The sequence below is a fragment of the Petromyzon marinus genome, unplaced genomic scaffold (assembly GCF_048934315.1).
Source record: "Petromyzon marinus isolate PM22_M1 ecotype Great Lakes invasive population unplaced genomic scaffold, UKy_Petmar_22M1.pri1.0 PM_G_Scaffold_1, whole genome shotgun sequence".
Classification (NCBI taxonomy): Eukaryota; Metazoa; Chordata; class Hyperoartia; order Petromyzontiformes; family Petromyzontidae; genus Petromyzon; species Petromyzon marinus.
Genome location: NW_027422650.1, coordinates 12,110,857 through 12,182,945, shown reverse-complemented (window position 1 = coordinate 12,182,945; position 72,089 = coordinate 12,110,857). Strand labels below are relative to the sequence as shown.

General features: G+C 44.7%; 6 protein-coding genes, 1 long non-coding RNA gene and 1 pseudogene across 7 annotated transcripts; 4 read left to right on the top strand and 4 right to left on the bottom strand.

The window, feature by feature from the left end:
• Window positions 1–828: 828 nt before the first annotated feature.
• Window positions 829–13,308, top strand: LOC142908555 (uncharacterized). The gene is made up of 2 exons (XM_076059309.1): window positions 829–2,628; window positions 12,652–13,308. Exons 1-2 carry the CDS (start codon window positions 943–945, stop codon window positions 13,150–13,152), a joined length of 2,187 nt encoding a protein of 728 aa, XP_075915424.1. The 5' UTR covers window positions 829–942; the 3' UTR covers window positions 13,153–13,308.
• A 7,182-nt stretch (window positions 13,309–20,490) lies between these two features.
• LOC142908571 (uncharacterized) lies at window positions 20,491–22,400 on the top strand. Its single transcript, XM_076059330.1, has one exon. The coding sequence runs from the start codon at window positions 20,491–20,493 to the stop codon at window positions 21,670–21,672; it is 1,182 nt and encodes a 393-aa protein (XP_075915445.1). The 3' UTR covers window positions 21,673–22,400.
• Window positions 22,401–27,571: 5,171 nt separating this feature from the next.
• LOC142908570 (uncharacterized) lies at window positions 27,572–29,401 on the top strand. The gene has a single exon (XM_076059329.1). The coding sequence runs from the start codon at window positions 27,572–27,574 to the stop codon at window positions 28,883–28,885; it is 1,314 nt and encodes a 437-aa protein (XP_075915444.1). The 3' UTR covers window positions 28,886–29,401.
• Window positions 29,402–31,072: 1,671 nt separating this feature from the next.
• On the top strand, window positions 31,073–41,097 carry LOC142908569 (uncharacterized). The gene is made up of 2 exons (XM_076059328.1): window positions 31,073–31,081; window positions 39,126–41,097. Exons 1-2 carry the CDS (start codon window positions 31,073–31,075, stop codon window positions 40,833–40,835), a joined length of 1,719 nt encoding a protein of 572 aa, XP_075915443.1. The 3' UTR covers window positions 40,836–41,097.
• Window positions 41,098–46,525: 5,428 nt separating this feature from the next.
• Window positions 46,526–48,516, bottom strand: LOC142908560 (uncharacterized). Its single transcript, XR_012931870.1, has 2 exons — window positions 48,397–48,516; window positions 46,526–47,660 (listed from the first exon to the last, which is right to left on the bottom strand). It is a non-coding gene; the product is annotated as an uncharacterized LOC142908560 (long non-coding RNA).
• A 3,158-nt stretch (window positions 48,517–51,674) lies between these two features.
• Window positions 51,675–54,347, bottom strand: LOC142908568 (uncharacterized). The gene is made up of 3 exons (XM_076059327.1): window positions 54,269–54,347; window positions 53,883–53,951; window positions 51,675–52,785 (listed from the first exon to the last, which is right to left on the bottom strand). Exon 3 carries the CDS (start codon window positions 52,773–52,775, stop codon window positions 51,675–51,677), a length of 1,101 nt encoding a protein of 366 aa, XP_075915442.1. The 5' UTR covers window positions 52,776–52,785; window positions 53,883–53,951; window positions 54,269–54,347.
• Window positions 54,348–57,182: 2,835 nt separating this feature from the next.
• Window positions 57,183–61,786, bottom strand: LOC142908553 (uncharacterized; annotated as a pseudogene).
• Window positions 61,787–65,869: 4,083 nt separating this feature from the next.
• Window positions 65,870–68,256, bottom strand: LOC142908554 (uncharacterized). The gene has a single exon (XM_076059308.1). It carries the CDS (start codon window positions 68,248–68,250, stop codon window positions 67,378–67,380), a length of 873 nt encoding a protein of 290 aa, XP_075915423.1. The 5' UTR covers window positions 68,251–68,256; the 3' UTR covers window positions 65,870–67,377.
• Between the last annotated feature and the right edge of the window lie 3,833 nt (window positions 68,257–72,089).

Below are 72,089 nucleotides of genomic sequence, written 5' to 3'. Positions count from 1 at the left end.
ATCTTATTGAATTTAATGTTATTTTTATTTTCTATCTACGTGACTTTACTGAAAGAACCAACAATACGTGTGTCAATGTCTATCGGTCAAAGACGCTAAGCGCGTGCCGCTGTTGACTCTGAATGTGTGGAGGGGAACACCTTCACCACGGGGAGAGAGAGACAGAGACACGGATAGCCTCGGCTATGTTGATGATCCTCGATTCATTACTTGGTGGAGTGAGGAAGAATTAATGCTGAGCAGATGAAGGTGGCCAGGCATGGTTCTGGTCACACCACCACCTGTTTACTCATGGCAGTGTGTGACAGTGTCAAGTTTGTGTTTGCAGTAAAGTCTATTAACTCTGTTGAACACGAGGATATATAAAAACAATAGTTTATTTTTGTTTTCCTCAGGAACTCTTTATACGAATGGAAACAGGAGGTGAACACAGCACACACATTCCGCTGAAGTCGGAACTGTTCATCCCCAGCATTCAAGGACATCTGAGCCTGGATTCACACCTGAGTTGCGATTGAACGTTAATTAATGCATTTCTGCATAACACAAATAGTATTGTTTTCAACACCCTTTGCTATGTCAGCTGAATTTAGCTTTCCTAAATATTCCTTTTATAGTCAGCCGAAATTGTGTGCTTAGAGTTTTGGGTTAATATTCATTTTGAAGATATGAAGGCTTCCAGGCATATTAATGACATTTTCCCTCTCACTGTGTGCCATAGCAGCCCGTGGAGAGAAACCCTTCAGGTGCACTCTGTGCATGAAGGCGTTTGCACGTTCATCAAATCTGATGAATTTGGGAAACTTTTTCACTACATCATGAATATATTAATAAGTATAGACGTGTAAGTCACGTGTGCATTCCTCTGTGCCTGACGTGTAGATGGTGTGGATATTCTTTTTTTCTGTCTGCAGCTGACGCTTCCTCTGCAGAATTAGTCTGATGGAGCAAAGGCACTCAGCGCAGCTCGGTACGACAAGTCAACAATGCGACCAGCGTGCATACAGCACGGACCGGACTGGAAATTTGACACGGCACCAGAGAAGTCACACAGGAGAGAAACCCTTCAAATGTACTGTGTGTAAAAAGGCATTTGCATGGCCATCAGTTTTTCAGAACCACCAGAGAACACACACGGTAGAGAAACCCTTCAGGTGCACGATGTGCGGGATGGCGTTTGCACAGTCATGTAATGTTGTAATACACCAGAGAACACACACGGGAGAGAAACCCTTCAAGTGCAGTGTGTGTGGGAAGGCATTTGCACATTCATCTGCTCTTAAAAAACACCAGAGAACACACACAGGAGAGAAACCCTTAAAGTGTACTTTGTGCGGCAAGGCGTTTTCAGATTCATGTCATCTTGTAACACACCAGAGAACACACACGGGAGAGAAACCCTTCAAGTGCACTGTGTGCGTGAAGTCATTTGCACATTCATCTGCTCTTGTAAAACACCAGAGAACACACACGGGAGAGAAACCCTTCAGGTGCACGATGTGCGGGATGGCGTTTGCACATTCATATAATCTCGTATTACACCAGAGAACACACACGGGAGAGAAACCCTTCAAGTGCAGTGTTTGTGGGAAGGCATTTTCACGGTCATCTGCTCTTAAAACACACCAGAGAACACACACGGGAGAGAAACCCTTCAGGTGCACTGTGTGTGGGAAGACATTTTCAGATTTATCTACTCTTAAAAAACACCAGAGAACACACACGAGAGAGAAACCATTCAAGTGCACTGTGTGTGGGAAGGCATTTCCAGATTCATCTAATCTTCAAAGACACCAGAGAACACACACGGGAGAGAAACCCTTCAAGTGCACTGTGTGTGGGAAGACATTTTCAGATTCATCTGCTCTTAAAACACACCAGAGAACACACACGGGAGAGAAACCCTTCAGGTGCAGTGTGTGTGGGAAGACATTTTCAGATTCATCTACTTTTAAAAAACACCAGAGAACACACACGGGAGAGAAACCCTTCAGGTGCAGTGTGTGTGGGAAGGCATTTTCACAGTCATCTGCTCTTAAAACACACCAGAGAACACACACGGGAGAGAAACCCTTCAAGTGCAGTGTGTGTGGGAAGGCATTTTCAGATTCATCTACTCTTAAAACACACCAGAGAACACACACGGGAGAGAAACCGTTCAAGTGCAGTGTGTGTGGGAAGGCATTTTCAGATTCATTTGCTCTTAAAACACACCAAAGAACACACACGGGAGAGAAACCCTTCAAGTGCAGTGTGTGTGGGAAGACATTTTCATGGTCATCTGCTCTTAAAAAACACCAGAGAACACACACGGGAGAGAATGCCTTTAAGTGCAGTGTGTGTGGGAAGGCATTTTCAGATTCATCTCATCTTCAAAGACACCAGAGAACATACACGAGAGAGAAACCCTTCAAGTGCAGTGTGTGTGGGAAGACATTTTCGGATTCATTTGCTCTTAAAACACACCAGAGAATACACACGGGAGAGAAACCCTTCAAGTGCACTGTGTGTGGGAAGGCATTTTCACGGTCATCTGCTCTTAAAAAACACCAGAGAACACACATGGGAGAGAAACCCCTCAAGTGCAGTGTGTGTGGGAAGGCATTTGCAAATTCATCAAATCTTCAAGTACACCAGAGAATGCACAAGCATCAGAAGATCCACAAGGAGTGGAGTCTGAAATCAGTTTGTGAAAGTCAAAGTGCCACAATAAGCCCATCCCTCATGAAACACGAACCGGAGGAAAATCCCAGCTTGCACACTTTTAAAGGTATCGAGGTGAAATATGAAGAGGTGATGTTGAAATGTGAAGAAGTGAAGGTGAAATGTGAAGAAGTGATGGTGAAGAGTGAAGAAGTGAAGGTGAAATGTGAAGATGAAGATTCAACTCCAAAATGGGACCTTCACATCGATGGAGGCAACGTGAAACAGGAGGAGAATTCTGACTGTGAGGCAGAGCGAGGCAACTCCCAGCAGTTTGTGGAAGTGGAGGTGTGGGTGGACTTCCTCCGAGACAATACAAAGTCAAGTGGAGACCCGGTAGATGTGTAAGCCTGAGATGATGTCGCTCTAATAGATGCACCTTTGTCACAGGCCTTTAATGACAGGAATGTGTAGTTGGACACTCAGCTCCTAGGTTCAACCTGCAGAGTAAGGGCGGCCAGTCTTTGTGGACCTATGGATTGGGTAGATCTTTAACCAGGAGTGAGAGACAATAAGCCGCCAAGCATTCACTATGTTATCATAATTGCATTTACTCGGTGCTTGCTTAACCGCCTCAGCAACTCGGACTTTTGTGTCGTACCTCGTCTGAAACACTCGAAGGAGCATCCCCAAGTAGCAGCTGCCCCTGTGTGGCACAAGGTGGTGGCCCTGCACCGGCCTGCATGTGGACAAGAGCCTGTCAGTAGGGGGCGATGATTGATGCGTCATCTCAGTTGTGTAGTTTGTAGGCAATCTTGATTCGAAGCTTTCGTGACTGCAGGAATCCACACTCTTGAGTTATTTTGGTAAAGTCACCACGTGGGTAGAAACATAACAGATCACGGCGTTTAGATCACAACACGAACAATCGTCATCAGGTGGGACAACCACAGCAAGAGAAACTGCTGAAGTAGTAGGCGCCTACTCCAGCAGTTTCTTCTTCTTGCTGCTGTGCTTGTCCCACCTGATGACGATTGCTTGTGTTGCCATCGAAACGCCGTGATCTATTATTTGTAGCGTAATGTTTAGAATTTGCTACATTTTGACCCAGACGCCAGCATGCAACGGCCTACTCGTTTTGAATGACGCAACAATAGTACGTTGTATATACACTGTTAAGCAGACGGTGCGTATTTGTAAAATAACATCTTGTTAATACGATGTAACGTGATGCAGTCAATTTCGCTGCAGTAATTCAATTTTGTTAATATGCCCGTCAATGATTTAGAATGAATACCGTGTCTGATTGTGCGCGTGCATGTAACATTTTGTCTGAGGGTCAAACTTTGAATAAGTGATGTTAGGACAAAGTGTGTGTGTGTGTTTTGGAAGTAACCTGTACAGAGAAGTCAGGTGAGACCCGTTGTTCTTGTGATACAGGTCAAAGGGTACTTTTGTGTTTCACGAAGCATCTGCCTCTGGAGCAACTCATTGTCTTTGAAATAGGGAGCACGCTCGGATCATTCATCAGTTACAAGGCATACCACTTGAAAGTTACACGTATAGGAGGAGGTACATTCTCTACAACACGAATTGTAGTTTTGTCTTACGTGTTGACGTAGATTTTGTCTAACTAGGACTAGAAATGGTCCTTGGTGATTGACGTCTGGATGTTCGTAACCATCGGTTGAAGCAAACCCCACTGCTGTTGTTGAGACGCTGTGCACCAATAAGGGTCCAACACATTGACGGCCTTCAGGCCAGGAAAGTCACAACATTTGCACACGAAGGACGCATTCACGCAAGTACTCCATGCTCCGTTTTGAAGTTTTAAAATGAAACATTTGAATTGTGTTGTGTTTTGAATTAGATAATTTGTATTTCTTCATTAAAAGCTTGTATCAATTTACATCTGGAAGACTTCATTGAAAAGGACATTTCGTGTGAATTTTCTCTCGTCGTTAAGTAGATGGCCTTGCCGGGGGTTCGGTTCGATGCTGATTTTCACCTGTTTGGGATTGCGGGATCGAGATAAGGCGACACGGAGCTGGCCGTGCGAGAAGACCGCCGTCTGCAGATCGATTCCAACGTAATCGAACATCTGTCCCTGCGCCTCTGTCGTCCATGCAGGGGGTGCGTAGGTTTGCAGCGCCCCCTGGGTAGGTAGAGGAATGGGGTTGGAGAGTATACACAACTTGCATTTCTAGTAATTTCAACAATTTATGGGCATGCGCATCATTAACAGTATCCTGATTGATGAGCAAAACAAAATCGCAATTTAATCGTGAATCTATTGTCATAAATGAGTCTGAAATATGAATAGTCATGCTCAAAACTGCATTCCTATTGTTATAAAAAATCATTGTACCCCCATTCATGATGACAATTCCAATATGGTCATTATGATGCTCAGAATTACACATATTCTCAGAATCATGAACATTTATTAAAACAGCAGTGTGCTCAAAATGCTCATTTAACAATTTCAACATGTACACAATCAATTCCAAGATTCTAATCAAAGTAAGTCCTATGTATCGTGGTGTTTTCATGCTTATACATTATTGCGCGCCCCCCCCCCCCCCCCCCAAAATATACAAAAGTCTATTTTTATAATGTTTGCATGGTGTACAGTCTGGAAATTACCCACATGGCAAATTTCAAGCTTGGTGCGTGTCGGGAAGTTCGCTAAACAATTTGAACAGACGCACACATTCACAACTTTGCCTTTGATATATATGGAGATTGGTAATAAATTGTTAATTTAACTACTTTCATGTTGACGGATTGGAAATAGGAATAGCACTGGCTCACCACGGGGCTTATCGCGTGGTATCTGGGCACTTTATTTGAAACGTAAACTCCACAGTTTGTGAGTACAATTCCTTGCAAGTTGCGTCCACAGACACAGACAGACAGACCGACAATGACGCTTCTAGGTAAGAGTAAGAAATGAATCTACGTGTCGAGGAGAGACGAGAGAGCCAAGAGGTCACCTCGGGAGACGGGGCAGCGCGTCAACCTTAGTCACGTGACTGAAGGAGTGTGGGCGTGCCGTGCGTAAGTGTGTGTACTGTGTGTGTGTGTGCCGTGTGTGTGTACTGTGCGTGTGTGTGTACCGTGCGTGTTTGTGCACCGTGTGTGTGTTGTTGTATATATAGGTGTTATGAAAATTGATGAAAATAATGAAAATTAAATGAAATTTGAGATGTGCATAATTTATCCGAAAATATGTTAATCAGAGTAATTACGTGCATAAATTATGCTGATTCGAGAGATAATCGTATTAATTTATGCGAGTGGGCGTGGTTATGATAATGCAGGTCGTTATGGATTATCAGGTCGAGCCTCTGTGACGAGGATTGTGTTATGGATTGGAATGACGCAATTAATAGTATGCGGTGACGCAGGCGTTGTGAGCGTGAATGAGAGAGAGTCGATTCGACTCTGCTCTTTAATTCCGTATTATCGATAAGGATACGATTACTCTCGATTGAACATTACGAATTATGTGTGTTATGGATTATGTTTGGTGATAGTGTGCTTATGATAGGTCCCCAGGATTCAGATCTCATACGCAGAACAATATTACGCAGAATTTCAGGAAGAATCACACACAAACCTGCTTTAATCAATTTTATTTCTAGCTAACTTTAATTTTTGGATAATATAAAAACTCAATCTCGGGATTTTGGAATTTCAACACAGCGTTAACATGATACCATCACGATTGCGTTGTTTCACCTCGATAGCGGCACCTGTGGTTAATTCCCGACGCGTAACGCAATCGATCGGTTGTTGAGAGAGAGATTAAAAACATGCGAACTATTCTATCAAACCTTAACTTTATAATATGCAAACTCGTATGCTTGAATAGTTACACAACACGGCACTTGGTCTTTGATTCGTATCCAATCCTTAATCCATTCTGATATGCGAAGTTATTATGCTTGAAATCGTCAGCACAGTAGCACGTTGATGTTCGTTCATTGATTCATAACGATTATGAATTTAAAGCGTTCGACTGAAATACTTCTAATTGCCTTATCAACACCACTCGATGGCCGCAATGCTTCATTACTTGAATTGTCACACAACACAGCATTCGGTCATTGATCATGCGCGGCCCTTAATGCAATTATTGTCACGTTAACAATAGGATGACTGATTATTATGCAACGCTACTCGTTGAAAGGGCACTCCAACCAGTATTATTCTTGGAGGCACAAATATGCGTTTGAATTCGTTATTTCATTCGTGGATACCAGCAAGATTATGTAGAAAGAAAAATATTAACGAACGACTCAAGTATTTCTAATCGACTTCTCAACGCAACTCAATGGGTGGCGATGTTTCCTTTTGAGATCCTTATCTCGGGCAAATCTTTTAATTAATTGTGGCCAGACCCTTGACAGGGAACCGGTTGAACCCGCTCTTCAACCCCGCGAGCGGCGCTCCGTGGTGAGGTACCAAGAATGAATCCTTGTTAATGGGTCAGTTGGTAATTTATGCGGTTCGAAGTACAGCCCCAGCACAATATTACAGAGGAAAATTATGAACACTCTTAAAAACGATGGATTATTCACTCGGTCGTTGCGATGTTTCCACAATCACGGATAATTCAATGGCTTGAGGTTTTAGGCTTTGTTAATGACCCGTGTGTGTGTGTTGAATGGTATGAGTGGTGAAAGAGTAGGCCAATGTTCGGAATCGATTCTTTGCGTCAAGCAGACGTCTGGTTTGTCGTGTAGTGGGGAGCAGTGTATCATACGTATCAGTTGATTCTTCTTTCAGTAGTTGGTTCGGACTCGACGGACGTTGGTGAACGAGTAGATGCGTTGTTGTAGCTGAGATGACCGTCTGGTAGACGGCGTTAGAAGCACGCCCGCAGCGGCGCGGTTGTACGCGGACTCGGTAGGTAATGCGCGCAGTACGTCTGCGAGCAGCTGGCACGCTGGTGCTCCGTCGTCGGCGGTTGTAGATTGCAGGCTCACGATTCGCTCGTGGTGGCGCTGGCCTCTAACAGCGGCAGCGGGACGCCAATCGGCGACACTCGCCAATTCGGCGAATTGTAGAGGAGTCTCCGGCGTCGGTGATGGCTGGTCTTCTGCTGAGATGAGTTGAGCGGGTCTTCTGCTGAGATGAGTTGAGATGGGTCTTCTTCTGTTGAGCTGAGTTGAGATGAGTCTTCTTCTGTTGAGCTGGCCCCGAGGGCTGATGAGCTGATTTCAATGCTGAAACGGCTCCTTTTTATGCCAAAAATCTCTCTCCTTCTCGGCTCCCCCTCACGAGGCGGAGCTATCTTTGATCTGATCGTATGTCGGTGGGGGGGGGGTTCGTGTGTCGGTGGTGGGGGGGTTCGTGTGTCAGTGTGTATGTTTGTGTGTGTGTCATTTATGACACGGTTCTGTTCGGGTCTTTCCTCAAGCCATAAACATCAAGACAACAGACACCTCGATTCATCTTGGTGGCGTCTGGTTGTCTACTCCATCCACCCAGAGAGAGGGGCGGGTCCCCCCCCCCCTTTTCCGTACGCGTTTTCGACGCACAAAGAAATGGTTAAGATCTTTTTTAAGTTTAACATTTCACATCACAGTTGGTATCTTATCATACACAGTTATGATCCTGCTTGTGATTCATAGTATTTGATTTATTTCCAAGTGAAGATGCTCTTCCGAGCGTATGCATTTTATCACGTGCTGCAGGGAAAGACAAAGGTGGCCGGGATCTTCCCATCTCTCTATACTTTGCAAATATCATTTCGACTCCACATTCTACCAGCCTAATCCACCCCGTTACCTTGGCTCTTACTTAGTTTATTAATTTTCGTCACTTTGTGTGTTTATAAATGTGTGACAGTTTAACTTAAAGCCCGCTCGCTCTTTTGCTGCCCGTGTGCAGGGTGGGGTGGGGGCTACTACTAAGTTCCGTGTGTGGCAGATGGTCCCCGCGATAACGATCTGTTTGCCCTGGCGTGAAATTCCTCTCTCGCGCTCTTCGGGAGAGACAAAGGTGGTCGGGAGCACCTCTTTATACTTTCGACTTATATTTCTCAAATACCATTTGGTCCCATGTTCGCCAAGACTCGTGTTTGTAACTACGTCCTCCCGACACCTCTCGGTTTACCGAGGTTCGAATTGTTATGATGGAATTATTAAAAAGAAAAATAATTATCATCCTGAGTTTAAGAGGTCCGTTTCTTGATTGTTGGAATCCATATCCCTTGGTTCTGTAAGGTTCTATAATGGAATGTCATGTAAGGTTAACACGTTGTTATTATTAATATTATATTGCAATTTTCTTTAAAACTTTCTTTGCCTGGTTGCGGTGTGTGGGGTGGGTGTGTCTCCTCATCAAACCCGGCTGGCTTTTCCAGATGGCCCCTTGTGTAAGGTGTAATTCCTGCTTCTCCGCGCTGTGAGAGAGACAAAGGTGGTCGGGGTTGCTTGGGATATTGTTTAAACTCTTTCGCAAGTTTGCCCGTTGTCTCATTCCTTCTCGATAACCTTTGATGTGACTCGGTATTCCTGCTCCAAGCTTTGTTTTAACAGTAAAAGTATTAAAGGTGAAAATCATTTGATAGCGAATTAATCATTGGATAATAATTCACTGATGTATCTGCTGGCCTGGTCTTGATTGGAGTGAGCACGAGGACCGCTAACTTTAGCTTATTCTTGTTTTTGTATTTTAAATTTGAACCGTTGTTTTAAAAAAAAATAGTTTAACCCGTGGGCGTCCTCATTTCTGGCTTGCGGAGGGCTTCCCTCTGCGTGACCTCCCTTAGGGCACATCAAACTCTTGTTCATCTGGAGATCTTCGCAGATAGCTGCTAACATCCTCGCCTTGAGAGTTTTATTATTTCTTTATATATCTATATGGCCTGTTTATGACCGACATCTGGTTTTTCGTGTTTCTGGCTTACGGGTTTGATTCATTAAAAAATATATATATATTGTTTGTCACGAAAGAAAGGAAAAAGAAATCTAGGTGTATGCATCCGTAAATATTCTTATGGATATTAATTGTGGAAAAAGGGCCGTATACAACAGTGTCCCGTGCGTGTGTGTGTGTGTACTGTGCGTGTGTGTACTGTGTGTGTGTACTGTGTGTGTGTAACGTGTGTGGCGGTAGTCTAGCGGTTAATGCGCTGTACTACGAACATAACGACCCGAGTTTGATTCCCGCTCACAGCCAACACCCAGTGACGATTATTTGAACCGGTTCTGGGCCTCCCCTATGTCAACTCAGCCTCAAATGAGTGCCCGGTGCGGTGTGTAAACATCATTACTGGGGAGACAAAGGCGGTCGGGCACGGTGCTGGCCACCCACCCCCTTGTGTACCGTTCCGGCCTTCATAGGTGGCGCTGCTACTTGCTAACAGCACTTGCCCCAACAGTCTGTTAAGGCTACACGGGGGATCTTTGTCTTTGTATCACCACCCAGGAGTCACGGAGCTTTTGAGGCTCCGAGCCACGTGGGGATCCACAACAGCGTGAGGCGGTGCCACTCACAGGTGAGACTCGGGGATATGTGATTTCTAATCGATAGCCATCCGTTAGTTAACCCATCGCAACTGCTGAGTCTGTCACGCTACTTCCTCCTTCCAGCGAGCCTTTGACGCTTCACGTGGCCTCAAAGTGTACACAGTGTGTACGTATACACAATAATGTCCACGTTGTTGCTGAGTTCACGTGCTCAAGGGAGGGGGCAATGGAAAATGAATCTAAATCAACTTAAACTCCATCCCCATGACCTTATCGGCATGAAGTGCCTCGCTAGTGACGTCTTGTCACCAAGGTATTCACAATCCCCCAACCCCGTCCACGGCGCTCTTGAGCATGACGTCACCTCCGCTTGGGTCACTGCCGATATCAATCCAGTGCCAATCCTTATTTGGGCAAAGCTACGCCCAGTGACTGGCGGTTCATTAACATAATGTATTCGTTGAAGCCGTGGAGAGTTTATTGCGACGGGTTCAGCAGCCACGCCCCATTCCTCGGCATATGGGCCGGGCTCCTTAACATAATTTATTCAGTTACAGAGCCGCTCATTGTGGGAGGGGCGTGTCTCTTACCCCGGAAGTGATGTCATGTTACCTGCTTACCCGCGTGACGTCGCGAGGTAACAGGAGGCTGCTGATCCGCGCTTGTACTGAAATCCGAGGTGAGAAATTCTCATGGTGGTGGTTGTTATTGTTGTTTACCAAGGTAGAGCCTCTCTCTCTCTCTCAGGGATGTCAGTTGAATAGCAGCGAGCATGGGAATCGATGTCCAGGTTGGAACTTTACAACGCGGGGCCTAGCCACGCGGGGCCTTGCCTCCTGCCCTCACCTGATTGCGTTAACTTTAATTATCTCTCTTTAAGTTTAATTTGTCTTCACCCGGCTCGCCACTTTGTAACTTTGTTTTATTGTAAATATTCACGCAGTTTTTATTTTTTTCACCAGGCCAAGCCCGCTTGAGCTGCTATACCGCTCTTGTTATCAGAAGCGACCTGCCCACAACAACACAAGGTGAGGCTTTGTCAACGTGTATGAATGTTTTGACTTAAAACTTTGGTGACTGCAGGAATTCATATTCTTGGTTCTTTCGGTAAAGTCACGTAGATAGAAAATTAAATAACGTAATAAAAATTAAAAATAGTAAATAAAGCAAAAAAACCCCACGTTTTGATCGCAACACAAGTGGTCTTTATTTAATTCAATTGTATTATCTGTTATTGTTATTTTCTGTCTACGTAACTTTACCGAAATCAACAAGAATACGTGTGTCAATGTCTATTGGTCAAAGACGCTAAACGGAGTGACACACAAACTCCAAATATACAGCAGGTGTCAGGGTCAGGATCGAACCCACGACTTCCTGTATACCAGGTGAGGTAGTTAACATCTCACCGCGGAGAGAGACCCGCAAACTCCAGTTAGCCTCGGCTATGTTCGTTGATCCTCGATTAATTACTTGGTGGAGTGAGGAAGCATTCATGCCAAGCAGATGAAGGTGGCCAAGCGTGATTCTAGACACGCCACCGCCTGTTTACCCAGTGACAGTGTACAGTTTGTGTTTGCAGTAACGTCTATTAACTTTGTTGAACACGGAGGTTATATCATAACAGTAGTTTACTTTTGTTTTCCTCTGGAACTCTTTATACTGGTAGGAACGAAGTTGTAAACTGAGTGTACCAGCCTGCAATAGATTAATGTGTCCGTCCGTCCGTCCCCTTTCAATACTTTAACGAAGTGAAATCTCGTGCTGTTGGGTGTAAAATCAGCAATAGACAGCGGAGAGACTTGTCCTACCAGCCCACCCTGCAGAGATCTGTTAATAATGTAAACAGGTGAACACAGCACACACATTCAGCTGAAGTCGGAACTGTTCATCCCAGCATTTAAGGACATCTGAGCCTGGATTCACACCTCTAAGTTGCGATTGAACATTAATTTATGAATTTCTGCATAACACAAATAGTATTGTTTTCAACACCCTTTGCTATGTCAGCTGAATTTAGCTCTCATAAATATTCCTTTTGTAGCCAGACAGCTGAAATTGTGTGCTCGGAGTTTTTGGTGAACATTCATTTTGAAGATACGAGGGCTTCCAGGCATGTTTATAACCATTTGCCCTCTCATTGTGTGCCATAACAGCCCGTGTGATGAATTTGGGACACTTTTCCACTATATCATGAATATATGAATAAGTATAGACGTGTAAGTCACGTGTTACTGTGTATATATGCTTTCCTCTGTGCATCGATACTGACGTGTAGATGGTGTGGATATTATTTTTTTCTGTCTGCAGCTGACGCTTCCTCTGACGCTTCCTCCGCAGAATTGGTCTGATGGAGCAAATGCACTCAGCGCAGCTCGGTATGACAAGTCAACAATGCGACCAGCGTGCATACAGCACGGATCGGACTGGAAATTTGACATGGCACCAGAGAACTCGCACAGGAGAGAAACCCTTCAAGTGTAGTGTGTGTAACAAGGCATTTCCATGGTCATCACTTCTTAAGACCCACCAGCGAACACACACAGGAGAGAAACCCTTCAAGTGCACTGTGTGTGGGAAGGCGTTTGCACAGTCAACAAATCTTCAAGCACACCAGAGAACACACACGGGAGAGAAACCCTTCAAGTGCACTGTGTGTGGGAAGGCATTTTCACGGTCATCTGCTCTTAAAACACACCAGAGAACACACACGGGAGAGAAACCCTTCAAGTGCAGTGTGTGTGTGAAGGCATTTTCATGCTCATCTGCTCTTGTAACACACCAGAGAACACACACCGGAGAGAAACCCTTCAGGTGCTCTCTGTGTGGGAAGGCGTTTGCACAGTCACCAAATCTTCAAGCACACCAGAGAACACACACGGGAGAGAAACCCTTCAAGTGCACTGTGTGTGGGAAGGCATTTTCACGGTCATCTGCTCTTAAAATACACCAGAGAACACACACGGGAGAGAAACCCTTCAAGTGCACTGTGTGGGAAGACATTTTCAGATTCATTTGCTCTTAAAACACACCAGAGAACACACACGGGAGAGAAACCCTTCAAGTGCACTGTGTGTGGGAAGGCATTTGCACAGTCATCTGCTCTTAAAAAACACCAGAGAACACACGGGAGAGAAACCCTTCAAGTGCACTGTGTGTGTGAAGGCATTTTCAGATTCATCTGCTCTTAAAACACACCAGAGAACACACACGGGAGAGAAACCCTTCAAGTGCACTGTGTGTGGGAAGGCATTTTCACGGTCATCTGCTCTTAAAACACACCAGAGAACACACACGGGAGAGAAACCCTTCAAGTGCAGTGTGTGTGTGAAGGCATTTTCATGCTCATCTGCTCTTGTAACACACCAGAGAACACACACCGGAGAGAAACCCTTCAGGTGCACTCTGTGTGGGAAGGCGTTTGCACAGTCACCAAATCTTCAAGCACACCAGAGAACACACGGGAGAGAAACCCTTCAAGTGCACTGTGTGTGGGAAGGCATTTTCACGGTCATCTGCTCTTAAAATACACCAGAGAACACACACGGGAGAGAAACCCTTCAAGTGCACTGTGTGGGAAGACATTTTCAGATTCATTTGCTCTTAAAACACACCAGAGAACACACACGGGAGAGAAACCCTTCAAGTGCACTGTGTGTGGGAAGGCATTTGCACAGTCATCTGCTCTTAAAAAACACCAGAGAACACACGGGAGAGAAACCCTTCAAGTGCACTGTGTGTGAAAGCATTTTCAGATTCATCTGCTCTTAAAACACACCAGAGAACACACGGGAGAGAAACCCTTCAGGTGCAGTGTGTGTGGGAAGGCATTTTCACAGTCATCTGCTCTTAAAACACACCAGAGAACACACGGGAGAGAAACCCTTCAAGTGCACTGTGTGTGTGAAGGCATTTTCAGATTCATCTGCTCTTAAAACACACCAGAGAACACACACGGGAGAGAAACCCTTCAGGTGCAGTGTGTGTGGGAAGACATTTTCAGATTCATCTACTCTTAAAAAACACCAGAGAACACACACGGGAGAGAAACCCTTCAGGTTCAGTGTGTGTAGGAAGGCATTTTCACAGTCATCTGCTCTTAAAACACACCAGAGTACACACACGGGAGAGAAACCCTTCAAGTGCAGTCTGTGCGGGAATGCATTTGCACATTCATCAAATCTTCAAGTACACCAGAGAACACAAGCATCAGAAGATCCACAAGGAGTGGAGTCTAAAATCAGCTTGTGAAAGTCAAAGTGCCGCAATGAGCCCATCCCTCATGAAACAAGAACCGAAAGAAAATCCCAGCTTGGACACTTTTAAAGGTATCGAGGTGAAATATGAAGAGGTGATGGTGAAATGTGAAGAAGTGATGGTGAAGAGCGAAGAAGTGAAGGTAAAATGTGAGGATGAAGATTCAACTCGAAAATAGGATCTTCACATAAATGGAGGCAACGTGAAGCAGGAGGAGAATTCTGACTGTGAGGCAGAGCGAGACAACTCCCAGCAGTTTGTGGAAGTGGAGGTGTGGGTGGACTTCCTCCGAGACAATACAAAGTCAAGTGGAGACCCGGTAGATGTGTAAGCTTGAGATGATGTCGCTACAATAGATGCACCTTTGTCACAGGCCTTTAATGACAAGAACGTGAAGTTGAACACTCAGTTCCTAGGTTCAACCTGCAAAGTAAGGGCGGCCAGCCTTTGTTGGCCCGTGGGTTGGGTAGATCTTTAACCAGGAGCGAGAGACAATAAGCCCCCAAGCATTCACTATGTTATCATAATCGTATTTACACGGTGCTTGCTTAACCGCCTCAGCAACTCAGAGTTTTGTATCTTGTCTGAAGCACTCGAAGAGCATCCCCAAGTAGCAGCTGCCCCTGTGTGGCACAAGGTGGTGGCCCTGCACCAGCCTGCATGTGGACAAGAGCCTGTCAGTAGGGGGCGATGATTGATCCGTCATCTCAGTTGTGTCCTTTGTAGGTAATCTTGATTCGAAGCTGTCGTGACTGCAGGAATCCACACTCTTGAGTTATTTCGGTAAAGTCACCACGTGGGTAGAAACATAACAGATCACGGCGTTTACATCACAACACAAGCAATCGTCATCAGGTGGGACAACCACAGCAAGATAAACTGCTGAAGTAGTAGGCGCCTACTCCAGCAGTTTCGTCTTATTGCTGCTGTGCTTGTCCCACCTGATGACGATTGCTTGTGTTGCCATCGAAACGCCGTGATTTATTGTTTGTAGCGTAATGTTTTAAATTTGCTACATTTTGACCCAGACGCCAGCATGCAACGGCCTACTCGTTTTGAATGACGCAACAATAGTACTGTGTACATACACTGTTAAGCACACGGTGCGTATTTGTAAAATAACTTCTTCTTAATACGATGTAACGTGATGCAGTCAATTTCGCTGCAGTAATCAATGTTAATATGCCCGTCAATGATTTAGAATGAATACCATGTCTGATTGTGCGTGGGCATGTAACATTTTGTCTGAGGGTCAAACATTGAATAAGTGATGTTAGGACAAAGTGCGTGTGTGTTTTGGAAGTAACCTGTACAGAGAACTCAGGTGAGACCCGTTGTCCTTGTGATACAGGTCAAAGGGTACTTTTGTGTTTCACGAAGCGTCTGCCTCTGGAGCAACTCATCGTCTTTGAAATAGGGAGCACGCTCGGATCATTCATCAGTTACAAGGCATACCACTTGAAAGTTACACGTATAGGAGGAGGTACATTCTCTACAACACGAATTGTAGTTTTGTCTTACGTGTTGACGTAGAGTTTGTCTAACTGGGACTAGAAATGCACCTTGCTGATTGACGTCTGGATGTTCGTACCTATCGGTTGAAGCAAACCCCACTGCTGTTGTGGAGACGCTGGGCACCAATAAGGGTCCAATACATTGACGGCCTTCAGGCCAGGAAAGTCACAACATTTGCACACGAAGGACGCATTCACGCAAGCACCCGGTGCTCCGTTTTTAAGTTTTTTAAAATGAAACATCTTTGAATTGTGTTGTGTTTTGAATTGGATGATTTAATTTCTTCATTAAAAGCCTGTATCAATTTATATCTGGAAGACTTCATTGAAAAGGACATTTCGAGTGAATTTTCTCTCAACGTTAAGTAGACGGCCTTGCCGGGGGTTCGGTTCAATGCGAACACAGTGTACACACATACAGTGTATACACACAGTGTACACACACACACTGTACACACACAGTGTACACACACACAGTGTACACACACAGTGTATACACAGTGTACACGCACACAGTGACACTGACACACACAGTGTACACACAGTGACAGTGACGCACACACACAGTGACAGTGTACACACACAGTGACACAACAACCGCCATTTGCTAAGTGGCGGTGACGTCACCACGACGCTTGTGCCAAGCACAGTGACACAGTGACACACACAGCGACACACAGTGACACACACAGTGTATACACACAGTGTACACACACACAGTGTATACACACAGTGTACACACACAGTGTATACAAACAGTGTACACACAGTGTACACACACAGTGTGCACACACAGTGTATACACACAGTGTACACACACAGTGTACACACACAATGTACACACACACAGTGTACACACACAGTGTACACATACACAGTGTATACACAGTGTATACACAGTGCACACACACAGGGTATACACAGTGTACACACACAGTGTACACACGGTGTACATACAGTGTACACACACAGGGTACACACAGTGTATATACACACAGTGTACACATAGTGACACACAGGGTATACACAGTGTACACACACAGTGTATACAGTGTACACACACACAGTGTATACAGTGTACACACACACAGTGTACACACACACAGTGTACACACACAATGTACACACACAATGTACACACACTGTACACACACAGTGTACACATACGCAGTGTACACACACACAGTGTACACACACTGTACACACACACAGTGTACACATACGCAGTGTACACACACACAGTGTATACACATAGTGTACACACACACAGTGTACACACACAGTGTCTGTACACAGTGTACACACACACAATGTACACACACACAGTGTACACACACAATGTACACAATGTACACACAGAGTGTACACACACAGTGTACACACACAGTGTACACACAATTTATACACACAGTGTACACATACGCAGTGTACACACACACAGTGTATACACATAGTGTACACACACACAGCGTACACACACACAGTGTATACACATAGTGTACACACACAGTGTACACACACAGTGTACACACAATGTACACAATGTACACACACAGTGTACACACACACAGTGTACACACACACAGTGTACACACACAATTTATACACAGTGTACACATACGCAGTGTACACACACAGTGTATACACATAGTGTACACACAGCGTACACACATAGGGTACACACACAGTGTATACACACAGTGTACACACACACAGTGTACACACAGGGTATACACAGTGTACATACACACAGTGTACACACACACAGTGTATACACACACAGTGTATACACACACAGTGTATACACACACAGTGACACAGTGACACACAGTGACACACACACAGTGTATACACACACAGTGTACACGCAATGTATACAGTGTACACACACAGTGTACACACACAGTGTATACAAACAGTGTACACACATACAGTGTACACATAGACACCTGGGAGCCAGAAATCTTTCTGATGGGCCAAATACTCATTTCACTCATTAAAATGCAAATCAATTTATAACATTTTTGACATGCGTTTCTCTGGATTTTTGTTGTTATTCTGTCTCTCACTGTTCAAATAAATCTACCATTAAAATTATAGACTGATCATTTCTTTGTCAGTGGGCAAACGTACAAAATCGGCAGGGGATCAAAATAATTTTTTTATTATTTTATTGTTTCCATTCTACGTGGTGACTTTACCAAAATAACCAAGAAGATGAATCCCTGCAGTCACGAAAGCTTTAAATAGAAATTTGAATTGCAAGTGCTTTGAGTGTGTGCACGTGCCGTGTGGAAAAAAATGTACGATACGCTTGTTGGATATGATTAGGTAATATCGTAGTATCGCCATATCGCGATAACTGTCGGAGTTAAATGTTGTACAATTCTGCAAGAGCGTTCCGAACTTTGATCGCGTTGTGTGAACGTCATCATTTGGAACAAACCAACTTACCGCTTTAAATAGGGGGGGGGGGGGTCGCAGACCCGGTAATATTTTTTTAAAATATATAAATATATACATCTACAACAGCAATACAATAACGGAGCGACCGTGACTATCACAGTAGATCATTCAGCATATATTGTTTGAGTAAATACGATTCAAATTATGTGATGGAAGTGAAAGTATAAGATTGATAGTTTGAGCGTCAACCCTTGGCTGGGAGTGGTAGCTCCCAAGTGCCAATGGCTGACGCCTCTAGCGCGGCTCCCAGGACGCTTCTAAACTGTTCGGAACATAACGACTTCCCACCCCCACCCACCCACCCCTAAACTTGCACGAACAATTCCTCTCGCCCCTTAAAACTCTGAGCAGCATTGAACTCACGCGAACTGGTAAGTGGGTGTTTTGGTTTTAAAATTTTGACCACAAAAAAAATCCGGTGTTGTGTGACCCCCGTTGCGGCGGTGACACCGCAGGCTGTGGTTGCTCCCCGCCGGGGAAGGCGTCTCCTCGGTAGGCAATCCAGGCCATTCAGGCCCTCCCTGGCGTCTCGGGCCTAGTCTGTCACAAAGAAAATAAACATTTATACATGCTTTGTGGAACTGTTTTCACAGTAAGATACACAGGCAGCAGTCGTAAGAAGAAAGGCTGAAATACAATCGTCAGTAACAAAGGCGTTATGAAAAAGGCCCATTGCCCGATTATGCACCACAGAATTTACTTTTAAGGGCAGTGTTATTGGTAAATATGTAGGGGTTTTTTTCTCTCGTGATATACCCGTCTTTGTATTTGTCCTCATGCTTTGGGTTTCGGGCTGTTCCACGCGAGTTTGAAGCCTTTGGTTAAACGAGGTAACACAACCACGGGTCAAGTTATCTTTTGATGCATCACAGCTGTCATAACCCGTACGGTTTACCCCGTATTCTTGTACAGAGACATTGAGTTTTCACGCCCATACGGGGTACAGCCGTTTCAATACGGGCAAAAAAACATGCTTTGGTAACAATATTGTCTATTTGTGTTTCTACATTGTGATGGGACTTCGTAGGACGAACGTTGATATTTATAAAGACACGTGGTGGCCGATATGGTCTGAATTGATCTGTAATAAGGTAGGGGCACTGATTGATAGTGGGTTGACAGCTACGTGGTGGTGAGTGTACTCGAAGTGAATCTCTATTTGTGTGTTTCTCCCTTGTGATGGGACTTTGTTGTTGTTTCAGGCGGCTGCGGGACTGTGCAACGTTGGTGAGCGGCATAGGAGCGGTGGGGGCAACATCCATTGTAGAGTACAATGTCACTACGCTCCCACGTCTGCGCTACCCTCCTCCACCAAGCCGCCACACGGACGAGCGTGGTGAAGTATGGTCAAATCACGACCCGGGGCGGCGTGGGGAGACCCTCGTCCGGCAATGGATTAACAAATTGGCTCTTACTGTTTATCTCCATATATATAAAAATATGCAAAGTTGTGATTGTGTGTGTTGTCTGTTCAAAATGTTTAGCCTACTTCCCGACATGCAACAAACTGGAAATTTGCCATGTGGGTACTTTCCAGACTGTACACCGTGCAAACATTATACAAATACACTTTTGTGTTTTTTGGGGGGGGAGCTCAATAATGTATAGATTTTTTGCACGGCAAGTGAGCTGTGACGTCAATTCTGTCACGTGACCCGCGCATGTGGAAGCGTCACTCATTGTAGTGTAGCGGTTAGCGTTGTCTGTGTGTGTATCTGTGTGTGTGTCTGTGTGTGTCTGTGTGTTTTTTTGTGTGTTGTGGGGAGCGATAGTGTAGCGGTTAGCGCTACGCCGCGCTGCGAACCCGGTGACCCGAGTTCGATTCCCGCTCACGGCCACCACCGGCGACGATTATTTGAACCGCTTCTGGGCCTCTCCTAGGTCGACTCAGCCTCAAACGAGTAACTGTTGTGGTGGGAACATTGCCACTGGGGAGACAAAGGCGGCCGGACGTGGTGGATCCAAGTCCCGGGCGAAGCCGGGTAGTACAGCTAGTCGTGAATACGTGAATGAATATAGACGCGCAAGTCACGTGTGACTGTATATATTCATTCCTCCATGGCTCGTTACTGACGTGTAGATGGTGTGGATATTCTTATTTTCTGTCTGCAGCTGACGCTGGTCTGATGGAGCAAAGGCAGTCAGCGCAGCTGCTCGGTACGACAAGTCAACAATGTGACCAGCGTGCATACAGCACGGATCGGACTGGAAATTTGACACAGCACCAGAGAACTCGCACAGAAGAGAAACCCTTCAAGTGCACTGTGTGTGACAAGGCATTTGCATGGTCATCAGTTCTTGAGACCCACCAGACAACACACACAGGAGAGAAACCCTTTAAGGGCAGTGTGTTTGGGAAGACATTTTCACAGTCATCTGCTCTTAAAATACACCAGAGAACACACACGGGAGAGAAACCCTTCAGGTGCAGTGTGTGTGGGAAGACATTTTCACAGTCATCTGCTCTTAAAACACACCAGAGAACACACACCGGAGAGAAACCCTTCAGGTGCAGTGTGTGTGGGAAGACATTTTCAGATTCATCTACTCTTAAAAAACACCAGAGAACACACACGGGAGAGAAACCCTTCAGGTGCAGTGTGTGTGGGAAGACATTTTCACAGTCATTTGCTCTTAAAACGCACCAGAGAACACACACGGGAGAGAAACCCTTCAGGTGCAGTGTGTGTGGGAAGACATTTTCAGATTCATCTACTCTTAAAAAACACCAGAGAACACACACGGGAGAGAAACCCTTCAAGTGCACTGTGTGTGGGAAGACATTTTCACAGTCATCTACTCTTAAAAAACACCAGAGAACACACACGGGAGAGAACCCCTTCAGGTGCAGTGTGTGTGGGAAGACATTTTCAGATTCATCTACTCTTAAAAAACACCAGAGAACGCACACGGAAGAGAAACCCTTCAAGTGCACTGTGTGTGGGAAGACATTTTCACAGTCATCTACTCTTAAAACACACCAGAGAACACACACGGGAGAGAAACCCTTCAGGTGCACTCTGTGCGGGAAGTCGTTTGCACGTTCATCAACTCTTCAAGTACACCAGAGAACACAGAAGTATCAGAAGATCCACAAGGAGTGCAGTCTGAAATCAGCTTGTGAAAGTCAAAGTGCCGCAATGAGCCCATCCCTCATTAAACACGAACCGGGAGAAAATCCCAGCTTGGACACTTTTAAAGGTATCGAGGTGAAATGTGAAGAGGTGAAGGTGAAATGTGAAGAAGTGATGGTGAAGAGCGAAGAAGTGAAGGTAAAATGTGAGGATGAAGATTCAACTCGAAAATAGGATCTTCACATAAATGGAGGCAACGTGAAGCAGGAGGAGAATTCTGACTGTGAGGCAGAGCGAGACAACTCCCAGCAGTTTGTGGAAGTGGAGGTGTGGGTGGACTTCCTCCGAGACAATACAAAGTCAAGTGGAGACCCGGTAGATGTGTAAGCTTGAGATGATGTCGCTACAATAGATGCACCTTTGTCACAGGCCTTTAATGACAAGAACGTGAAGTTGAACACTCAGTTCCTAGGTTCAACCTGCAAAGTAAGGGCGGCCAGCCTTTGTTGGCCCGTGGGTTGGGTAGATCTTTAACCAGGAGCGAGAGACAATAAGCCCCCAAGCATTCACTATGTTATCATAATCGTATTTACACGGTGCTTGCTTAACCGCCTCAGCAACTCAGAGTTTTGTATCTTGTCTGAAGCACTCGAAGAGCATCCCCAAGTAGCAGCTGCCCCTGTGTGGCACAAGGTGGTGGCCCTGCACCAGCCTGCATGTGGACAAGAGCCTGTCAGTAGGGGGCGATGATTGATCCGTCATCTCAGTTGTGTCCTTTGTAGGTAATCTTGATTCGAAGCTGTCGTGACTGCAGGAATCCACACTCTTGAGTTATTTCGGTAAAGTCACCACGTGGGTAGAAACATAACAGATCACGGCGTTTACATCACAACACAAGCAATCGTCATCAGGTGGGACAACCACAGCAAGATAAACTGCTGAAGTAGTAGGCGCCTACTCCAGCAGTTTCGTCTTATTGCTGCTGTGCTTGTCCCACCTGATGACGATTGCTTGTGTTGCCATCGAAACGCCGTGATTTATTGTTTGTAGCGTAATGTTTTAAATTTGCTACATTTTGACCCAGACGCCAGCATGCAACGGCCTACTCGTTTTGAATGACGCAACAATAGTACTGTGTACATACACTGTTAAGCACACGGTGCGTATTTGTAAAATAACTTCTTCTTAATACGATGTAACGTGATGCAGTCAATTTCGCTGCAGTAATCAATGTTAATATGCCCGTCAATGATTTAGAATGAATACCATGTCTGATTGTGCGTGGGCATGTAACATTTTGTCTGAGGGTCAAACATTGAATAAGTGATGTTAGGACAAAGTGCGTGTGTGTTTTGGAAGTAACCTGTACAGAGAACTCAGGTGAGACCCGTTGTCCTTGTGATACAGGTCAAAGGGTACTTTTGTGTTTCACGAAGCGTCTGCCTCTGGAGCAACTCATTGTCTTTGAAATAGGGAGCACGCTCGGATCATTCATCAGTTACAAGGCATACCACTTGAAAGTTACACGTATAGGAGGAGGTACATTCTCTACAACACGAATTGTAGTTTTGTCTTACGTGTTGACGTAGAGTTTGTCTAACTGGGACTAGAAATGCACCTTGCTGATTGACGTCTGGATGTTCGTACCTATCGGTTGAAGCAAACCCCACTGCTGTTGTGGAGACGCTGGGCACCAATAAGGGTCCAATACATTGACGGCCTTCAGGCCAGGAAAGTCACAACATTTGCACACGAAGGACGCATTCACGCAAGCACCCGGTGCTCCGTTTTTAAGTTTTTTAAAATGAAACATCTTTGAATTGTGTTGTGTTTTGAATTGGATGATTTAATTTCTTCATTAAAAGCCTGTATCAATTTATATCTGGAAGACTTCATTGAAAAGGACATTTCGAGTGAATTTTCTCTCAACGTTAAGTAGACGGCCTTGCCGGGGGTTCGGTTCAATGCGAACACAGTGTACACACATACAGTGTATACACACAGTGTACACACACACACTGTACACACACAGTGTACACACACACAGTGTACACACACAGTGTATACACAGTGTACACGCACACAGTGACACTGACACACACAGTGTACACACAGTGACAGTGACGCACACACACAGTGACAGTGTACACACACAGTGACACAACAACCGCCATTTGCTAAGTGGCGGTGACGTCACCACGACGCTTGTGCCAAGCACAGTGACACAGTGACACACACAGCGACACACAGTGACACACACAGTGTATACACACAGTGTACACACACACAGTGTATACACACAGTGTACACACACAGTGTATACAAACAGTGTACACACAGTGTACACACACAGTGTGCACACACAGTGTATACACACAGTGTACACACACAGTGTACACACACAATGTACACACACACAGTGTACACACACAGTGTACACATACACAGTGTATACACAGTGTATACACAGTGCACACACACAGGGTATACACAGTGTACACACACAGTGTACACACGGTGTACATACAGTGTACACACACAGGGTACACACAGTGTATATACACACAGTGTACACATAGTGACACACAGGGTATACACAGTGTACACACACAGTGTATACAGTGTACACACACACAGTGTATACAGTGTACACACACACAGTGTACACACACACAGTGTACACACACAATGTACACACACAATGTACACACACTGTACACACACAGTGTACACATACGCAGTGTACACACACACAGTGTACACACACTGTACACACACACAGTGTACACATACGCAGTGTACACACACACAGTGTATACACATAGTGTACACACACACAGTGTACACACACAGTGTCTGTACACAGTGTACACACACACAATGTACACACACACAGTGTACACACACAATGTACACAATGTACACACAGAGTGTACACACACAGTGTACACACACAGTGTACACACAATTTATACACACAGTGTACACATACGCAGTGTACACACACACAGTGTATACACATAGTGTACACACACACAGCGTACACACACACAGTGTATACACATAGTGTACACACACAGTGTACACACACAGTGTACACACAATGTACACAATGTACACACACAGTGTACACACACACAGTGTACACACACACAGTGTACACACACAATTTATACACAGTGTACACATACGCAGTGTACACACACAGTGTATACACATAGTGTACACACAGCGTACACACATAGGGTACACACACAGTGTATACACACAGTGTACACACACACAGTGTACACACAGGGTATACACAGTGTACATACACACAGTGTACACACACACAGTGTATACACACACAGTGACACAGTGACACACAGTGACACACACACAGTGTATACACACACAGTGTACACGCAATGTATACAGTGTACACACACAGTGTACACACACAGTGTATACAAACAGTGTACACACATACAGTGTACACATAGACACCTGGGAGCCAGAAATCTTTCTGATGGGCCAAATACTCATTTCACTCATTAAAATGCAAATCAATTTATAACATTTTTGACATGCGTTTCTCTGGATTTTTGTTGTTATTCTGTCTCTCACTGTTCAAATAAATCTACCATTAAAATTATAGACTGATCATTTCTTTGTCAGTGGGCAAACGTACAAAATCGGCAGGGGATCAAAATAATTTTTTTATTATTTTATTGTTTCCATTCTACGTGGTGACTTTACCAAAATAACCAAGAAGATGAATCCCTGCAGTCACGAAAGCTTTAAATAGAAATTTGAATTGCAAGTGCTTTGAGTGTGTGCACGTGCCGTGTGGAAAAAAATGTACGATACGCTTGTTGGATATGATTAGGTAATATCGTAGTATCGCCATATCGCGATAACTGTCGGAGTTAAATGTTGTACAATTCTGCAAGAGCGTTCCGAACTTTGATCGCGTTGTGTGAACGTCATCATTTGGAACAAACCAACTTACCGCTTTAAATAGGGGGGGGGGGGGTCGCAGACCCGGTAATATTTTTTTTTAAATATATAAATATATACATCTACAACAGCAATACAATAACGGAGCGACCGTGACTATCACAGTAGATCATTCAGCATATATTGTTTGAGTAAATACGATTCAAATTATGTGATGGAAGTGAAAGTATAAGATTGATAGTTTGAGCGTCAACCCTTGGCTGGGAGTGGTAGCTCCCAAGTGCCAATGGCTGACGCCTCTAGCGCGGCTCCCAGGACGCTTCTAAACTGTTCGGAACATAACGACTTCCCACCCCCACCCACCCACCCCTAAACTTGCACGAACAATTCCTCTCGCCCCTTAAAACTCTGAGCAGCATTGAACTCACGCGAACTGGTAAGTGGGTGTTTTGGTTTTAAAATTTTGACCACAAAAAAAATCCGGTGTTGTGTGACCCCCGTTGCGGCGGTGACACCGCAGGCTGTGGTTGCTCCCCGCCGGGGAAGGCGTCTCCTCGGTAGGCAATCCAGGCCATTCAGGCCCTCCCTGGCGTCTCGGGCCTAGTCTGTCACAAAGAAAATAAACATTTATACATGCTTTGTGGAACTGTTTTCACAGTAAGATACACAGGCAGCAGTCGTAAGAAGAAAGGCTGAAATACAATCGTCAGTAACAAAGGCGTTATGAAAAAGGCCCATTGCCCGATTATGCACCACAGAATTTACTTTTAAGGGCAGTGTTATTGGTAAATATGTAGGGGTTTTTTTCTCTCGTGATATACCCGTCTTTGTATTTGTCCTCATGCTTTGGGTTTCGGGCTGTTCCACGCGAGTTTGAAGCCTTTGGTTAAACGAGGTAACACAACCACGGGTCAAGTTATCTTTTGATGCATCACAGCTGTCATAACCCGTACGGTTTACCCCGTATTCTTGTACAGAGACATTGAGTTTTCACGCCCATACGGGGTACAGCCGTTTCAATACGGGCAAAAAAACATGCTTTGGTAACAATATTGTCTATTTGTGTTTCTACATTGTGATGGGACTTCGTAGGACGAACGTTGATATTTATAAAGACACGTGGTGGCCGATATGGTCTGAATTGATCTGTAATAAGGTAGGGGCACTGATTGATAGTGGGTTGACAGCTACGTGGTGGTGAGTGTACTCGAAGTGAATCTCTATTTGTGTGTTTCTCCCTTGTGATGGGACTTTGTTGTTGTTTCAGGCGGCTGCGGGACTGTGCAACGTTGGTGAGCGGCATAGGAGCGGTGGGGGCAACATCCATTGTAGAGTACAATGTCACTACGCTCCCACGTCTGCGCTACCCTCCTCCACCAAGCCGCCACACGGACGAGCGTGGTGAAGTATGGTCAAATCACGACCCGGGGCGGCGTGGGGAGACCCTCGTCCGGCAATGGATTAACAAATTGGCTCTTACTGTTTATCTCCATATATATAAAAATATGCAAAGTTGTGATTGTGTGTGTTGTCTGTTCAAAATGTTTAGCCTACTTCCCGACATGCAACAAACTGGAAATTTGCCATGTGGGTACTTTCCAGACTGTACACCGTGCAAACATTATACAAATACACTTTTGTGTTTTTTGGGGGGGGAGCTCAATAATGTATAGATTTTTTGCACGGCAAGTGAGCTGTGACGTCAATTCTGTCACGTGACCCGCGCATGTGGAAGCGTCACTCATTGTAGTGTAGCGGTTAGCGTTGTCTGTGTGTGTATCTGTGTGTGTGTCTGTGTGTGTCTGTGTGTTTTTTTGTGTGTTGTGGGGAGCGATAGTGTAGCGGTTAGCGCTACGCCGCGCTGCGAACCCGGTGACCCGAGTTCGATTCCCGCTCACGGCCACCACCGGCGACGATTATTTGAACCGCTTCTGGGCCTCTCCTAGGTCGACTCAGCCTCAAACGAGTAACTGTTGTGGTGGGAACATTGCCACTGGGGAGACAAAGGCGGCCGGACGTGGTGGATCCAAGTCCCGGGCGAAGCCGGGTAGTACAGCTAGTCGTGAATACGTGAATGAATATAGACGCGCAAGTCACGTGTGACTGTATATATTCATTCCTCCATGGCTCGTTACTGACGTGTAGATGGTGTGGATATTCTTATTTTCTGTCTGCAGCTGACGCTGGTCTGATGGAGCAAAGGCAGTCAGCGCAGCTGCTCGGTACGACAAGTCAACAATGTGACCAGCGTGCATACAGCACGGATCGGACTGGAAATTTGACACAGCACCAGAGAACTCGCACAGAAGAGAAACCCTTCAAGTGCACTGTGTGTGACAAGGCATTTGCATGGTCATCAGTTCTTGAGACCCACCAGACAACACACACAGGAGAGAAACCCTTTAAGGGCAGTGTGTTTGGGAAGACATTTTCACAGTCATCTGCTCTTAAAATACACCAGAGAACACACACGGGAGAGAAACCCTTCAGGTGCAGTGTGTGTGGGAAGACATTTTCACAGTCATCTGCTCTTAAAACACACCAGAGAACACACACCGGAGAGAAACCCTTCAGGTGCAGTGTGTGTGGGAAGACATTTTCAGATTCATCTACTCTTAAAAAACACCAGAGAACACACACGGGAGAGAAACCCTTCAGGTGCAGTGTGTGTGGGAAGACATTTTCACAGTCATTTGCTCTTAAAACACACCAGAGAACACACACGGGAGAGAAACCCTTCAGGTGCAGTGTGTGTGGGAAGACATTTTCAGATTCATCTACTCTTAAAAAACACCAGAGAACACACACGGGAGAGAAACCCTTCAAGTGCACTGTGTGTGGGAAGACATTTTCACAGTCATCTACTCTTAAAAAACACCAGAGAACACACACGGGAGAGAACCCCTTCAGGTGCAGTGTGTGTGGGAAGACATTTTCAGATTCATCTACTCTTAAAAAACACCAGAGAACGCACACGGAAGAGAAACCCTTCAAGTGCACTGTGTGTGGGAAGACATTTTCACAGTCATCTACTCTTAAAACACACCAGAGAACACACACGGGAGAGAAACCCTTCAGGTGCACTCTGTGCGGGAAGTCGTTTGCACGTTCATCAACTCTTCAAGTACACCAGAGAACACAGAAGTATCAGAAGATCCACAAGGAGTGCAGTCTGAAATCAGCTTGTGAAAGTCAAAGTGCCGCAATGAGCCCATCCCTCATTAAACACGAACCGGGAGAAAATCCCAGCTTGGACACTTTTAAAGGTATCGAGGTGAAATGTGAAGAGGTGAAGGTGAAATGTGAAGAGGTGATGGTGAAGAGCGAAGAAGTGAAGGTAAAATGTGAAGATTTAACTCCAAAATGGGACCTTCACATCGTGAAGCAGGAGGAGAATTCTGACTGTGAGGCAGAGCGAGGCAACTCCCAGCAGTTTGTGGAAGTGGAGGTGTGGGTGGACTTCCTAGACAATACAAAGTCAAGTGGAGACCCGGTAGATGTGTAAGCCAGAGACGATGTCGCTCCAATAGATGCACCTTTGTCACAGGCCTTTAATGACAAGAATGTGAAGTTGGACACTCAGCTCTTAGGTTCATCCTGCAGAGTAAGAACGGCCAGTCTTTGTGGACCTGTTGGTTGGGTAGATCTCTAACCAGGAGCGAGAGACAATAAGCTCCCAAGCATTCACTATTTTATTATAATTGCATTTACACAGTGCTTGCTTTATCTCCTCGGCAACTCGGAGTTTTGTGTCTCGTCTGAAGCACTCGAAGAGCATCCCCAAGTAGCAGCTGCCCCTGTTTGGCACAAGGTGGTGGCACCGGCCTGCATGTGAACAAGAGCCTGTCAGTAGGGGGCGATGATTGATGCGTCATCTCAGTTGTGTCGTTTGTAGGCAATCTTGATTCGAAGCTTTCGTGACTGCAGGAATCCACACTCTTGAGTTCTTTCGGTAAAGTCACCACTTGGGTAGAAACATAACAGATCACGGCGTTTAGATCACAACACAAGCAATCGTCATCAGGTGGGACAACCACAGCAAGAGAAACTGCTGAAGTAGTAGGCGCCTACTCCAGCAGTTTGTTCTTATTGCTGCTGTGCTTGTCCCACCTGATGACGATTGCTTGTGTTGCCATCGAAACGCCGTGATCTATTATTTGTAGCGTGATGTTTAGAATTTGCTACATTTTGACCCAGACGCCAGCATGCAACGGCCTACTCGTTTTGAATGACGCAACAATAGTACGTTTTACATACACGGTTAAGCAGACGGTGCGTATTTGTAAAATAACTTCTTGTTAATACGATGTAACGTGATGCAGTCAATTTCGCTGCAGTAATTCAATGTTAATATGCCCGTCAATAATTTAGAATGAATACCGCGTCTGATTGTGCGCGTGCATGTAACATTTTGTCTGAGGGTCACACATTGAATAAGTGATGTTAGGACAAAGTGCGTGTGTGTGTTTGGAAGTAACCTGTACAGAGAACTCGGGTGAGACCCGTTGTTCTTGTGATACAGGTCAAAGGGTACTTTTGTGTTTCCCGAAGCGTCTGCCTCTGGAGCAACTCATTGTCTTTGAAATAGGGAGCACGCTCGGATCATTCATCAGTTACAAGGCATACCACTTGAAAGTTACACGTATAGGAGGAGTTACATTCTCTACAACACGAATTGTAGTTTTGTCTTACGTGTTGACGTAGAGTTTGTCTAACTGGGACTAGAAATCATCCTTGCTGATTCACGTTTGGATGTTCGTTACCTATCGGTTGAAGCAAACCCCACTGCTGTTGTTGAGACGCTGTGCACCAATAAGGGTTCAACAAATTGACGGCCTTCAGGCCAGGAAAGTCACAACATTTGCACACGAAGGACGCATTCACGCAAGTACCCCATGCTCCGTTTTGAAGTTTTAAAATGAAACATCTTTTAATTGTGTTGTGTTTTGACTTAGATGATTTTATTTCCTCATTAAAAGCTTGTATCAATTTACATGTGGAAGACTTCATTGAAAAGGACATTTCGTGTGAATTTTCTCTCGTCATTAAGTAGATGGCCTTGCCGGGGGTTCGGTTCAATGCGGACACAAACAGTGTACACACAGTGTACACACACAGTGTACACACACATTGTGTACACATACAGTGTACAAACACATTGTGTACACACAGTGTACACACACACAGTGTACATACACACATTGTGTACACACACACAGTGTACACACACAGTGTACATACACACATTGTGTACACACACACAGTGTACACACACAGTGTACACACACACAGTGTACTCACACACAGTGATACAGTGACACAGCGACACACAGTGACACACAGTGTATACACACAGTGTACATACACAGTGCACACACACAGTGTACACACAGTGTATACACAATAATGTCCACGTTGTTGTAGCTGAGCTCACACACCAAAGGGAGGGAGCAATGGAAAATGAATCTAAATTAACTTAAACTCCAACTCTGTGACGTCACCACCCTGCGTGAAACGCCAGGGGGAGGTGTACCTTGCGAGTGACGTCATGTCACCAAATTATTCACCCCTCCCCCGTCCACCGCGCTCTTGAACATGACGTCACCTCCGCTTGGGTCACTGCCGATATCGTTCCAGTGGCAATCCTTATTTGGGCAAAGCTACGCCCAGTGACTGGCGGCTGATTAACATGATGTATCCGGTAAAGCCGTCGCGAGTTTATTGCGACGGGTTCAGCACTCACGACATTTGGGCGCAACATTAACATAATTTATTCAACCTCTTATTTATTTATTTACGGAGCCGCTCATTGTGGGAGGAGCGTGTCTCGTACCCCGGAAGTGACGTCACGACGCCTGCTGCCGCGTGACGTCACTAGGTAACAGGAAGCTATCGCTTCCTGCACTGGAATCCGAGGTGAGAAATTCTCATTGCGATTGTGGTGGTGGTGGTTGTGGTGGTGGTTGTTGTTGTTGTTTACCAAGGTAGAGCCTCGCTCTCTCTCTCGTAGGGATGTCAGTTGAGTAGCAGCGAGCATGGGAATGGATGTCCAGGTTGGAACTTTACAGCGCGGGGCCTAGCCACGCGGGGCCTTGCCTCCTGCCCTCGCCTGATTGCGTTCACTTTAATGATCTCACTTAAGTTTAATTTGTCTTCACCCGGCTCGCCACTTTGTAACTTTGTTTTATTGTCAATATTCACGCAGTTTTTTTTGTTAGCAGGCCAAGCCCGCCTGAGCTGCTATAGCGCTCTTGTTATCAGAAGCGACCTGCCCACAACAACACAAGGTGGGGCTTTGTCAACGTGTGTGAATGTTTTGACTTAAAACTTTGGTGACTGCAGGAATTAATATTCTTGGTTCTTTCGGTAAAGTCATGTAGATAGAAAATTGAATAAAAATAACAATGAAATAAATGAATAACTTCAAATAAAGAAAAACAACTCGCGTCGTTTTGATCGCAACACAAGTGGTCTTTATTTAATGTAATTGTATTATCTGTTATTGTTATTTTCTATCTACGTAACTTTACCGAAATCAACAAGAATACGTGTGTCAATGTCTATCGGTCAAAGACGCTCAGCGGAGAGACGCGCAAACTCCAAATATACAGCAGGCGTCAGGGTCGGGATCGAACCCACGACTTCCTGTACACCAGGTGAGGTAGTTAACATCTCACCACGGAGAGAGACAGGCAAACTCCAGTTAGCCTCGAATATGTTCGTTGATCCTCAATTAATTACTTGGTGGAGCGAGGAAGTATTCATGCCAAGCAGATGAAGGTGGCCAGGCGTGATTCTAGACACGCCACCGCCTGTTTACCCAGTGACAGTGTACAGTTTGTGTTTGCAGTAACGTCTATTAACTCTGTTGAACACGGAGGTTATAGCGTAACAATAGTTTACTTTTGTTTTCCTCTGGAACTCTTTATATGAATGGAAACAGGAAGTTAACACAGCACACACATGCAACTGAAGTCGGAACTGTTCATCCCAGCATTTAAGGACATCTGAGCCTGGATTCACACCTCTAAGTTGCGATTGAACATTAATTTATGAATTTCTGCATAACACAAATAGTATTGTTTTCAACACCCTTTGCTATGTCAGCTGAATTTAGCTCTCATAAATATTCCTTTTGTAGCCAGACAGCCGAAATTGTGTGCTCGGAGTTTTGGGTTAACATTCATCTTGAAGATACGAGGGCTTCCAGGCATGTGTGTAACCATTTGCCCTCTCATTGTGTGCCATAACAGCCCTGTGATGAATTTGGGACACTTTTTTACTACATCCTGAATATATGAATAAGTATAGACGTGTAAGTCACATGTGACTATATATGCATTCCTCTGTGCATCGATACTGACGTGTAGATGGTGTGGATATTATTTTTTTCTGTCTGCAGCTGACGCTGGTCTGATGGAGCAAAGGCAGTCGGCACAGCTCGGTACGACAAGTCAACAATGCGACCAGCGTGCATACAGCACGGATCGGACTGGAAATTTGACACGGCACCAGAGAACTCGCACAGGAGAGAAACCCTTCAAATGCAGTGTGTGTGGGAAGGCTTTTGCATGGCCATCTGCTCTTAAAATACACCAGAGAACACACACGGGAGAGAAACCTTTCAAGTGCAGTGTGTGTGTGAAGGCATTTTCACAGTCATCTGCTCTTGTAGAACACCAGAGAACTCACACGGGAGAGAAACCCTTCAAGTGCAGTGTGTGTGTGAAGGCATTTTCACAGTCATCTGCTCTTGTAACACACCAGAGAACACACACAGGAGAGAAACCCTTCAAGTGCAGTGTGTGTGGGAAGGCATTTACACGGTCATCTGCTCTTGTAGATCACCAGAGAACACACACGGGAGAGAAACCCTTCAAGTGCAGTGTGTGTGGGAAGGCATTTGCGCAGTCATCTGCTCTTGTAGCACACCAGAGAACACACACGGGAGAGAAACCCTTCAAGTGTACTCTGTGTGGGAAGGCGTTTACACTTTCATCTACTCTTGTAATACACCAGAGAACACACACGGGAGAGAAACCCTTCAGGTGCACTCCGTGCGGGAAGGCGTTTGCACAGCAATCACATCTTATAGAACACCGGAAAACACAGAAGCATCAGAAGATCCACAAGGAGTGGAGTCTGAAATCAGCTTGTGAAAGTCAAAGTGCCAAAATAAGCCCATCCCTCTTGAAACAAGAACCGGAAGAAAATCCCAGCTTGGACACTTTTAAAGGTATCGAGGTGAAATATGAAGAGGTGATGGTGAAGAGGGAAGAAGTGATGGTGAAGAGGGAAGAAGTGATGGTGAAGAGGGAAGAGGTGATGGTGAAGAGTGAAGAAGTGAAGGTGAAATGTGAAGATGAAGATGAAACTCCAAAATGGGACCTTCACATCGATGGAGGCAACGTGAAGCAGGAGGACAATTCTGACTGTGAGGCAGAGCGAGGCAACTCCCAGCAGTTTGTGGAAGTGGAGGTGTGGGTGGACTTCCTAGACAATACAAAGTCAAGTGGAGACCCGGTAGATGTGTAAGCCAGAGACAATGTCGCTACAATAGATGCACCTTTGTCACAGGCCTTTAATGACAAGAATGTGAAGTTGAACACTCAGCTCCTAGGTTCATCCTGCAGAGTAAGAGCAGCCAGTCTTTGTGGACCTGTGGGTTGGGTCAATCTCTCACCAGGAACGAGAGACAATAAGCCCCCAAGCATTCACTATTTTATCATAATAATTGCATTTACACGGTGCTTGCTTAACCGCCTCAGCAACTCGGAGTTTTGTACCTCGTCTGAAGCACTCGAAGAGCATCCCCAAGTAGCAGCTGCCCCTGTGTGGCACAAGGTGGTGGCCCTGCACCGGCCTGCATGTGGACAAGAGCCTGTCAGTAGGGGGGGATGATTGATGCGTCATCTCAGTTGTGTAGTTTGTAGGTAATCTTGATTCAAAACTTTCGTGACTGCAGGAATCCACACTCTTGAGTTCTTTCAGTGAAGTCACCACGTGGGTAGAAACAACAGATCACGGCGTTTAGATCACAACACAAGCAATCGTCATCAGGTGGGACAACCACAGCAAGAGAAACTGCTGAAGTAGTAGGCGCCTACTCCAGCAGTTTCTTATTGCTGCTGTGCTTGTCCCACCTGATGACGATTGCTTGTGTTGCCATCGAAGTGCCGTGATCTATTATTTGTAGCGTAATGTTTAGAATTTGCTACATTTTGACCCAGACGCCAGCATGCAACGGCCTACTCGTTTTGAATGACGCAACAATAGTACGGTGTACATACACTGTTAAGCAGACGGTGCGTATTTTTAAAATAGCTTCTTGTTAATACGATGTAACGTGATGCAGTCAATTTCGCTGCAGTAATTCAATGTTGTTAATATGCCCGTCAATTATTTAGAATGAATACTTGTCTGATTGTGCGCGTGCATGTCACATTTTGTCTGAGGGTCAAACATTGAATAAGTGATGTTAGGACAACGTGTGTGTGCGTTTGAAAGTAACCTGTACATAGAACTCGGGTGAGACCCGTTGTTCTTGTGATGCAGGTCAAAGGGTAGTTTTGTGTTTCACGAAGCGTCTGCCTCTGGAACAACTCATTGTCTTTGAAATAGGGAGCACGCTTGGATCATTCATCAGTTACAAGGCATACCACTTGAAAGTTACACGTATAGGAGGAGGTACATTCTCTACAACACGAATTGTAGTTTTGTCTTACGTGTTGACGTAGATTTTGTCTAACTGGGACTGGAAGTGCTCCTTGCTGATTGACGTCTGGATGTTCGTACCTATCGGTTGAAGCACACCCCACTGCTGTTGAGATGCTGGGCACCAATAAGGGTCCAACACATTGACGGCCTTCAGGCCAGGAAAGTCACAACATTTGTACACGAAGGACGCATTCACGCAAGTACCCCATGCTCCGTTTTGAAGTTTTAAAATGAAACATCTTTGAATCGTGTTGTGTTTTGATTTACATTATTTCTTCATTAAAAGGTCATTTTACATCTGGAAGACTTCGTTGAAAAGGACATTTCGTGTGAATTTTCTCTCGTCGTTAAGTAGACGGCCTTGCCGGGGGTTCGGTTCGATGCGGACTTTCACCTGGTAGGGGATTGCGGGATCGAGATAAGGCAACACGGAGCTGCTGGCCGTCTGCAGATCGATTCCAACGTAATCGAACGTCTGTCCCTGCGCGTCCGTCGTTCGCATGCAGGGGGCGGGTGTAGGTTTACACCGCCCCCTGCAGGAATACGACAGAAAGTGCAGCGTTAATCACGGATAAAGTTGTGCACTTATTTTTTAAATGTTATTCTTTTATAAGGTGATGTTGATATCGAAAACTGAAACATAGCTGGCATGCCATGAATAGGAAATTAACTCTGCTTATTCGAATCAATGTATTCATATATGTTGAACTGTTTTCAAGCAGATTTTGCGTCTCTAACGGCGACTACAGGGACCACGTGATTGTTTAAAAAAGTCTGATTATAACTATAATTGCCTACAATTCGTCATGTGTAGCTTCTTTAGACTATAATTTATTCACTACCCAAATTGTATTTACTTGAAAACATAGAGCTGATATTTATTCTTGGTTCTTTCGGTAAAGTCATGTAGAAGGGAAACAAAATAACAAAAATATAAAACAATTAAATTCTCACGACGTTTCGACTGCAACACAAGCAATCATCAGGTGTCACACACAGGCACACACACAGACTCAGGCACACACAGAGATACAGGCACAGTGTGTACACACACACAGTGTACACACACACAGTGTACACACACAGTGTACACACACACAATGTAGACACAGTGTATACACACAGTGTACACACACAGAGTACACACACACAGTGTATACACACAGTGTGTATACACATAGTGTACACACACTCAGTGTATACACATAGTGTACACACAGAAACAGTGTGTACACACAGAAACAGTGTGTACACACAGTAATGTCCACGTTGTAGTTGCTGAGCTCACGCACGCAAGGGGTCTCTGTTCAAGAGATGGAGCAATGGAAAATGAATCTAAATCAACTTAAACTCCATTCCCGCTCTGTGACGTCACCACTCAGCATGACCTCATCGCTGTGAAACGCCAGGGGGAGGTGTGCCTCGCTAGTGACGTCATGTCACCAAGGTATTCACCCCACCCCCGTCCACCGCGCCCTTGAGCGTGACGTCACCTCTGGTTGGTTACTGCCGATATCTGTTCTGGTACAATCCTTATTTGGGCAAAGCTACGCCCAGTGACTGGTGGCTCATTAACATGTTTTCGTGAAAGCCGTCGCGAGTTTATTGGGACGGGTTCAGCAGCCACGCCCCCATCTCTCGACATATGGCCCGGGCTCATTAACATAATTTATTCAGTTACGGAGCCGCTCGTGGGAGAGGAGTGTCTTGTACCCCGGACGTGACGTCATGTCACCTGCAGCTGCCGCGTGACGTCACGAAGTAACAGGAAGCGATCGCTTCGCTCTTGCACTGAAATCCGAGTTGAGAAATTATTATCGTGTTGGTGGTGGTGGTTGTGGTGGTGGTAGTTGTTGTTTACCAAGGTAGAGCCTCTCTCTCTCGTAGGGATGTCAGTTGAGTAGCAGCGAGCATGGGAATCGATGTCCAGGTTGGAACTTTACAACGCGGGGCCTAGCCACGCGGGGCCTTGCCTCCTGCCCTCGCCTGATTGCATTCACTTTAATTATCTCGCTTAAATTTAATTTGTCTTCACCCGGCTCGCCACTTTGTAACTTTGTTTTATTGTAAATATTCACGCAGTTTTCATTTTCTTTTGTTAGCAGGCCAAGCCCGCTTGAGCTGCTATACCGCTCTTGTTATCAGAAGCGACCTGCCCACAACAACACAAGGTGAGGCTTTGTCAACGTGTGTGAATTTTTGACTTAAAACTTTGGTGACTGCAGGAATTAATATTCTTGGTTCTTTCGGTAAAGTCACGTAGATAGAAAATAAAATTAAAATAACAGATAATATCTTTTTTACAATGAAGCAAAACACCCCACAACGTTTCTATGGCAACATTAATGTTGAAGATGCGAGGGCTTACAGGAATATTTATGACATTTGCCCTCTCATTGCGTGCCATGACAGTGCTGTTTGCACAGTCACACATAGTCACTGTAAGATGTTTTTCTTGGTCGTGTTTTTGTTTTGTTGCTTGTTGTGGTTGCACCCGATTCAAGAGCCGAATGGCTCACGGGACTATAACCAAAATAAATCAAACTGAAAATCAAAAAACTGAAACCGCGTGATGAATTTGGGAAAGTTTTTCACTGCATCTCCAAATATATATAAAAGGCAAAGTTGTGATTGTGTGTGTTGTCTGTTCAAAATGTTTAGCGTACTTCCCGACATGCAACAAACTGGAAATTTGCCATGTGGGTACTTTCCAGACTGTACACCGTGCAAACATTATACAAATACACTTTTGTGTTGTTTTAGCGGGGGGGGAGCTCAATAATGTATAGATTTTTTGCACGGCAAGTGAGCTGTGACGTCAAATCTGTCACGTGACCCGCGCACGTGGAAGCGTCACGCATTGTAGTGTAGCGGTTAGCGTTGTCTGTGTGTCTGTGTGTGTCTGTGTGTGTGTCTGTGTGTGTGTGTGTATCTGTGTGTGTCTGTGTGTGTGTCTGTGTGTGTGTGGAAGCGTAACGCATTATCGTGTAGCGGTTAGCGCTACGCTACGCTACGAACCCGGCGACCCGAGTTCGATTCTCGCTCACGGCCACCACCGGCGACAGTTATTTCAACCGCTTCTGGGTCTCCCGTAGGTCGACTCAGCCTAAAACGAGTAACTGCTGTGGTATGAACATCGCCACTGGGGAGACAAAGGCGGCCGAACGTGGTGGATCCAAGTCCCGGTCGAAGCCGGGTAGTACAGCTAGTCATGAATACATGAATGAATATAGACGTGTAAGTCACGTGTGACTGTATATATTCATTCCTCCATGGCTCGATACTGACGTGTCGATGGTGTGGATATTCTTATTTTCTGTCTGCAGCTCACGCTGGTCTGATGGAGCAAATGCACTCAGCACAGCAAGCCGGGACGACAAGTCAACAATGCGACCAGCCTGCATACAGCACTGATTGGACTGGAAATTTGACACAGCACCAGGGAACTCGCACAGGAGAGAAACCCTTCAAGTGCACTGTGTGTGACAAGGCATTTTCAGATTCATCGACTCTTAAAAACACCAGAGAACACACATGGGAGAGAAACCCTTCAAGTGCACTGTGTGTGGGAAGGCATTTTCACAGTCATCTGCTCTTAAAATTCACCAGAGAACACACACGGGAGAGAAACCCTTCAAGTGCAGTGTGTGTGGGAAGACATTTTCAGATTCATCTGCTTTTAAAACACACCAGAGAACACACACGGGAGAGAAACCTTTCAAGTGCAGTGTGTGTGGGAAGGCATTTTCAGATTCATCTACTCTTAAAAAACACCAGAGAACACACACGGGAGAGAAACCCTTCAAGTGCAGTGTGTGTGGGAAGGCATTTTCAGATTCATTTGCTCTTAAAACACACCAGAGAACACACACGGGAGAGAAACCCTTCAAGTGCAGTGTGTGTGGGAAGGCATTTTCAGATTCATCTCATCTTCAAAGACACCAGAGAACACACACGGGAGAGAAACCCTTCAAGTGCAGTGTGTGTGGGAAGGCATTTTCAGATTCATTTGCTCTTAAACACACCAGAGAACACACACGGGAGAGAAACCCTTCAAGTGCAGTGTGTGTGGGAAGGCATTTTCAGATTCATCGACTCTTAAAAAACACCAGAGAACACACACGGGAGAGAAACCCTTCAAGTGCACTGTGTGTGGGAAGGCATTTTCACAGTCATCTGCTCTTAAAATTCATCAGAGAACACACACGGGAGAGAAACCCTTCAAGTGCAGTGTGTGTGGGAAGACATTTTCAGATTCATCTGCTTTTAAAACACACCAGAGAACACACACGGGAGAGAAACCTTTCAAGTGCAGTGTGTGTGGGAAGGCATTTTCAGATTCATCTACTCTTAAAAAACACCAGAGAACACACACGGGAGAGAAACCCTTCAAGTGCAGTGTGTGTGGGAAGGCATTTTCAGATTCATTTGCTCTTAAAACACACCAGAGAACACACACGGGAGAGAAACCCTTCAAGTGCAGTGTGTGTGGGAAGGCATTTTCAGATTCATCTCATCTTCAAAGACACCAGAGAACACACACGGGAGAGAAACCCTTCAAGTGCAGTGTGTGTGGGAAGGCATTTTCAGATTCATTTGCTCTTAAACACACCAGAGAACACACACAGGAGAGAAACCCTTCAAGTGCAGTGTGTGTGGGAAGGCATTTTCAGATTCATCTCATCTTCAAAGACACCAGAGAACACACACGGGAGAGAAACCCTTCAGGTGCAGTGTGTGTCCGAAGACATTTTCAGGTTCATTTGCTCTTAAAACACACCAGAAAACACACGGGAGAGAAACCCTTCAAATGCAGTGTGTGTGGGAAGACATTTTCAGATTCATCTACTCTTAAAACACACCAGAGAACACACACGGGAGAGAAACCCTTCAGGTGCAGTGTGTGTGGGAAGACATTTTCATGGTCATCTGCTCTTAAAACACACCAGAGAACACACACGGGAGAGAAACCCTTCTTGTGCAGTGTGTGTGGGAAGACATTTTCTGATTCATCTGCTCTTAAAAAACACCAGAGAACACACACGGGAGAGAAACCCTTCAGGTGCAGTGTGTGTGGGAAGACATTTTCAGATTCATCTACTCTTAAAAAACACCAGAGAACACACACGGGAGAGAAACCCTTCAAGTGCAGTGTGTATGGGAAGGCATTTTCAGATTCATCTAATAAAACACCAGAGAACACACGGGAGAGAAACCCTTCAAGTGCAGTGTTTGTGGGAAGACATTTTCACGGTCATCTGCTCTTAAAAAACACCAGACAACACACACGGGAGAGAAACCCTTCAAGTGCAGTGTGTGTGGGAAGACATTTTCACAGTCATCCGCTCTTAAAACACACCAGAAAACACACACGGGAGAGACACCCTTCAAGTGCAGTGTGTGTGGGAAGGCATTTTCACAGTCATCTGGTCTTAAATCACACCAGAGAACATACACGGGAGAGAACCCCTTCAAGTGCAGTGTTTGTAGGAAGGCATTTTCACATTCATCTGCTCTTAAAAAACACCAGAGTACACACGGGAGAGAAACCCTTCAAGTGCAGTGTGTGCGGGAAGGCATTTGCACATTCATCAAATCTTCAAGTACACCAGAGAACACACAGGAGAGAAACCCTTGAGGTACACTCTGTGTGGGATGATGTTTGCACAGTCATCACACCAGAGAACACGGAAGCATCAGAGGATCTGCAAGGAGTGGAATCTGAAATCAGCTTGTGAAAGTCAAAGTGCCACAATAAGCCCATCGCTCATGAAACAAGAACCGGACAAAAATCCCAGCTTGGACACTCTTAAAGGTATCGAGGTGAAATATGAAGAGGTGATGGTGAAGAGGGAAGAAGTGAAGGTGAAATGTGAAGATGAAGATTAAATTCCAAAATGGGACCTTCACATCAATGGAGGCAACGTGAAGCAGGAGGAGAATTCTGACTGTGAGGCAGAGCGAGGCAACTCCCAGCAGTTTGTGGAAGTGGAGGTGTGGATGGACTTCCTCCGAGACAATCCAAAGTCAAGTGGAGACCCGGTAGATGTGTAAGCCAGAGACGATGTCGCTACAATAGATGCACCTTTGTCACAGGCCTTTAATGACAAGAATGTGAAGTTGAACACTTTGTGGGCCTGTGGGTTGGGTAGATCTCTAACCAGGAGCAAGAGCCAATAAGCTCCCAAGCATTCACTATGTTATCATAATTGATTTTACACGGTGCTTGCTTAATCGCCTCAGCAACTCGGAGTTTTGTGTCGTACCTCTTCTGAAACACTCGAAGAGCATCCCCAAGTAGCAGCTGCCCCTGTGTGGCACAAGGTGGTGGCCCTGCACCGGCCTGCATGTGGACAAGAGCCTGTCAGTAGGGGGCGATGATTGATGTGTCATCTCAGTTGTGTAGTTTGTAGGTAATGTTTAAAATTTGCTACAATTTCACTCAGACGCCAGCATGCAATGGCCTACTCGTTTTGAATTACACAATAGTATGTTTTACATGCACTGTGAAGAAGACTGCAACTTTTTTAAAAAAACTTCTTGTTAATACGATGTAACGTGATGCAGTATATTTCACTGAAGTAATCCAATTTTGTTAATATGCCTCTCAATATTTTAGAATGTATACTTGTCTGATTTTGTGCATACTTGTAACATTTGATCTGTAAGGGTCAAACATTGAATAAGTGATGTTAGGACAAAGTGTGTGTGTGTGTTTGAAAGTAACCTGTACAGAGAACTCAGGTGAGACGCGTTGTTCTTGTGATACAGGTGAAATGGTGTTTTTGTGTTCCACGAAGCATCTGGAGCAACTCATTGTCTTTGAAATAGGTAGCACGCTCGGATCATTCATCAGTTACAAGGCATACCAATTAAAAGCTACACGTATAGGAGGAGGTACATTCTCTACAACACGAATTGTAGTTTTGTCTTACGTGTTGACGTAGATTTTGTCTAACTGGGACTAGAAATGCACCTTGCTGATTCACGTCTGGATGTTCGTAACCATCGGTTGAAGCAAACCCCACTGCTGTTGTTGAGACGCTGTGCACCATTTAAGGGTCCAACACATTGACGGCCTTCAGGCCAGGAAAGTCACAACATTTGCACACTAAGGACGCATTCACGCAAGTGCCCCATGCTCCGTTTTGAAGTTTTAAAATGAAACATCTTTGAATTGTGTTGTGTTTTGAATTAGATGATTTTATTTCCTCATTAAAAGCTTGTATCAATTTACATCTGGAAGACTTCATTGAAAAGGACATTTCGTGTGAATTTTCTCTCGTCGTTAAGTAGACGGCCTTGCCGGGGGTTCGGTTCGATGCGGACTTTCACCTGTTTGGGATTGCGGGATCGAGATAAGGCGACACGGAGCTGGCCGTGCGAGAAGACCGCCGTCTGCAGATCGATTCCAACGTAATCGAACGTCTGTCCCTGCGCCTCCGTCGTCCATGCAGGGGGTGCGTAGGTTTGCAGCGCCCCCTGCATGAAAACAACGGAAAGTGCAGCGCTCATCACAGATAGATAAAGTTGTGCGTTTATATTTAAAATGTTATTCTTGTATAAGGTGATGTTGAAATCGAAAAGTGTTTGGCCAGTTCATGATTTCAATCAGATTGATTCATTTATTATGCACCACATCCGAGCTTTTGTGGTCCTGTTGAGCTAAAGTTGTAAAAAGTCCGTGACTATAACTTCGCTCAATATTGTAAACGTGTTTCTATTATTTAGTTATTGTTTAATACAAACAACTTCAGATAATGGGTTTCAAGATGTACTTGAATGGCACGTTCGTTGTTCCGGTGTTTAATGGCTTGGACGTCATGGTAAATGGCTTCCATCGATGTGGAAGTCAACGGTGGATGATAATTTGACATTTCGGTGTTGATTTGGAGTAGATTGTTTAACTGTTACATACCAGGTGGTGAAATGCTTTGCCGAGTACCTGAACTGTTTGACCAAGTGAATTCATGAAGAGTTTCGATGCGAGTTTGAGCGTTAATATTCTTGCGGAACAACAAAGGTCGGATATTTTAAAGATTCCTGATCGTATGTTTCTTGCGACAATGTTCAAGGGGAACACGTGTGGAGGAGAGTTCCGGGTGAAGTCTCCCCTTACCTGGCAACCATGGTGGCTGTCCGCTGATCACTCTCGCTCCGTCACAGCTACGAGCTGTAGGGACGGGACGCTCCACCCTGGCGCTGTTTTAATTCACGGCATCAAGAGTGGAGAGCCTCATCCCTGCAGTTCCCTCCTGTTGTGCCGCAGCATTTACCGCGTAACGAGGCAACGTTTTCATGAGCAGTGCGTTCCACTACACACCCACACGAGCGAACCACGTGCAACAGTGTGCGTACATGCAGACACGAACAAACACGCGGGTGCACATACACACACGAGCGCTTACTTGCAGACACGGACGAGTGGAGATGCACGCACTAGTGTGGTCACCACCTGGCTAGCTACACTAGTCACGTGATAACTAGTATACTAAACTATACACTACACTATACACTACACTATACACTCCACTATACACTACACTACTATACACTACACCAGGGGTGTCCAAAGTTTTTTTAGTGAGGGCCAAATACAGAAAAATAAACAAAAGGCCGGGCCACACACTAGAGGTGACATTGACACATGAATACTGTGTGTATTTCTAACTCACCTATAATGTGAAGAACATTGCACTCAGTGGGAGCAGTGATGCTGTCCTTTGGATTGAAGGATGGCTGACATGTCAGGAGAAAGTTTGGTGGTTGAGACACGAAGGACTTCACAGAGATGGCTATCAGTCATTCTGGTTCTCAGTCTGCTTTTGTTCTGATTTAACATACATATGTATGTTGAGCCGAACAGGCTCATCATTTAGATTTAAAGCTTTCGTGACTGCAGTAATTCATATTCTTAGTTTTTTTGGTAAAGTCACGTTGTTTCTCTTCAACGTGACTTTACCGAAAAAAACTAAGCATATAGGCTCATCATTCTTTCTGTGTGGCGTCTCATCAGAGGAAACTTGGCATTATCCAAACTCTGATAGAAGTCAGGGAGGGAGAGAAGCTGATGTTGACTCTTCAGAGAATCATCACATTGCATTTCAATCAGTTCTAACTGCAGACTCTCTTCCACTTCTGCATCCACCAGGAAGGGGGTCGAGAACAGCTTGATTTGTTTTTCAATGACAGAAAAATCTTGGAAACGCTGGTTGAATTCTGTCACGAGAGATACAATCACAGACACATTTCTCCTTTTTATCAGAAAGGTCGTCCTTTGGAAAAGCAGACTTGATTTCAGACAGCGCAGGGAAGTGTGCAGCATTAAAGCTTCGTAGTTGTGTCTCAAACAGGCGGAGCTTTACGCAGAAGGCTTTCATGTGCGCATACAGGTGTGGCACCAGCTGTTCTTTGCCTTGTAGGTTCTTGTTCAGTGTATTCAAATGATGAGTAAGATCAACTAAAAATGCCAGGTCTGCCAGCCACAGAGGGTCACTCAGTTCATGAAGAGGTCGGCCCTTCTCTTTCAAAAACTGGTCGATTTCTGATCTCAGCGAATGAAACCGCTGCAGCACAGAGCCGTGGCTGAGCCAGCGCACATCATAGTGGTAGAGTACATCCCCGTATTCAGCATCCACATCAGATAGGAAAGCTTGAAATTCTCTGTGGTACAGTCCTCTAGCTCGAATTATGTTGACATTTTTTACAACGGTGTTCATCACATCGCCCAGCTGGACAGTCTTGGCACACAGTGCTTCTTGGTGGATTATACAGTGCATCCTAAAAGCCTCACCTAGGCTCTCTTTTACCTTGGCGCACACCATCGATGCCATTCCTTTGCGCTCGCCCGTCATGGCCGGAGCTCCATCCGTTGTTACTCCACAGAGCTTGTCCCATTTAAGCCCCATCTTTTCAACTGCCTCTGACACAGCTTCAAAAATATCTCTACCCGTCGTTGTGCCTTTTAGGCTCATCATATCAAGCAGTTCCTCCGTACAGCAAAAATTATCATCTACTCCCCGCAAAAAAATTAACAGCTGCGCGGTGTCTGTGGCATGTGCTCTCATCGCATGCTATCGAGTAAAAATCAAAAGCACAAGCTTTGTCTCTCAGCTGAAGTTTCAAGTTAGCTGACAAGTCCTCGATTCTCTGCATCACTGTATTTCTGCATAAGCTCACGCTGTTGAAATCCTGCACTTTTTCCGGGCACATTATTTCTGTGACTTTGATGAGGCACTGCTTTATGAAATCACCGGGGGGGGGGGGGGGGGGGGGGGGAGGGGCTTGATCATATATTCGATTAATACAAATAGGGTGTACATTTAGATGCATGTCTGGATTAGAGATTAAATATAATTAAGTCTGGCGATTATGTTTAATGCAATGGGCAGTTGGAATAAACATGTTGGTGCTGGTGGATGAATGAGTGATGGACACACGCATGAGTGGGCAAACAAGCGAGTGAGTGGGCTTGAAGGCAACTGGCAGGGAAGTGATTGGATTGGTACAGTGAGTGGTCAAATATGTAATAATTGAGAGGATCAGTGATTCAAATTGTTGCTAAATCCGAGCGTTGTTCCAACCTCCCCAGACCATCCAACTTCAAACAGAATCTACTCCTTTGTAACAACATGGACGGACAAATCAAGTGGGCTGAGATCTTGGATGACTATGAGGGTAAGTTCCCTGATACCTGCATCACGTGGCTTATATGCAGAGGAGGGTCCTTGATCAATTAATTTTAGTAGACATGGCTTGGTGGTGATGGGAAGACGTAATGATCGAGTGTGGCAGAGACGATGGGTTTAGATCTGAGTTTCAGCCATCCTTGTTTAAACAGATGTCTCAAGCTTATGCATTTAATAGTCTCAGCATGCCCACAAAAAAAATGACTTGTAAAGTTTTACTGCTACGTGATGAATATTTCTCAATAGCAGGTCCTGTTGTGTGCTAAGAGGTAATTACAGGGATCTTAAAATTAGTTCTGTGAAACTCCATGTCCTTCGTTCTCTAATTCATTACTCGTCCTTTGAATGAATTTTCTGTTCTTCGTAGGCCGGGAGTCGTCTTGCCAGTCGACCTCATGGGGGGACATTATGGATGTGGACCCTTTCCCAGGTCAAGGTTACAAGCATCGCTCCCCAAAGGTGTGTATGGGTTGTGGGGTCAAACACAACATTCTCTCCAAAACTAGCACACTGTGTCATCACACCATCACACCAAAATATCACTAAACCATCTCTCCACATCACCTTTCTCATCACACCACACCACCATCATTTAAATACTCCATCATAGAGCCTCATCATGTCTCTATACCATCACAAGACACCATCTCTCTAGAACATTCCACTACTTCACTTCTTCATAAAACAACACCATCTCCCAACACCATCACCCAATCTCTTGACCATCCCACTCATGCAAGCACTTGAAGTGGTCATTTATTAACAATGAAGACAGAATGATATAAATCAGTCACATTAATTATTTATGTTAGTTGATTGGAAGTTGCCATTCCAGTTGCCCATTATGGGCACTGCAGTGAAATTTGTCATCATTATGGGCTTCCAGATCGTTAAAGTTGAACATGTGGAAACTATTGCCAGTGATGATTGTTGCCAACATATATCAAATCTTCACAGTCGATCACAGCCTTAAGTGCATGTATGGGGTTTGTGAGGATATTTGAGGATGTAACATGGATTTTGATTCTGTAGGGGTTTGGGATATTTAGACGTTATGGCTACACGTACAATGTGATCAAAGTATTGATGGATAAGGCCTTATGTTAACATCAGGTGATTGTGTATATTCATGTGTGTGCTAACCAAGTTTGAATGAGTGAACGTGGATGTCTGCATCTGTACACAGATGTGTGAGTATGTATTTGCATGTGCATGTCTGAATATTCCTGTGGTTATCTTTGCTTGAACAGAAGATAATTGGGGAGTTGAAAGACTTCCGCGGGGTGAAGCATCTCCAGGAGGAGAAGGACCTTGCAACGGAGAAACGCCTCATGGTAGAGGAGCGCCTATTTGAGGTGCAGTGGCTTGCCAGGGTGAAGTGCCGCAAAGAGGAGAAGTGCTTCCGAGGCTATCTCCTCAAGAGGCGCCTCGTTAAAGGGAAGTGCTTCACGGATGCGAAGCGTCTTTGCGAAATGAAGTGTCTTGAAGAGAACCGTCTGGAGGAGGATGAGGAGGAGGAGAAGAAGTGTCTCACCAACATGAAGAGCGTCAAGGAGGAGAAGCGCCTCTTGGAGGAGAAGCACCTTGAGGAGGAACAGTGCCACGTCAGGACTGCTACCACCACCGCCGCCTTTCCGCACACCGTGCACCTGAAGGGTTTCACTCCCTTGTGTGTTCTATGGTGGGTCTGAAGAACTGATGGCCAAGCAAATGTCTTCCCACACACGGTGCACTTGAAGGGTTTCTCTCCTGTGTGAGTTCTCTGGTGCTGTGTCAAATTTCCAGTCCGATCCGTGCTGTATGCACGCTGGTCGCATTGTTGACTTGTCGTACCGAGCTGCGCTGACTGCCTTTCCTCCATCAGACCAGCGCCAGCTGCAGACAGAAAAAAATAATATCCACACCATCTACACGACAGTATCGAGGCACAGAGGAATGCATATATAGTCACATGTGACTTACACGTCTATATTAATATATTTATGATGTAATAAAAACGTTTCCCAAATTCATCACAGGGCTGTGATGGCACACAATGAGAGGGCAAATGGTTATAAACATGCCTGGAAGTCCTCGTATCTTCAAAACGAATGTTCACCCAAAACTCCGAGTACATAATTTCGGCTGTCTGGCTACAAACGGAATATTTATGAGAGCTAAATTCAGCTGACATAGCAAAGGATTTTGAAAACAATACTATTTGTGTTAGGCAGAAATGCATAAATTAATGTTCAATCGCAACTTAGAGGTGTGAATCCAGGCTCAGATGTCCTTAAATGCTGGGATGAACAGTTCCGACTTCAGCTGCATGTGTGTGCTGTGTTAACTTCCTGTTTCCATTCTTAAAAAGAGTTCCAGAGGAAAACAAAAGTAAACTATTGTTATGATATAACCTCCGTGTTCAACAGATTTAATAGACGTTACTGCAAACACAAACTGTACACTGTCACTGGGTAAACAGGCGGTGGTGTCTAGAATCACGCCTGGCCACCTTCATCTGCTTGGCATGAATGCTTCCTCACTGCACCAAGTAATTGAGGATCAACGAACATAGCCGAGGCTAACTGGAGTTTGCGTGTCTCTCTCCGTGGTGAGATGTTAACTACCTCACCTGGTATACAGGAAGTCGTGGGTTCGATCCCGACGCTGACGCCTGCTGTATATTTGGAGTTTGCGCGTCACTCCGTTTAGCGTCTTTGACCGATAGACATTGACACACGTATTCTTGGTTCTTTCTGTAAAGTTACGTGGACAGAAAATAAGATTAACAGATAATACAATTACATTAAATAAAGACCACTTGTGTTGCGATCAAAACGACGTGGGTTTTTTGCTTTATTTACAATTATTAATTATTTTTACAATGTTATTTTCATTAAATTTTCTATCTACGTGACTTTACCGAATAAACCAAGAATATTAATTCCTGCAGTCACCAAAGTTTTAAGTCAAAACATTCACACACGTTGACAAAGCCTCACCTTGTGTTGTTGTGGGCAGGTCGCTTCTGATAACAAGAGCGGTATAGCAGCTCAAGCTGGCTTGGCCTGCTAACAAAAGAAAATAAAAACTGCGTGAATATTTACAATAAAACAAAGTTACAAAGTGGCGAGCCGGGTGAAGACAAATTAAACTTAAGCGAGATAATTAAAGTGAATGCAATCAGGCGAGGGCAGGAGGCAAGGCCCCGCTTGGCTAGGCCCCGCGCTGTAAAGTTCCAACCTGGACATCGATTCCAATGCTCGCTGCTACTCAATTGACATTCCTACGAGAGAGAGAGGCTCTACCTTGGTAAACAACAACAACCACCACCACCACAACGATGAGAATTTCTCACCTCGGATTTCAGTGCAAGCGCGCACACGACAGCTTCCTGTTGCCTCGCGACAGCAGGAAGTAGTAGTAAGACGTCACTTCCCTCCCACGAGCAGCTCTCTACCTGAATAAATTATGTTAATGAAGCCGGCCCATATGTTGAGGGATGGGGGCGTGGGCGCTGAACCCGTCGCAATAAACTCGCGACGGCTTTAACGGGCACATTATGTTAATGAGCTACCAGTCACCGGGCGTAGCTTTGCCAAAAAAGGATTGCCACTGGAGATGACGATCTCCAATGATCTCCAAACGGAGATGACGTCACACTCAAGAGCGCGGTGGACAGGGGAGGGATGAATACCTTAGTGACATGACGTCACTAGCGAGGTACACCTCACCCTGGCGTTCCACGCCGATGAGGTAATTAAGAGTGGTGACGTCACAGAGTTGGAGTTTAAGTTGATTTAGATTCATTTTCCATTGCTCCCTCCCTTGGGTGTGTGAGCTCAGCAACAACAACGTGGACATTATTGTGTATACACTGTGTGTGTGTGTACACTGTGTGTGTACACTGTGTGTCACTGTGTGTCGCTGTGTGTATACACTGTGTGTGTGTGTACAGTGTGTGTGTCTACCTGTGTGTGTGCATCTACCTGTGTGTGTGTACACTGTGTGTGTACACTGTGTGTGTGTACACTGTGTATACATTGTGTGTGTACACTGTGTGTGTACAGTGTGTACACTGTGTGTACACTGTTTGTGTACACTGTGTGTGTGTACACTGTGTATACCCTGTGTGTACACTAATTGTGTATACACTGTGTATACACTATGTGTGTACACTCTGTGTGTGTACACTGTGTGTATAGACTGTGTGTGTACACTGTATGTACAGTGTGTGTACACTGTGTGTACACTGTGTGTATACACTGTGTGTGTAGACTGTGTGTGTGTACACTGTGGGTGTGTACACTGTGTGTGTACACTGTTTGTGTCCGCATCGAACCGAACCCCCGGCAAGACCGTCTACTTAATGACGAGAGAAATTCACACGAAATGTCCTTTTCAATGAAGTCTTCCAGATGTAAATTGATACAAGCTTTTAATGAAGAAATAAAATCATCTAATTCAAAACACAACACAATTCAAAGATGTTTCATTTTAAAACTTCAAAAACGGAGCATGGGGCACTTGCGTGAATGCGTCCTTCGTGTGCAAATGTTGTGACTTTCCTGGCCTGAAGGCCGTCAATGTGTTGGACCCTTATTGGTGCCCAGCGTCTCAACAACAGCAGTGGGGTTTGCTTCAACCGATAGGTACGAACATCCAGACGTGAATCAGCAAGGAGCATTTCTAGTCCCAGTTAGACAAAATCTACGTGAACACGTAAGACAAAAGTACAATTCGTGTTGTAGAGAATGTACCTCCTCCTATACGTGTAACTTTCAAGCGGTATGCCCTGTAACTGATGAATGATCCGAGCGTGCTCCCTATTTCAAAGACAATGAGTTGCTCCAGAGGCAGACGCTTCGTGAAACACGAAAGTACCCTTTGACCTGTATCACAAGAACAACGGGTCTCACCCGAGTTCTCTGTACAGGTTACTTCCAAACACACACACACTTTGTCCTAACATCACTTATTCAATGTTTGACCCTCAGACAAAATGTTACATGCACAATCAGACAAGTATTCATTCTAAACCATTGACGGGCATATTAGCAACATTGAATTACTGCAGCGAAATTGACTGCATCACGTTACATCGTATTAACAAGAAGTTATTTTACAAATATGCACCGTCTGCTTAACCGTGTATGTACAACGTACTATTGTTGCGTCATTCAAAACGAGTAGGCCGTTGCATGCTGGCGTCTGGGTCAAAATGAAGCAAATTTAAAACATTACCTACTAATAATAGATCACGGCGTTTCGATGGCAACACAAGCAATCGTCATCAGGTGGGACAAGCACAGCAGCAAGAAGAAGAAACTGCTGGAGTAGGCACCTACTACTTCAGCAGTTTCTCTTGCTGTGGATATCCCACCTGATAACGATTGCTTGTGTTGTGATCTAAACGCCGCGGTCTGTTATGTTTCTACCCACGTGGTGACTTTACTGAAATAACTCAAGTGTGGATTCCTGCTGTCACGAAAGCTTCGAATCAAGATTGCCTACAAACTACACAACTGAGATGACGCATCAATCATCGCCTCCTACTGACAGGCTCTTGTCCACATGCAGACTGGTGCAGGGCCACCACCCTGTGCCACACAGGGGCATTTGCTACTTGGCGATGCTCTACGAGTGTTTCAGACGAGGTACGACACAAAACTCCGAGTTGCTGAGGCGATTAAGCAAGCACTGTGTAAATGCAATTATTATAACATAGTGAATGCTTGGGAGCTTATTGTCTCTCGCTCCTGGTTAAAGATCTACCCAACCCACAGGTCCACAAAGACTGGCCGCCCTTACTCTGCAGGTTGAACCTTGCAACTGAGTGTCCAACTTCACATTCTTGTCATTGAAGGCCTTTGACAAAGGTGCATCTATTGGAGCGACATCATCTCAAGCTTACACATCTACCGGGTCTCCACTTGACTTTGTATTGTCTCGGAGGAAGTCCACCCACACCTCCACTTCCACAAACTGCTGGGAGTTGCCTCGCTCTGCCTCACAGTCAGAATTCTCCTCCTGCTTCACGTTGCCTCCATCGATGTGAAGGTCCCATTTTGGAGTTGAATCTTCATCTTCACATTTTACCTTCACTTCTTCGCTCTTCACCATCACTTCTTCCCTCTTCACCATCACTTCTTCACATTTCATCATCACCTCTTCACATTTCACCTCGATACCTTTAAAAGTGTCCAAGCTGGGATTTTCCTCCGGTTCTTGTTTCATGAGGGATGGGCTCATTGCGGCACTTTGACTTTCACAAGCTGATTTCAGACTGCACTCCTTGTGGATCTTCTGATGCTTCTGTGTTCTCTGGTGTACTTGAAGATGTTGTTGCTGTGCAAACGCCATCCCGCACGGAGTGCACCTGAAGGGTTTCTCTCCCGTGTGTGTTCTCTGGTGAATTACAAGAGGAGATGACTGTGCAAACGCCTTCCCACACACAGTGCACTTGAAGGGTTTCTCTCCTGTGTGTGTTCTCTGGTGTTCTTGAAGATGTGATGAAAGTGTAAACGCCTTCGCACACAGAGTGCACTTGAAGGGTTTCTCTCCCGTGTGACTTTTCTGGTGTCTTCTAACAACAGATGGCCGTGCAAATGCCTTGTTACACACACTGCACTTGAAGGGTTTCTCTCCCGTGTGTGTTCTCTGGTGTTCTTGAAGATGTGATGAAAGTGTAAACGCCTTCGCACACAGAGTGCACTTGAAGGGTTTCTCTCCCGTGTGACTTCTCTGGTGTCTTCTAACAACAGATGGCCGTGCAAATGCCTTGTTACACACACTGCACTTGAAGGGTTTCTCTCCAGTGTGAGTTCTCTGGTGTATTTTAAGAGCAGATGGGTATGAAAATGCCTTGTCACACACACTGCACTTGAAGGGTTTCTCTCCTGTGTGAATTCTCTCGTGCCGTGTGAAATCTCCAGTACGATCCGTGCTGTATGCACACCGGTCGCATTGGAGCCTTGTCCTACCGAGCTGCACTAAGTGCATTTGCTCCATCAGACCAATTCTGCGGAGGAAGCGTCAGAGGAAGCGTCAGCTGCAGACAGAAAAAAATAATATCCACACCATCTACACGTCAGTATCGATGCACAGAGGAATGCATATATAGTCACATGTGACTTACACGTCTATACTTATTCAGATATTCATGATGTAGTGAAAAAGTGTCCCAAATTCATCACACGGGCTGTGATGGCACACAATGAGAGGGCAAATGGTTATAAACATGCCTGGAAGCCCTCGTATTTGCAAAATGAATGTTAATTCAAAACTCCAAGCACACAATGTCGGCTGTCTGGTCACAAAAGGAATATTTAAGAGAGCTAAATTCAGCTGACATAGCAAAGGGTGTTGAAAACAATACTATTTGTGTTATGCAGAAATGCATGAATTAATGTTCAATCGCAACTCAGATGTCCTTGAATGCTGGGATGAACAGTTCCGACTTCAGCTGCATGTGTGTGCTGTGTTCACATCCTGTTTCCATTCTTAGTAAGAGTTCCAGAGGAAAACAAAAATAAACTATTGTTTTGATATAACCTCCGTGTTCAATAGAGTTGATAGACTTCACTGCAAATAGAAACTTGACACTGTCACACACTGGCGATGGCGTGTCTAGAATCATGCCTGGCCACCTTCATCTGCTCAGCATTAATGCTTCCTCACTACACCAAGTAATTAATCGAGGATCAATTAACATAGCCGAGGTTAGCTGGTGAGATGTTAACTACCTCACCGGATATACAGGAAGTCGTGGGTTCGATCCCGACCCTGACGCCTGCTGTATGTTTTGAGTTTTTGAGCGTTTCTCCGTTTAGCGTCTTTGACCGATAGACATTGACACACGTATTCTTGTTTCTTTCGGTAAAGTTACGTAGATAGAAAATAACATTAACAGATAATACAATTACATTAAATAAAGACCACTTGTGTTGCAATCAAAACGTGTTTTTTTTTTGCTTTATTTACAATTTTTTATGTTTGTTATGTTACTGTTATCTTATTTTCTATCTACATGACTTTACCGAAAGAACCAAGAATATTAATTCCTGCAGTCACCACAGTTTTAAGTCAAAACATTCACACACGTTGACAAAGCCTCACCTTGTGTTGTTGTGGGCAGGTTGCTTCTGATAACAAGAACGGTATAGCAGCTCAAGCGCGCTTGGCCTGCTAACAAAAGAAAATAAAAACTGCGTGAATATTTACAATAAAACAAAGTTACAAAGTGGCGAGCCGGGTGAATACAAATTAAACTTAAGCGAGATAATTAAAGCGAACGCAATCAGGCGAGGGCAGGAGGCAAGGCCCCGCGTGGCTAGGCCTCACGTTGTAAAGTTCCAACCTGGACATCGATTCCCATGCTCGCTGCTACTCAACTGACATCCCTACGAGGGAGAGCGAGGCTCTACCTTGGTAAACAACAACAACCACCACCACCATCACAACCACCACCACAACAACCACAATCGCAATGAGAATTTTTTCACCTCGGATTTCAGTGCAGGAAGCGATAGCTTCCTGTTACCTCGTGACGTCACGCGGCAGCAGGTGACGTGACGTCACTTCCTTGGCACGAGACATACTCCTCCCACAATGAGCTGCTCCGTAAATAAATAAATTAGAGGATGGATAAATTATGCTAATGTGATACCGTCCCATATGTCGTGGGTGCTGAACCCGTCGCAATAAACTCGCGACGGCTTTAACGGAGACATTATGTTAATGAGCCGCCACTGGGCGTAGCTTTGCCCAAATAAGGATTGGCAATGGACTGATATCGGCAGTGACCCAAGCGGAGGCCCCGTCATGTTCAAGAGTGCGATGGACGGGGGAGGGATGAATACCTTGGTTACATGACGTCACTAGCGAGGGACACCTTCCCTCGGCGTTTCTTGCCGATGAAGTAATGCTGAGTAGTGACGTAACAGAGCGTGATTGGAGTTTAAGTTAATTTAGATTCATTTTCCATTGCTCCCTCCCTTGAACTCAGCAACAACAACAACGTGGACATTGCATCCCACTGGGATTTTTAGCACACAGCGTTGGTGTACAGTGCTTTTTTCAGGAACATTTTGATGTTTTTTTCATGGATTTTCTGTTTGCAGAGTCACACAAAGTAGTCACTTTAAGATGTGTTTCTTGTTCGTGTTTGTGTTTGTTGTGGTTGCACTTGATTCAAGAGCCGAATGGCTCACAGGGGTATACCAAAATAAACTGAAACTATTGTGTACACACACTGTGTGTACACAATGTGTACACACAGTGTGTGTACACAATGTGTGTGTGTACACACTGTGTGTGTACACTGTGTGTGTGTGTACACTGTGTGTGTACACGTACACACTTTGTGTGTACACTGTGTGTGTACACTATGTGTGTACACTGTGTGTGCACAGTGTGTGTACACACTGTGTGTGTGTGTACACTGTGTGTGTGTACACTGTGTATGTACACTGTGTGTATGTACACTGTGTGTGTATACACTGTGTGTGTGTGTACACTGTGTGTGTATACACTGTGTCTGTGTGTACACTGTGTGTGTGTGTACACACTGTATGTACACTATGTGTTTACATTGTGTGTGTTTACACTGTGTGTACACTGTGTGTGTGTACAATGTGTGTGTACACACTCTGTGTGTACGTACACACTGTGTGTATACGTACACACTGTGTGTGTGTTTACACTTTCTCTGTGTGTGTACACACACACAGAGACAGTGTACAGTGTGTGTGTGTACACTGTGTGTGTACACTGTGTGTGTGTGTACAGTGTGTGTGTGTGTGTACACTGTGTGTGTGTACACAGGCAGACACAGGCCACCACCTGGCAGTCCCGGGGAGTCCCCCCCCCACCACCCTTCACCACCACCCCCATCACCCTGGTAGTGGTGGTTGTTGTTGTGATGTTCTGACACCAGTCAGATCAACACCTTCACAGCCACTGCTGCTGCTGCTGTTTGTTTATAGGCAGAAGGTGTTCACGCCACGTCCCTTTCTCTGTGTGTGTACACTCTGTGTGTGTACACTGAGTGTGTGTAGGTGTTCACACCACGTCCCTTTCTCTGTGTGTGTACACTCTGTGTGTGTGTACACTGAGTGTGTGTAGGTGTTCGCGCCACGTCCCTTTCTCTGTGTGTGTACACTCTTTGTGTGTGTACACTGAGTGTGTGTAGGTGTTCACGCCACGTCCCTTTTTCTGTCACCATTTTAATTCTGGGCCAAAGAGGTCCCACAAACGTAAACATTTTCTGTTTAAAATGTAACACGAACATAATAAACAATGAATTATATTCTTGGTTCTTTCGGTAAAGTCACGTTAAAGGGAAACAATAAAATAAATAAATATATATATATAAAACAATAAAATTCTCACGACGTTTCGACTGTAACACAAGCAGTCATCATCAGGTGTGAAAACCAACGGCAAGAAACATTTAAAAAAGGAGTCGCGGTTTGTATTTATTTATTTAATGACGTTAGCGCCACGGACAATGATTTGGCAGTTTATTTAGAAGGACGAGTCCATCTATGTTTTGAAAAGAGGGGGGAGACTAAAAATTAATGTATGCTGTCTGAAAGCCACCGTAAGCGTGAACAATCAATTAAGACCCGAAATGGTTTATCAAATCCTTCCAATGATTGCTAAGCCAGAATTCCTTCCTCTCGGTTGAAATTGTCTCTGTGCTTGTATATGTGGATAGCCTCATGAACGAATCTCTCATGGTAGGCAGATGGCTTGCAAAGAACCTCTGTCTTGGAGAAGTCAATGTCATGTGAGCCTACTGAATTATAACAGTGATCTGCCACGGCCGAGGTGTTGGTCCTACCGTGTTTAAGGTCTGCTTTGTGTTCACGAATGCGGTCCGAGACATGGCGTTTTGTTTCTCCAATGTAACTACTACCACAGAGGCAACTTAGATTGTAGACACCAGGGTACTGTATGTCTGGAATCACATCTTTTACAGACGGAACCAGATCACGGATTTTATGTAATGTGTTGAAACGGACCTGGATCTTGTGTTTATTCAAGATTTTGGAAATCTTTTTTGTGATCCCCGCAATGTAGGGTAAAGTGATGGTTTTGAAAGGCTCCTCAAAAGGGTCCTTCTTCATGGTTTGAGTGATAGCTTTTCGGATTGTATAGTCGGAGTAACCATTAGCCTTAAGAGCTTGGTGTACGTGCTTGAGTTCACTGCCTATGTGTTCCTGGTCGGATATGCATTGGGCTCTGTGATACAGAGTCTTGATGAGAGAATTCTTCTGTGATGGATGGTGGTGGGAATCCGGTTTCAGATAAGCATCCGTATGGGTAGCTTTCCTGTAGACAGAGTGGCTCATTGAACCATCAATTTTTTTTACCAATTCCACTTTACAATTAAATTGTAGACACGGCACAATATATATTTCTTAATCTTTATTTTTACCAACATTTAAAAAAAAAATTCTCCGTTAAGGCAAAAATTCTGAAATATTGGATTTTTTACAAAGCCTTGTGAATTCACCTTGTATCTGAACAAGTTCAATTTGTGCAAATATATGTTTTCAAACATATAAATAAAAAAGACATTGCTTACAAATATTAGCTCTATGTTTTCAAGTCAATACATTTTGGGTAGTGAATAAATTATAGTCTAAATAAGCTACACATGACGAATTGTAGGCAATTATAGTTATAATCAAAGACATTTTTAAACAATCACGTGGTCCCTGTAGTCGCCGTTAGAGACACAAAATCTTCTTGAAAACAGTTTATCAACATATATGAATACATTGATTCGAATAAGCAGAGTTAATTTCCTATTTATGGCATGCCAGTTATATGTCAGTTTTCGATATCAACATCACCTTATAAAAGAATAACATTTAAAACATAAGCGCACAACTTTATCCGTGATGAACGCTGCACTTTGTCGTTTTCACGCATGGGGTGCTGTAAACCTACACGCACCCCCTGCATGCGAACGACGGACGGGCACACCTGGCTACCCCAGTAACATTCACCACAATATGCGCAGTCTGCTAAACGGCAGATGTAAAACATAACGTTGCGTCATTCACAACGCATGTTGGTGTCACGGTCAAAATTGGGGTAATTCCAAACATTATCCAGCACCCCCTGTACCAACGACGGAGGCGCAGGGACAGACGTTCGATTACGTTGGAATCGATCTGCAGACGGCCAGCAGCTCCGTGTCGCCTTATCTCGATCCCGCGATCCCCTACCAGGTGAAAGTCCGCATCGAACCGAACCCCCGGCAAGGCCGTCTACTTAACGACGAGAGAAAATTCACACGAAATGTCCTTCTCAACGAAGTCTTCCGGATGTAAATTGATACAAGCTTTTAATGAAGAAATAACAATCATCTAATTCAAAACATAACACGATTCAAAGATGTTTCATTTTAAAACTTCAAAACGGAGCACGGGGCGCTGGCGTGAATGCGTCCTTTGTGTGCAAATGTTGTGACTTTCCTGGCCGAAGGCCCTAAAATGCTTGGACCCTCATTGGTGCACAGCGACTCAACTGCAACAGTGGGGCTTGTTTCAACCGATAGGTAACGAACATCCAGATGTGAATCAGCAAGGAGCATTTCTAGTCCCAGTTAGACAAAATCTACGTCAACACGTAAGACAAAACTACAATTCGTGTTGTAGAGAATGTACCTCCTCCTATACGTGTAACTTTCAAATGGTATGCCTTGTAACTGATGAATGATCCGAGCGTGCTCCCTATTTCAAAGACGATGAGTTGCTTCAGAGGCCGACGCTTCCTGAAACACAAAAGTACCCTTTGACCTGTATCACAAGAACAACGGGTATCACCTGACTTCTCTGTACAAGTTACTTCCAAAACACACACACACTTTGTCCTAACATCACTTATTCAATGTGTGACCCTCAGACAAAATGTTACATGCACACACACAATCAGACAAGCATTCATTTGAAATTATTGACGGGCATTTTAACAAAATTTAATTACTGCAGTGAAATATACTGCATCAGGTTACATCGTATTAACAATAAGCTATTTTAAAAAAATATGCACTGTCTACTTAACAGTGTATGTACAACGTACTATTGCCATTTGCACGCTGGCGTCTCGGTCAAAATTGATAACATTCTAAACATTACCTACAAAGTCACGTAGAAGGGAAATAATAAGATAATAAAAATAATCAAATAAAATTCTCACGACGTTCGCAAGCAGCCAAAACGTCGTGAGAATTTTATTTTATGTTTTATTTTTATTATCTTATTATTTCCCTTCTACGTGGTGACTTTACCGAAAGAACCAAGAAGATGAATCCCTGCAGTCACGAAAGCTTTAAATCGAAAAATTACCAACAAACTACACAACTAAGATGCCACATCAACCAACGCCCCCTACTGACAGGCTCTTGTTCACATGCAGGCTGGTGCCGGGCCACCACCTTGTGCCACACAGGGGCAGCTGCTACTTGGGGATGCTCTTCGAGTGTTTCAGACGGGATACAAAACTCCGAGTTGCTGAGACAATCTAGATTTGAAGTTTGTGACTGCAGGGATCCAAACTCCTTGGTTCTTTCGGTAAAGTCACGTAGAGGCGATTAAGCAGGCACCATATAAATGCAATTGGTAAAATATTGAAAGCTTGGGAGCTTAGTGGCTCTCGCTCCTGGTTAGAGATCAACCCAACCCACAGGTCCACAAAGACTGGCCGCTATTTACTCTGCAGGTTGAACCTAGGAACTGAGTGTTCAACTTCATATTCTTGTCATTAAAGGCCTGTGACAAAGGTGCATCTATTGTAGCGACATCGTCTCTGGCTTACACATCTACCGGGTCTCCACTTGACTTTGTATTGTCTCGGAGGAAGTCCACCCACACCTCCACTTCCACAAACTGCTGGGAGTTGCCTCACTCTGCCTCACAGTCAGAATTCTCCTCCTGCTTCACGTTGCCTTCATCAATGTGAAGGTCCCATTTTGGAGTTGAATCTTCATCTTCACATTTCACCATCACTTCGTCGCTCTTCACCATCACCTGTTCATATTTCACCTCGGTTCCTTTTCAGTGTCAAAGCTGGGATTTTCCTCCGGTTCTTGTATCACGAGGGATGGGCTCATTGTGGAACTTTGACTTTCACAAGCTGATTTCAGACTCCACTCCTTGCAGATCTTCTGATGATTCTGTGTTCTCTGGTGTACTTGAAGATTTGATGAAACTGCAAATACCTTCCCACACACACTGCAATTGAAGGGTTTCTCTCCCGTGTGTTCTCTGGTGTCTTTGAAGATGTGACACATGTACAAACGCCATCCCGCACAGAATGCACCTGAAGGGTTTCTCTCCTGTGTGTGTTCTCTGGTGTACTTTAAGATTTGATGACTGTGCAAACGCCATCCCGCACACACTGCACTTGAAGGGTTTCTCTCCTGTGTGTGTTCTCTGGTGTGTTTTAAGATTTGATGACTGTGCAAACGCCATCCCACACACACTGCACTTGAAGGGTTTCTCTCCCGTGTGTGTTCTCTGGTGTGTTTTAAGAACAGATGACTGTGAAAATGCCTCCCCACACACACTGCACTTGAAGGGTTTCTCTCCCGTGTGTGTTCGCTGGTGTGTTTTAAGAGCAGATGACCGTGAAAATGCCTTCCCACACACAGTGCACTTGAAGGGTTTCTCTCATGTGTGTTCTCTGGTGGGTCTCAAGAACTGATGGCCATGCAAATGCCTTGTCACACACAGTACACTTGAAGGATTTCTCTCCTGTGCGAGTTCTCTGGTGCTGTGTCAAATTTCCAGTCCGATCCGTGCCATATGCACGCTGGTCGCATTGTTGACTTGTCGTACCAAGCTGCGCTGACTGCCTTTGCTCCATCAGACCAGCGTCAGCTGCAGACAGAAAAAAATAATATCGACACGTCAGTATCGATGCACAGAGGAATGCATATATACACAGTAACACGTGACTAACATGTCTATACTCATTCATATATTCATGATGTAGTGAAAAAGTGTCCCAAATTCATCACACGGGCTGTGATGGCACACAATGAGAGGGCAAATGGTTATAAACATGCCTGGAAGCCCTTGTATCTTCAAAATGAATATTAACCCAAAACTCTAAGCACACAATTTCGGCTGTCTGGTTAGAAAAGGAATATTTATGAGAGCTAAATTCAGCTGACATAGCAAAGGGTGTTGAAAACAATACTATTTGTATTCTTAGTTTTTTCGGTAAAGTCACGTTGAAGAGAAACAACAAAATAATAAAATATATATAAAACAAAAAAATTCTCACGACGTTTCGACCATAACTCAAACGGTCATCTTCAGGTGTGTTGGTTTGCAACACACCTGGTTTGCAACACACCAACACACCTGAAGATGACCGTTTGAGTTATGGTCGAAACATCGTGATAATTTTTTATTGTTTTATATATATTTTGTTGTTTCTCTTCAACGTGACTTTACCGAAAAAACTAAGATTATGAATTACTGCAGTCACGAAAGCTTTAAATCAAAATACTATTTGTGTTTTGCAGAAATGCATGAATTAATGTTCAATCGCAACTCAGATGTCCTTGAATGCTGGGATGAACAGTTCCAACTTCAGCTGCATTTGTGTGCTGTGTTCACATCCTTTTTTCCATTCTTAGTAAGAGTTCCAGAGGAAAAAAAAAAACTATTGTTTTGATATAACCTCCATGTTCAATAGAGTTGATAGACTTCACTGCAAATACAAACTTGACACTGTCACACACTGGCGGTGGCGTGTCTAGAATCATGCCTGGCCACCTTCATCTGCTCAGCATTAATGCTTCCTCACTACACCAAGTAATTAATCGAGGATCAATGAACATAGCCGAGACTAACTGGTGAGATGTTAACTACCTCACCGGATATACAGGAAGTCGTGGGTTCGATCCCGACCCTGACGCCTGCTGTATATTTGGAGTTTGAGCGTCTCTCCGCTGAGTGTCTTTGACCGATAGACATTGACACACGTATTCTTGGTTCTTTCTGTAAAGTTACGTAGACAGAAAATAACAATAACAGATAATACAATTACATTGAATAAAGAACACTTGTGTTGCATTCAAAACGTGGGTTTTTTTGCTTTATTTACTATTTTTTATGTTTATCATGTTATTTTCATTTAATTTTCTATCTACGTGACTTTACCGAAAGAACCAAGAATATTAATTCCTGCAGTCACCAAAGTTTAAAGTCAAAACATTCACACACGTTGACAAAGCCTCACCTTGTGTTGTTGTGGGCAGGTCGCTTCTGATAACAAGAGCGGTATAGCAGCTCAAGCGGGCTTGGCCTGCTAACAAAATAAAAACTGCGTGAATATTTACAATAAAACAAAGTTACAAAGTGGCGAGCTGGGTGAAGACAAATAGCGAGATAATTAAAGTAAATGCAATCAGGCGAGGGCAGGAGGCAAGGCCCCGCGTGGCTAGGCCCCACGTTGTAAAGTTCCAACCTGGACATCGATTCCCATGCTCGCTGCTACTCAACTGACATCCCTGAGAGAGAGAGCGAGGCTCTACCTTGGTAAACAACAACAACAACCACCACCACCACCACAACGATGAGAATTTCTCACCTCGGATTTGAGTGCAAGCGCGCACACGGCAGCTTCCTGTTGCCTCGCGACAGCAGGAAGTAGTATGACGTCACTTCCCGCCCAAGAGCTGCTCTCCAACTGAATAAATTATGTTAATGAGGCCGGCCCATATGTGGAGGGATGGGGCCGTGGGCGCTGAACCCGTCGCAATAAACTCGCAACGGCTTTAACGGATACATTATGTTAATGAGCCGCCATTCACTGTGCGTGATGAGTACTAGGTGCCTCGGTGAATGTATATGCTCTGACTTTAACATAGCTATTTCTGTGACCAGTTACCAGCTAATCACTCAGCTATTTCAATGCTAAATTCTATGCTAATTCCTTTGTCAAGGGGTATCTCTGCGGTTGTGTATACTTTAACTTAGCTATTTCAATGAGCCATTTCAATGCTAAATTATATGCTAATTCCTTTGTCAAGGCGCTTGGTCTTTTTCTTTTCACACAGCTTAAAGGTCGTGATCTAAGCGTGGCTTCTTCCACTCCAGCGCTGTCCTCCAGACAGTCTCGTCCCTTCACCTGATGAAGGCCGCTTGTGTTGTGGCCGAAACGTCGTGATTTTTTGTTAATTTTTTATTTATTTTATTTTCACCTACGTGACTTTACCCAAGCTTTAAATCTAGAATTTACCCAATAGAACCAAAGAGTACTGGGCGTAGCTTTGCCCAAATAAGGATTGCCACTGGAACGATATCGGCAGTGACCCAAGCGGATGTGACGTCACGCTCAAGAGCTCGGTGGACGGGGTTGGGGTGAACACCTTGGTGACATGACATCACTAGCGAGGTACACCTCCCCTGGCGTTTCACGCCGATGAGGTAATGCGGAGTGGTGACGTCACAGAGTTGGAGTTCTAGTTGATTTAGATTCATTTTCCATTGCTCCCTCCCTTGGGTGTGTGGGCTCAGCAACGTGGACATTATTGTGTATACACTGTGTGTACACTATGTGTGTACACTGTCAGTTTAACACGTAGGCTTTCGCGACCAATATTATTCATAATAAAGGTTTTTGGGTTAGATCGCGTTTATTTATAAATGTGTCGTAACCCTCCACCACCCGACACGGCCAATCAGCAAAAGTAGTGAATTATTTGTCTTTTGTCAACGTGACACTTTTTTTTTGCTGATTGGCCGTGTCGGGTGGTGGAGGGTTACGACACATTTATAAATAAACGCGATCTAACCCAAAAACCTTTATTATGTGTACACTGTGTGTGTGTACACTGTGTGTGTGTGTACACTGTGTGTGTACACTATGTGTGTGTACACTGTGTCACTGTGTGTGTCACTGTGTGTTACTCTGTGTGTACACTGTGTGTGTACAGTGTGTGTATGTACACTGTGTGTACGTATATACATTGTGTGTGTACACTGTGTGTGTACACTGTGTGTGTGTACACTGTGTGTCACTGTGTATACACTGCGTGTGTATACACTGTGTGTACACTGTGTGTGTGTACACTGTGTATACACTGTGTCACTGTGTGTCACTGTGTGTCGCTGTGTGTGTCACTGTGTCACTGTGTGTGTGTGTCACTGTGCCTGGCACAAGCGTCGTGGTGACGTCACCGCCACTTAGTGGTGAATGGCGGTTATGTCACTGTGTCACTGTGTGTATGTCACTGTGTCACTGTGTGTACACTGTGTGTGTACACTGTGTGTCACTGTGTCACTGTGTGTGCACACTATGTGTGTCACTGTGTCACTGTCACTGTGTGTGTACACTGTGTGTGTGTACACTGTGTGTGTGTGTGTACACTGTGTATACACTGTGTGTGTACACTGTGTGTGTACACTGTGTATACACTGTGTCACTGTGTGTCGCTGTGCGTGTCACTGTGTGTGTCACTGTGCCTGGCACAAGCGTCGTGGTGACGTCACCGCCACTTAGTGGCGAATGGCGGTTGTTGTTGTGTCACTGTGTCACTGTGTGTCACTGAGTGTGTACACTGTGTGTGTGTACACACACACAGTTTACACTGTGTGTGTGTACACTGTGACAGTGTGTACACTGCGTGTGCACACTGTGTCACTGTGTGTGTGTACACTGTGTGTGTCACTGTGTGTGTATACACTGTGTATGTACCCTGTTTGTGTCCACATTGAACCAAACCCCCGGCAAGGCCATCTACTTAATGACGAGAGATAATTCACACGAAATGTCCTTTTCAATGGAGTCATCCAGATGTAAATTGATACAAGCTTTTAATGAAGAAATAAAATCATCTAATTCAAAACACAACACAATTCAAAGATGTTTCATTTTAAAACTTCAAAACGGAGCATGGGGTACTTGCGTGAATGCGTCCTTCGTGTGCAAATGTTGTGACTTTCCTGGCCTGAAGGCCGTCAATGTGTTGGACCCTTATTGGTGCACAGCGTCTCAACAACAGCAGTGGGGTTTGCTTCAACCGATGGTTACGAACATCCAAGACGTGAATCAGCAAGGAGCATTTCTAGTCCTAGTTAGACAAAATCTACGTCAACACGTAAGACAAAACTACAATTCGTGTTGTAGAGAATGTACCTCCTCCTATACGTGTAACTTTTAAGTGGTATGCCTTGTAACTGATGAATGATCCGAGCGTGCTCCCTATTTCAAAGACAATGAGTTGCTCCAGACGCTTCGTGAAACACAAAAACACCGTTTGATCTGTATCACAAGAACAACGGGTCTCACCTGAGTTCTCTTTACAGGTTACTTCCAAAACACACACACTTTGTCCTAACATCACTTATTCAATGTGTGACCCTCAGACAAAATGTTACATGCACAATCAGACAAGTATTCATTCTAAATCATTGACAGGCATATTAGCAACATTGAATTACTGCAGCGAAATTGACTGCATCACGTTACATCGTATTAACAAGAAGTTATTTTACAAATACACACCGTCTGCTTAACAGTGTATGTACACCGTACTATTGTTGCATCATTCAAAACGAGTAGGCCGTTGCATGCTGGCGTCTGGGTCAAAATGTAGCAAATTCTAAACATTACGCTACAAATAATAGATCACTGCGTTTCGATGGCAACACAAGCAATCGTCATCACGTGGGACAAGCACAGCAGCAAGAAGAAGCTGCTGGAGTAGGCGCCTACTACTTCAGCAGTTTCTCTTGCTGTGGTTGTCCCACCTGATGACGATTGCTTGTGTTGTGATCTAAACGCCGTGACCTGTTATGTTTCTACCCACGTGGTGACTTTACCGAAAGAACTCAAGAGTGTGGATTCCTGCAGTCACGAAAGCTTCGAATCAAGATTGCCTACAAACTACACAACTGAGATGACGCATCAATCATCGCCCCCTACTGACAGGCTCTTGTCCACATGCAGGCCGGTGCAGGGCCACCACCCTGTGCCACACAGGGGCAGCTGCTACTTGGGGATGCTCTTCGAGTATTTCAAACGAGGTACGACACAAAACTCCAAGATGCTGAGGCGGTTCAAAACACAACACGATTCAAAGATGTTTAATTTTAAATCTTCAAAACGGAGCACGGGGCGCTGGCGTGAATGCGTCCTTCGTGTGCCGTAAATGTTGTGACTTTCCTGGCCGAAGGCCCTAAAATGCTCGGACCCTCATTGGTGCACAGCGTCTCAACAGCAGCAGCAGTGCGGTTTGCTTCAAGCGATAGGTACGAACATCCAGACGTGAACCAGCAAGGTGCATTTCTAGTCCTAGTTAGACAAAATCTACGTCAACACGTAAGACAAAACTACAATTCGTGTTGTAGAGAATGTACCTCCTCCTATACGTGTAACTTTCAAGTGGTATGCCTTGTAACGATGAATGATCCGAGCGTGCTCCCTATTTCAAAGACGATGAGTTGCTGCAGAGGCCGACGCTTCGTGAAACACAAAAGCACCCTTTGACCTGTATCACAAGAACAACGGGTCTCACTTGAGATATCTGTACAGGTTACTTCCAAACACACACACACACTTTGTCCTAACATCACTTATTCAATGTGTGACCCTCAGACAAAATGTTACATGTATGTGCACAATCAGACAAGTATTAATTCTAAATGATTGACGGGCATATCAACAACATTGAATTACTGCAGCGAAATTGACTGCATCACGTTACATCGTATTAACAAGAAGTAATTTTACAAATACGCACCGTCTGCTTAACAGTGTATGTACACCGTACTATTGTTGCGTCATTCAAAACGAGTAGGCCGTTGCATGCTGGCGTCTGGGTCAAAATGTAGCAAATTCTAAACATTAGCTACAAATAAAAGATCACGGCGTTTCGATGGCAACACAAGCAATCGTCATCAGGTGGGACAAGCACAGCAGCAATAAGCAGAAACTGCTGGAGTAGGCGCCTACTACTTCAGCGTCTTCTTCTTGCTGTGGTTGTCCCACCTGATGACGATTGCTTGTGTTGTGATCTAAACGCCGTGGTCTGTTATGTTTCTACCCACGTGGTGACTTTACCGAAATAACTCAAGAGTGTGGATTCCTGCAGTCACGAAAGCTTGGAATAAACATTGCCTACAAACTACACAACTGGGATGACACATCAATCATCGCCCCCTACTGACAGGCTCTTGTCCACATGCAGGCCGATGCAGGGCCACCACCTTGTGCCACACAGGGGCAGCTGCTACTTGGGGATGCTCTTCGAGTGTTTCAGACGAGGTACGACACAAAACTCTGAGTTGCTGAGGCGATTAAGCAAGCACCGTGTAAATGCAATTATTATAACATAGTGAATGCTTGGGAGCTTATTGTTTCTCGCTCCCGGTTAAAGATCTACCCAACCCACAGGTCCACAAAGACTGGCCGCCCTTACTCTGCAGGTTGAACCTATCAACTGAGTGTCCAACTTCACGTTCTTGTCATTGAAGGCCTTTGACAAAGGTGCATCTATTGGAGCGACATCATCTCAAGCTTACACATCTACCGGGTCTCCACTTGACTTTGTATTGTCTCGGAGGAAGTCCACCCACACCTAAACTTCCATAAACTGCTGGGAGTTGCCTCGCTCTGCCTCACAGTCAGAATTCTCCTCCTGCTTCACGTTGTCTCCATCGATGTGAAGGTCCCATTTTGGAGTTGAATCTTCATCTTCACATTTCACCTTCACTTCTTCGCTCTTCACCATCACTTCTTCGCTCTTCACCATCACTTCTTCACATTTCACCATCACCTCTTCATATTTCACCTCGATACCTTTAAAAGTGTCCAAGCTGGGATTTTCTTCGGGTTCGTGTTTCACGAGGGATGGGCTCATTGCGGCACTTTGACTTTCACAAGCTGATTTCAGACTGCACTCCTTGTGGATCTTCTGAAGCTTCTGTGTTCTCTGGTGTACTTGAAGATTTGATGAATTTGAAAATGTCTTCCCACACACACTGCACTTGAAGGGTTTCTCTCCCGTGTGTGTTCTCTGGTGTGGTTTAAGAGCAGATGAATCTGAAAATGCTTTCCCACACACAGTGCACTTGAAGGGTTTCTCTCTCGTGTGTGTTCTCTGGTGTATTACAAGAGCAGGTGACCGTGAAAATGCTTTCCCACAAACACTGCACTTGAAGGGTTTCTCTCCCGTGTGTGTTCTCTGGTGTTCTACAAGATTAGATGAACATGCAAATGCCTTCCCACACACAGTGCACTTGAAGGGTTTCTCTCCCGTGTGTGTTCTCTGGTGTACTTGAAGATGTGGAGACTGTGCAAACGCCATCCCGCACAGAGTGCACCTGAAGGGTTTCTCTCCTGTGTGTGTTCTCTGGTGCCGTGTCAAATTTCCAGTCCGATCCGTGCTGTATGCACACCGGTCGCATTGGAGCCTTGTCATACCGAGCTGCGCTGAGTGCATTTGCTCCATCAGACCAATTCTGCAGAGGAAGCGTCAGAGGAAGCGTCAGCTGCAGACAGAAAAAAATAATATCCACACCATCTACACGTCAGTATCGATGCACAGAGGAAAGCATATATACACAGTAACACGTGACTTACACGTCTATACTTATTCATATATTCATGATGTAGTAAAAACGCTTCCCAAATTCATCACAGGGCTGTTATGGCACACAATGAGAGGGCAAATGGTTATAAACATGCCTGGAAGTCCTCGTATCTTCAAAATGAATGTTCACCCAAAACTCCGAGCACACAATTTCAGCTGTCTGGCTACAAAAGGAATATTTATGAAAGCTAAATTCAGCTGACATAGCAAAGGGTGTTGAAAACAATACTATTTGTGTTAGGCAGAGGTGTGAATCCAGGCTCAGATGTCCTTAAATGCTGGGATGAACAGTTCCGACTTCAGCTGCATGTGCGTGCTGTGTCCACCTCCAGTTTCCATTCTTATAAAGAGTTCCAGAGGAAAACAAAAGTAAACTATTGTTACGCTATAACGTCCGTGTTCAACAGAGTTAATAGACGTTACTGCAAACACAAACTGTACACTGTCACTGGGTAAACAGGCGGTGGCGTGTCTAGAATCATGCCTGGCCACCTTCATCTGCTTGGCATGAATGCTTCCTCACTCCACCAAGTAATTAATTGAGGATCAACGAACATAGCCGAGGCTAACTGGAGTTTGCGTGTCTCTCTCCGTGGTGAGATGTTAACTACCTCACCTGGTATACAGGAAGTCGTGGGTTCGATCCCGACCCTGGAAGTCGTGGGTTCGATCCCGACCCTGACGCCTGCTGTATATTTGGAGTTTGCGCGTATCTCCGTTTAGCGTCTTTGACCGATAGACATTGACACACGTATTCTTGTTTCTTTCAGTAAAGTTACGTAGATAGAAAATAACAATAACAGATAATACAATTACATTAAATAAAGACCACTTGAGTTGCAATCAAAACGCGGGTTTTTTTTGCTTTATTTAATATATTTTTATGTTTATTATGTTATTTTTATTTTATTTTCTATCTACGTGACTTTACCGAAAGAACCAAGAATATTAATTCCTGCAGTCACCAAAGTTTTAAGTCAAAACATTCACACACGTTGACAAAGCCTCACCTTGTGTTGTTGTGGGCAGGTTGCTTCTGATAACAAGAGCGGTATAGCAGCTCAAGCGGGCTTGGCCTGCTAACAAAAGAACGAAAATAAAAACTGCGTGAATATTTACAATAAAACAAAGTTACAAAGTGGCGAGCCGGGTGAAGACAAATTAAACTTAAGCGAGATAATTAAAGTGAATGCAATCAGGCGAGGGCAGGAGGCAAGGCCCCGCGTGGCTAGGCCCCGCGTTGTAAAGTTCCAACCTGGACATCGATTCCCATGCTCGCTGCTATTCAACTGACATCCCTACGAGAGAGAGCGAAGCTCTACCTTGGTAAACAACAACAACCACCACCACCACAACCACAATCGCAATGAGAATTTCTCACCTTGGATTTGTTACCTCATGACGTCACGCAGCTGCAGGTGCCATGACGTCACATCCGGGGTACGAGGCACGCTCCTCCCACAATGAGCGGCTCCGTATCTGAATAAATTAGAGAATAAATAAATTATGTTAATGTCACTCGTCCCATTTGTCGTGGGCAATGAACTCGTCGCAATAAACTCGCGACGGCTTTAACGAACACATTATGTTAATGAGTTGCCGTCACTGGGCGTAGCTTTGCCCAAATAAGGATTGCCACTGGAACGCAATCGGCAGTGACCCAAGCGGAGGCGACGTCACGCTCAAGAGCGCGGTGGAATACCTTGGTGACATGACGTCACTAGCGAGGTACACCTCCCCCTGGCGTTTCACGCCGATGAAGCAATGCTGAGTGGTGACGTCACAGAGTTGGAGTTTAAGTTGATTTAGATTCATTTTCATTGCTCCCTCCCTTGGGTGTGTGGGCTCAGCTACAACAACGTGGACATTATTGTGTATACACCGTGTGTGTGTGTACACTGTGTGTGTGTACACTGTGTGTGTGTACACTGTGTGTGTGTGTGTACACTGTGTGTATGTGTGTACACTGTGTGTGTACAGTGTGTGTGTGTGTGTACACTGTGTGTGTGTACACTGTGTGTATGTTATGTGTGTGTGCACTGTGTGTGTGTACACTGTGTGTGTGTGGACAGTGTGTGTGTACACTGTGTGTGTGTGGACAGTGTGTGTGTACACTGTGTGTGTGTACACTGTGTGTGTGTACACTGTGTGTGTACACTGTGTGTGTGTACACTGTGTGTGTGTATATACTGTGTGTGCACACTGTGTATATACTGTGTGTGTGCAATGTGTGTGTGTACACTGTGTGTATACACTGTTTGTGTGTACACCGTGTGTGTGTGTACACTGTGTGTGTGTACACTGTGTGTATGTACACAATATGTGTGTGTACACTGTGTGTGTACAGTGTTTGTGTACACTGTGTGTGTATACAATGTGTGTGTACGCAATGTGTCTGTGTGTACACTGTGTGTGTACGCAATGTGTCTGTGTGTACACTGTGTGTGTGTACACTGTGTGTGTACACTGTGTGTGCACAGTGTGTACACTGTGTGTGTGTACACTGTGTGTATACACAATGTGTGTGTGTACATGTGTGTACACAATGTGTGTGTACACTGTTTGTGTGTGTACACTGTGTGTGTACACTCTGTGTGTGTACACTGTGTGTTTACACTGTGTTTACACTGTGTGTGTTTACTCTGTGTGTGTTTACACTGTGTGTGTGTACACTCTGTGTGTTTATACTGCGTGTTTACACTGTGTGTACAGTGTGTGTGTACACTGTGTGTGTGTACAGTGTGTGTGTGTACACTGTGTCTGTGTACACTGTTGTATATATAGGTGTTATGAAAATTGATGAAAATAATGAAAATTAAATGAAATTTGAAATTTCCATAATTTATCTGTATTTATGTTAATTGGTGTAATTATGTGCATAAATTATGCTGATTCGAGAGATACTCGTATTAATTTATGCGAGTGGGCATGGTTATGATAATGTAGGTAGTTATATATTATCGGGTCGAGCCTCGGTGACTAGGATTGTGTTATGAATTGGAATGGCGCAATTAATCGTATGCAGTGACGCAGGCGTTGTGAGCGTGAATGAGAGAGTCGATTCGACTCTGCTCTTTAATTCCGTATTATCGATAAGGATACGATTACTCTTGATTGAACATTATGAATTATGTGTGTTATGGATTGTGTTGTGATAGTGTGCTTATGATAGGTCCCCAGGATTCAGATCTCATACGCAGAACAATATTATGCAGAATTTCAGGAAGAATCACACACAAACCTGCTTTAATCAATTTTATTTTCTAGCTAACTTTAATTTTTGGATAATATGAAAACTCAATCTCGGGATTTTGGAATTTCAACACAGCGTTAACATGATACCATCACAAATTGCGTTGTTTCACCTCGATAGCTGCACCTGTGGTTAATTCCCGACGCGTAACGCAATCGATCGGTTGTTGAGAGAGAGATTAAAAACATGCGAACTATTCTATCAAACCTTAACTTTATATTATGAAAACTCGTATACTTGAATTGTTACACAACACGGCACTCGGTCTTTGATTCGTATCCAATCCTTAACACATTCTGATATGCGAAGTTATTATGGTTGAAATCTTCAGCACAGTACCACGTCGATGTTCGTTCATTGATTCATAACGATTATGAATTAAAAGCGTTCGACTGAAATACTTCTAATTGCCTTATCAATACCACTCAATGGCCGCAATGTTTCG

What these genes read in the sequence shown, in the direction of transcription:
- LOC142908555 (XM_076059309.1), top strand. Translation starts at nt 943, where the DNA reads ATGGAGCAAAGGCACTCAGCGCAGCTCGGTACGACAAGTCAACAATGC. An exon ending in CAAATTCATCAAATCTTCAA is followed by an intron (nt 2,629 to 12,651) that starts GTACACCAGAGA and finishes TCACTTCTTAAG; the next exon opens with ACCCACCAGCGAACACACAC.
- LOC142908554 (XM_076059308.1), bottom strand. Translation starts at nt 68,250, where the DNA reads ATGGAGCAAATGCACTCAGCGCAGCTCGGTATGACAAGGCTCCAATGC.
- LOC142908568 (XM_076059327.1), bottom strand. Translation starts at nt 52,775, where the DNA reads ATGGAGCAAATGCACTTAGTGCAGCTCGGTAGGACAAGGCTCCAATGC.
- LOC142908570 (XM_076059329.1), top strand. Translation starts at nt 27,572, where the DNA reads ATGGAGCAAAGGCAGTCAGCGCAGCTGCTCGGTACGACAAGTCAACAA.
- LOC142908571 (XM_076059330.1), top strand. Translation starts at nt 20,491, where the DNA reads ATGGAGCAAAGGCAGTCAGCGCAGCTGCTCGGTACGACAAGTCAACAA.